Source organism: Oryza glaberrima, chromosome 9 (genome assembly GCF_000147395.1).
Source record: "Oryza glaberrima chromosome 9, OglaRS2, whole genome shotgun sequence".
Taxonomy (NCBI): domain Eukaryota; kingdom Viridiplantae; phylum Streptophyta; class Magnoliopsida; order Poales; family Poaceae; genus Oryza; species Oryza glaberrima.
In genome coordinates, this window is record NC_068334.1 from 15,533,535 (window position 1) to 15,592,045 (window position 58,511).

Sequence of the window (58,511 nt, forward strand, 5' to 3'; positions counted from 1 at the left end):
CAAGTGTAGCATACAGTGAGCAAATTGGTGCAAACTGCAAAGGACCATGTGTCAGCTAATTTTTTTTTCTATGTACTTTGTACTAGTTCAGAAATCCTTGGAAGATTGGTTGGAAAGCTGTGCATTTTGTTTTTGTGATCTTCAGAAATGTCTTGCCAGTTGCAACCCTGTTCAATTGTTGTTCAGAAGCAGCGAAGGAAACTCCCAATTGGTTTTCATGCACAATTAGTGTTGACCAAAAAGGTTCTTACCGTTAGGTCATTTTGGCTATCAATTCTGAATTACCTCAGCCTACAAGAAGCATTTATTCCAACTCGCTTAAAAGGTACATAAAAATTACAAAATTTTAAATGCTTCTATTAAAACCCTACAAAAGTTTGAACCAGGGCGGGTTCAGAAATTTTCTAGAGCATATGGACAAGTATTTATGTAGTTAAACATTGGAAATATAGAAGCTATTACTGTGATGTTACCCGCTAATAAACCTTGGTCGTCAGGCCTCGGATCCACCCGTGCTTTAAACCAACGTCCTAGCTAGCACCCCAAACTCTAAAACCCGAAATTTATCCTCTCAAACTACAATATCCACGTGCCATAGCTCTCATGCTTTAAGGAAGGGGGGATTTTAGTCCATAGCACAACTGCACAAGTTGAAAAAAGATTTATCGATCATTTCAAAATCCTCAACCACTGAAGTGGATAGTTTGCTCTGGTGAGAAGTGAGATAGTAGGACGTCGCCACAACATAGTCCTACATGTGTCAACCTAGCTGGGCCAAATCGAATACATTGTTCACCAAACAAACAAATTAATAAGCACCAAACTTCTGTGCATGGTTAGCTAGGCTTAATGTATATGAGGATGCTCGCTACCAACCGCGGTGATATCCCCAATTGGCTAATGCATCACTAGCTAGATAAGGCTCCACCGACCAATATTCCTTCTCCATGACCATGTACACCTCTTTTCTTGCATTCTTTTCATGGGCTTTTTGAACTATGTGTGTGCCTCTTTGGATAGATCATAGATGTGCTTAGCTTCTATCTGAAGCACTAGGATTTTGTATACAATCGATCAACAGATCACCATCGAGAGGATGGTGATGATGATGGATGGGTCATCTGAAGACAGAATAAAAAAAATGCCATTATGAATTTATGACTATTAGCAGGGAAAACCACAGAGTACACAAATAGTGGTGAAATTAAAGTACAGTAAGTACTTGTTAGCAGGTAGTCTGGGACAGGGCATGCTTTGTCACTAAGCCTTCGTTAGCATCGATCAGTCCATTGCCGGCCTGATGCTAAAGTAGTACCCCACACTAGCTAATCATATGGCTTACATTATAGCAGGTAGTACTACAAAAATTTGTCAGTGATACGAAGTATAAATAGATCTGCATGTATATAATACTTGCAAATCAGTTTCGCCGAAGCTGCAGGCACATATATGTATCTCGACCTTATCCTAAACACCACTGACACCGATCATCATCTCATCAGACTATCAGAGATGGAATAATCTTGATCAAGCTGTACAGTACGGCGTGCCAGGGAAATGTACGACACAGGGATCACCGAATGTGTCCTTGTTTAAGATGGAGGCCGGATCAATCTCGGCCTTAGCACCGATCGATATGGGCAGAGAACAGTTCCATGTCCGATCGTGCCCATGCATGCCTTGGCAACGCAGCTGTGCCTGCAATTTTTAAAGAGAGCGCAACGATTGAGCAACACAGTTGCAGCACTGATTAGTTCGATCAGTGCTGAATATGCATAGCTAGCTTAGCTGGATATTCCCTCTTGAATTGGGATAAAGTTTCAGCTCGATCATTAATTGCTCTAGCTAGCTATACGAATGCCCAGGACTATATATAAATGAACATAGTTACCTCTCATTAATATCTGTATTTCACTTTGTATCATTGTATGTGTGAGATACTGATTATTGCATATATTTTTGCATGCAGATGTAGAGGAAGATTCGAAGTGGTAGTAGAGGTAATCATCGATGATTTAGCGGCGACAGGGACGGCTGATCTGTGTGCTGGAGGCTGGAGCATATGATCTGGACAGGATGGCCGCGCGCGAAAGGGACAATGCTGTAATCCGCGCGGTGTGCATTGCGTTGGTTACACCTACCTGAATCGATCGCACGCACCTCATTTTCTGGTAACCTTGCGAACGTCAGAGAAAAGAAGACACGATCCAGCATATGCAGAAACCTCTGAAAATGCACCGCGCCAAAAAGGTGTACAGTACACTGACAGAAAACGTTCGTAGCTAGCGTTTCGGTAGATTGATGCATGTGGATGATGCATAGCTAGCTAATCGTGCTCGACGACTAGCTGCTGCTCGTGGTATGTCGTCCAAAACTATATCATGCATGCACCACCTAAGAATTGAATTTTTCTTAAGATAATAAAAATGATTTATATCTCCGCGTCTTTGCATAAGACACTACACAAATCCAGTAAGTTTAGTATCTAAAATAAAGCCATGAGGTAATGGGATAAACCCCTAGCTTCCTTTAAAAAGGTTTAACAAAAAAGAAGTTCCAAAATCAGATATATTCTAACACGTCATCCGGTAGGTATTATGCTATTCAAAGTGAAATAAAAGGCTCTTAGGTACCGATTTTAAGAGTATAGATTCTAGGTACCGAAAAATCGAAATGAAATGAAACAGTTTTCAAGTGAAATCCATGGATGATTTGTTCATTCAGGGTGTGTTCGGGCATGCATGTTCCCATCCGTAACAGTAATCACGCAAAACGGAACGGACCATTAGCACATAATTAATTAAGTATTAGCTATTTTTTTTCAAAAATAGATTAATTTGATTATTTTAAGCAACTTTTGTATAGAAACTTTTTACAAAAAACATAACATTTAGTAGTTTGAAAAACGTGTTCATGGAGAACGATAGGGAGAGGTCGGGAACATAGGCTTACAAACACAGCCTCGGTCAGTCGTTAGCTAGCTTTGGACTGAACACACGGAAGGCGGGAGAAATAAATGGCGAGCTCCCCAGCGGCAAGATTGGATGGGACAGCAGCCGCTATAACTGCGACGAGACACGCGCATCGATCGATCGCTTGGTCGGCAGTTCGTTCGTCACGGCGGTTGCAGGCGTACGTACGGCCGGCGGCTGGAGAGGCAGATCGACGCGGAGGGGGCACCCAAATTAAGCGGAAGCCAGCGAGCGCGCGCGTGTGGATCGGAGCGCACGGATGGAGCTAGGGGTGAAAACGGAGCGGATATTATCCGATCCGATCTGCTCCGAATCCATTCGAAGTAAGGATATGGTAAGGGTTTTTAGATATCCGGCCGGATGCGGATGCGGATGCGGATATGGTATCGGTAATATCTGGCGGATACGGATTATCCGCTATTTTAAGCGGATTATCCGATAAACATTTTGGCGGATAATCCGAATTTCACAACCCATATAACCACTCAATTTGGCCCATTTGGCATGTGCATTTTCATCGTGCAAAGATTCAGCCCATTCAGGTCCACCTTATCCATCAATCTATCCAGGAGTTCAGTCCGTGACTCCATTGACGTCGTGTCAACCAATTTTTTTCATCGAGACTTCTCTTCTTATAGTCCTCCTACGCCGCCGCCTGACTTCTCCACCCAGCGTGCGCCCTACCGTCTCCAGCCTGGCGCCACCGCCGCCGCGGCCACCTTCCTTCTCCACCCCGGCGCCGCGGCCTACCGTCTCCACCCCAGAGGCGGCGTCGCCGCCACCGCCGCCACCTCCTGTGCTGGTCACCTGGTTGTCTCCGTCTCGGTGCTGGCGACGCCTCCTGCCATCGTGATGTCAATACTATATGTGTCGATTAGATGCTTTTGGACAGAAGACAAGTCAATCGTTAACAACTTGACATTATATTATGATGTGATCATGTGAATTGTGATATTGGTATCTCATTGTTGCTCATTGTACAGATAATCAGATGTTGTATCGATTGTATATACATGTCACATCCGATTATTTTCATCCGTTTCCGACCCGAGTCCGCACCGACTCTGCACCATTTCCGACATCCGAAATAATCCGCTCCGCATCCGCATCCGCACATTATCCGCACCGCCTCCGAATCCGATTAAAAAATATGGTATAGGATATTGCATGACTGCTATCCGTCCGAATCCGATCCGTTTTCACCCCTAGATGGAGTGGTGGTCCGGTGGGGTGGGTCGCACGACGCTTTCACGTACGCCAGGGCACCACCACAGTACACATGCGTCGAGAGAACAAACGTGCCTCAACGGACGCTCGTACAGATGAAAATACTTGGTGAAAACCAGTACTCTAATATTTGTATACGTCATCGTAAATAACTTTTATATTTAAATTTAATCACGAGTAAAAATTTTACACATGATGATAGGAATAAATATCATACGTCGAGTTTTTATTTTATAATAGTTTGTTGATTTTCACTGCACGTGCGGTTTCAACCACATATTTTCCTCATCTACAGCGCGTGCCGTTTTGATGGTTAGGTCTCCTCTCCCCGTCCACTAGGGTGTGGTCTATGGAAGACAGTGGCATCGCTGGTTAGACCATTCCCAGTGAGTTTAATAAGAATTTCAATCTCATTAAATGATATGTTGTATAGGGTAAACTAATAGCATGTTAGTAAATTTATTAAGAGAGAAGGAATAAGTTTAGTTTTGATAAAACTTGGTTTACACACTTGCCTATGCCTTGAAAAAAAGAATAAAACTCACTGAGACTGAATCATTCCATCATATTATTTTTTGAAACTAAACCGGCAGGAGAGCTGCCAATTATATTTCATTAAGCGGGAGTAAACATCTAGACGAGCTAAAAAAAAAGAAAAAATGACGGAATCCAACGGCGAACATCGACGTCAAGATGCTGAAGAAGCGGCACACAACGTTGACATCACAAGGCACGTGTCATCGTTGCCGAGCTTGCCACCTAGCGACCCAACAGCTCCAACTCCACGGCAATCACGACATTATTGGAGGCACTGCCAAAACGAGCAAAGCAACACCAAGCTCACACTTTAGACATCAGCCAAAGTCCCTGAAGCGCCAAAACCTGCACTGGCAACACCCACGTCCCTAGAGAGAAACTGTAGATGTTATTGTTGCCAAGCTTCGTCGCCATTATCATTTCATCATATGCCCTTGCAACGGAAATGGAACCCCACTGTGATCAAATTAGATTCATAACATCATTCAATCATTAATTGCTATGAATAGCATATGAAACCATGAAACGAAAATTGTGCATTGAAGATACTTGTATTATTCATTAACCTAAACATCTCTTTATTAGATTATAGGGTACTTTTGAAAACTACAAAATGAAATCCCATCGGAAATGGCCTTAGCCCTTAGGCCGCATACTGATCGATACTGATCGATGTCAGACCGTGTGTCTCGGCGTGGGCCAATTAGTAACCCAGGGCCTTCTGTTCGCAGCACCCAAAAGAGTCGAGAATTCTTTTTGGGCTGACAAGTCCATGGCACCTGGTGTATTTTCTGGCCCAACGAACGGGCAGTCGACGTACGTAGCCTTTGTTGCGGCGTCGTTCGAACGCGTGCCGGTCGCGCGCTCGATGAAAAATTTGGGGACGCGCCGACACAGCTGCGGGCCGAGCGGACGGCTGCCTGAGCGGGACGCGTTCACACGACCCCGCCGCCACCCGCTTAATCCCCCCCCAGCTATTTAAGCCCCTCGGCCGGCGTGTCTATCCTCCCCAAATTCCTCCACACAGCCGCCACACACACAAGCCCAGTCGTCCGTCCGTGCTCTCAGATCGATCATTCCCCTAGCTTTGTTCGTTCTCTCTCCGGCCCTCACCACGCTGAGATCGACGATGGCAACCGGCGGATCGTCGTCGTCGTCCAACGTCCCGAGCGGTGGTGCTGCCGGCGGCGGCGCCGGATCCGGCAAGCTCCCGATGGTTCCCGTGGGATCCATCGAGTGCTTGAGGAAGAGATGCAGGCAGCTACGCGTGCTGATCCATGTCAACGGTAAGTTCGATCGACGTCGTCGATCCCTATATAGCCAATACGCGACGAAATCGATCTATCTCCCTCGCCATGTTTCTTGAATCGATCGATCCTTTGGATCTTGGTCCGGCTTGCCCTTTTGCTTCTAACCCTTCTCATGGTGTACGTGCGAAGTGAGATAAATCCATCTCGCTCGCCATGCATGTTTGTTGAATCGATCCTTGTTCCTGGTCTTGCTTACCTTTTGCTTTCTTATCCATGTTCGATCAACGTACGTTGTACGTGCGAAGTGCTAATCCACCTTGGTCGCTGTTGATTGGGCAGATCACCGGAAGGCAGTCGTCGTCCTGCACGCCGGCGAGGACGGGAAGCCGGATCACGTCCTGGTGCAGAACGTCTCGCCCGAAGGCGAGGCTTCCGTGCAATCAACCTACCGCATCGAGTACACATCAACTTCCCCTTTCAGCACTCATTTTCACAAACATATATGTTCAGCTGAGATCGATCGCTAACTCATGTATGCCTGCCTCTTCTGCAGTGTGTCAGGAGAAACCCCAGAGTCGCAAGCTGAAATGCTTAATGACTGGTACACTTCATTCCGAATGGATACTACAGGAGTCCTCTACGACTCCGACCAGAATGGTATATCTCTCTTTCTCCATAAAATCATACTAGGAAATTGATGTGCATGTTGGATTGTTGGCGCGCTCACTTCATAGCCCCGTAAATATTTTGTAGGGCACAATTAAAAATTAGACATGTTTCAAATGAAGCATGTTAATTTGTTTTACAACATATTATTATATTATTAAGATAGCACGGAAAAAGTTATCATGTTTGTTTTGGATGTAAGAAATTCCCACATTAGTCACTAAGAAATAAAATATTTGCACCATTAGCAGCCTCATCGTTTGGCATATTTTCTGAATATGCCAAATGGCATATTTGCAAACGAAAATCAATTTGTGAATAAAACTTTTATATATGTGTTCTTAGCGATCTAAAAGCAAAGGCTGAAAAATAAACTTCGATGAAAAAACCCCAAAATCAGCTCCAAATTTAACGTTGAAAATTCAAATTTTGGCTGATAAGCATATGAATATGCCAAACGATGAGGCCCTAGATCGTGATGGATCTATATTATAATGGCATAGATACAAAATAAAATTGTAACTATAGAAACAAAGGCTAGCAATTGTATATGAAATCCAATCATATTTTAAAACTCTATTGGTTAGGAAATACAATTGTATTTATGTAAATAGAATTGAAGTGTTGTATATCAAATATATTTCTTCTTTTAAAATTTAGCACCACGCAATTTGCAGAATCTAGTTTTGAATTAAACCCGAAATAATTTGTATCTCTATACGTGAAAAGTGAAACCTAAATTGCAACTTCGTTAGGCCACATCATCAGAAAAATATGGATCATAGGATGCAACAAAACATATAGTACGTGGCTACTACCTGTCGTTAGATCTAGAGAAGTCCCGGTAAAACTATAAAGGAGTGGTGAAAAGTCAAGAGTCTTCAAGAGTCTTCCACATATCCTCTTGGATATTTACTAGGCCATTGTTGTGAAAGTCCCAGCCTAAATATTCGTTTTCCAACTAAAAACACATTTTAGCGCTAAATTAAAGTATGATATAACAAATATTACACACAGCAATGCCGCACATTGCAATTGATCTGTATTATTGTAAATAAACATGAAAAAATAAATTTTAAAAGCAGTTAAAATTATTTAATTGTAGAAAGGGGTCAAGGTGCATTCCTCAAATATGCACAGTTTAGGATTGTTTTTTCATTTAATGCAATTAGTTTTGCATCTGGCAATTAACTACGAACACCTACATGACAAATTATTTTAATGAGTTATCCTAAGCTGAATTTGATTGACCCTAATTCATCCTTTTATTTCTTTGGTGATGGTAAACTTAATTATCAGCTTAAATTTTACATGCAAAATGTACATGCACGTCCTATATAATGGGAGCGCCAAAGGAATATAAATGGAGAATAAGTGGGTCATGCAGTGGAGAGTATGGTGTGAAGGCAGTGATGAAAACGATGAAAAATAATAATAAAACTAAGGGACCAGCTATACAAATTTTGACGGAAAATCCATCCTAAACTTGAGTGCAATTGTAATGAAATAACTTATACAAAAATTTCAAATAATTATAAAAAACACATGAGGGCACATGTGATTAGCGAGGATGGCATGTGAATGGGACGTTGGGGGTTCGATTCCCATGCGCGCATGGCAAATTTTATCCCTCCCCCACTTTCCCTTGACAAATATTTAGCAACTATATAAATTTAATTGATTTTTATTTTACTTTAAAATGTAAATGAAAAGTTTGCATGAAATTACCTTAAATGTTTTCTTTGTCATAATAATATTGTTTAAAAATCAAATAAATATATTTATAAAGAAACACCGGTAGTGTGGCGGTGGGATGCATGACTCCAGTTACTACCAGGATTCAAATCTTGGTACCATGAATACTACACATATGCGGATACGAGTACATTTTGAATTGAAACCATCTCTTTAAGTTTATCTTAAGGGTGAGTAGTGTAGTGATATGTGCTCACACGTGTTTTTCATGTAATAATAAAGAGAATAAAATTTTCATTCTAACTATACTTCCTGCTAAATTTATTTTCTTGACTTTCCGTCTTTCCTTAGCCATGTTCCATGTTTACATTGTTAATTTTTATTATATTTTTTTATCTAGTTACTATATATGTAAACGGTACGTAAATACATTTAATATATTTAATAAATTAAGTGATAGGTCATAGTCACGCGAAAGCGTGACATAATATACTAGTTTCCACATCCAAACTGTTTTCCACTATTTTCCACATCCAAACTGTTTAAGGCTCCTTTGTTTGTGTAAAACTATAATTGAATTGTCTACTGAATTGAATTATATAATACATGATTTTTAACACTTGCAGAAAAATACCCCAAAGGTAATATAAATCACAAATCTATCATTAGTGCTCATATATTTCTAACCCACAGTATATTGTTTATATTTTATACCAGGCCATATATTTTTGTTGCCTTCTACTTTTCTGTGGGCCATGCTGGTGAACTCCATCAACTACATCTGCAACCTACAAGTAGTACTGTATACTCACGTATTACGTTTCATCTAGAAATCACCACGGCCCTCTCAAAAGTAAAAATCACCGAGAAAAAAATGATATTTATTGTGAACATGGTGCACCTAATGGTAATAGTTGGCTGGACTTTTTTAGATTTTTTTACTCACCAATGGTTTAGGGATATGTGTCAAACAATTAGAGGGGAACTAATTAGGGACCAATAAGCTTGCAGTAAACTGCCAGCTTTAGAAATATTATCTATGGCTATTAACGTTTGTCTATCAAACTAATCGCATGTAACATATGATGATGCTTTCATTTGTGTGTAGTCATATATGGTGTGCCGAGAGGACATCCTGGGGGAGATGTGCCAAGATCTCTGGCCATTTTACCACCTGCTCCCAAGAAAAATCAACATGGCAAAGCTCCTGCAACGGAAAGTAACTCTTCCTTGGTAGAAGAGCCACTTCTCCTTGTGCAAACTGACCAACCAGCAGCTATTGGCAAGAGAAAGAAGTTTACTTTCCCTGATCAGGTATACTGTGTTAGCAAGGGAAAATATTGTACATATCATGGTTTCCTTTAGTCTTTTCTTATGCTAACATGTTTTAATTTAACAGCGCAAACGAGTTAAGACAATGACAAAGAAGGACTTGGAATCCTACTTCCACATCACACAAAAAAGTACTGCTCATATTGGTCTAAGTATTGGCACAACTGCACTCAAAAACCTCTGCAGGGCTAATGACTTGCCCAGATGGCCATATAGACAGGTTATATGATGCATATGCATGTGAATTCTACATATTTCTCAATTTATATACAATTGCATTTCTTGTAAGGTTCAAACCACATGGTAGTTCAAAAGTTTTTAACATTTTCCTTATGTCTTCAGATCGCTAGTTTGGACAACAAGTTCAACAACAATTTGAAGAAACAGATCACTGGGTGGAATCTTGGCAAAGCGGTTCAGGGTGTTACTAAAGCTTTCAAGCTCCGCAAGGAAAAGGAAGAATTTTACCAAAAAATATTGTCAAGTATGCCGGAGCAATTGCAAGGTATAGACGAGATTGTGAATAGCCTACCAGAAGCAGACGATGACATCGACATTGAAGACGATGAAGACAATGATGATGTGATCGAGGATAACGATGATGACAACAGTGATGAGAACTAGTACTAAACATGCTAGGGAAATTGTGGAGATCTATGTACTACTAAATTTGTAATCCTAAGAATGTTGGGAAAATATTTATCTATTTCTTATTTATTATTTGTAATCAGAACCAATACTACAAGAATCTATTATATGCAGTTGTGCTACAAATTCAGATTCTAGTTAGAAACATGATATCCTTTATTTAACATTACATGATTTATGCGACAACGCCAATTTCAAGTCCATTTTAATATATATTGCCACCACTATTTTTTTAGAGACATTTTTCTAATAGTATAGAGACACTTTTCAAATGTCTGTAGAGGCATTTTCAAAAATACCTAATAAGTGTCTTGGACACTATAGAGGCATTTTCCAAATGAAAAAAATGGCTAATAAGTGTCTTGGACACTATAGAGACACTTTTCAAATGAATTGTCCCTACAAACAAAGATACATTTTATCAAATGTCTATAAGACGGTAGAGATATTTTTCTAGAGACATTAAATTATACCACAAACATATGAAACCAATGTGAAAAATAGAATAAAATATTTTCCCTTGGTATTGCCAATCCTTGAACTCAAGATCTCTTGGGCAAATCATATGTGTCTTCAATGCACTAATCAACTCAACCTCATGTCATTACTTATGTCTTCAATGCACTAATCGTTCGAACGTGTGTCGTCGCGTGCTCGATGAAAATTTGGGAAAATCCGCAACGCGCCGACACACGTGCGGAGCGAGCGGAAGGCTGCCTGAGCGGACGCGTTCACACGGCGCTGCCACCCGCTTAATCCCCACCTATTTAAGCCCGTCGGTGTCTCTATCCTCCCCAATTCCTCCACAGTCGCCGCCACACACATAAGCACAGTCCGTTCGTGCTCTCTCAGATCATTTCCCTTTGTTCGTTCCCTCCCCTCACCACGTTGCGAGATCGATGGCAACTGGCGCATCGTTGTAGTACATCATCGAACGTCCCGAGCGATGGTGCTACCGCCGGCGGTGGCGCCGGATCCGGGAAGCTCCCGATGGTGCCCATGGGATCCATCGAGTGATTGAGGAAGAGATGCAGGCAGCTACGCGTGCTGATCCATGTCAACGGTACGTTCGACGTCATCGATCCCTATAGCTATACGCGATGAAATCGATCTCTCTCCCTCGCCGTGTTTCTTGAATCGATCCTTGGGATCTTGGTCTTGCTTACCTTTTGCTTCTAATCCATGTCATGGTGTACGTGCAAAGTGATATATACATCTCTGCTCGCCATTCTTTTTGAATCGATCCTTGGCAGGGTTTGAAATTTTGGTTCGAAAATTCCGAAATCCCCCCCCCCCCCGGCATACTCAAACCTCGCCCAAAATTTCCGGTTTTTTGCATTTTCTTGTGAATTTGGTCAAATTTTATTCAAATTCAGTCAAATTTTCAAATAAATTCGGCTAGAATTTTCCGAAATCCCCCTCCCCCGGCGCATAAAATCCAATTTCGAAATTGAAAACCCTGGTCCTTGGTCCTGGTCTTGCTTTACCTTTTGCTTCTAACTGATCCATGTTAATGTACGGTAGATGTGCGAAGTGGTAATCCATCTCTCGCTCGCCATGTTTCTTGATTAATCCTTGGTCGCTATTGATTGGCTAGATCACCGGAAGACGGTCGTCGTCCTGCACGCCGGTGAGGACGGGAAGTTGGATCACATCCTGGTGCAGAACAACTCGCCCGATGCCGAGGCTTCCGTGCAATCAACCTACCGCATCAAGTACGTACACCAACTTCCCTCTCAGCACTCATTTTTACAAACAAATGTTCAGCTGAGATCGATAGCTAACTCATGTTCCTCCCTCTTCTGAACATATGCACGTACGCATGCATCAATGCATGCAGTGTGTCAGGAGAAACCCCAGAGTTGCAAGCTGAAATGCTTAATGACTGGTACACTTCGTTCCGAATGGATACAACAGGAGTCCTCTACGACTCCGACCAGAATGGTATCAATTAATCGATCGATATCTCTTTCTCCATAAAATCATATGGGTATTTTCCTTTATATTATCTATGGTTATTAACGTTTATCTATCAAACTAATCACATGTATACCTACTAAATAAGAATTGAGAAGTATGAAATGTGGGCATAATAACAAAAAGAAAAAGAAAAAGACCGAACCAGTAAGACTAATGTATACTTATTTAGTTAATTATTTATACCTTTGAGAGGTCCACTTAGACCATTATGATTTTTTTTCTTTAGCTGCATAGGTTATATAAAATTCAATTCAATCTAACAAGCAGACTGGTTTACCTTCGGCTACTACAAGATCTTTAGAAACCAAAGAAGCTGAGCCTACTTTATGCACTCAAGGCAGCAACAGATGAGGAAGAAATGGGCGATGAGAAAGGGAGTCCCTTGGCATTTCTTGTGGAGTAGTTTGATTGATCCAATCACAACGAATGATGTCAACCCCCTCTTTTGCGCCTAACTTGACTCTGATTCCCCCACTATGAGAACTGATCTAGGGGCTAGTTCGGCCTCACTTGTCGGAGACTAAACTACCGCTTGTTCACTTGCTGATCAAGGATGTCATTTCCACTTACTCTAAGCATAGAAAGAAGAAGATTGAAAAACTAACAAACAGATAGTCTTCAGCCCTACTTACTTACTTACTTATAGGCTGACTTGGCCCAGGAAACAAGGTTCTATTAGGCTTGCAGGGCTGCTGCTCTTTGAAAGACGAGGTCTAGTGGAAGAAGCGGGTCGGGCAAGTTGAGTACACAGATTCGGCGCTTGCTTGACATCTCTCTTTGAATATGAAACCTGACATGACCATTGATTCCGCCTCCCTTGTTGGAAGGGATAACGATGGATCTTTAGCTAGCTCATAGGCAAAAGAAAGGTATAGTCTCATTAATAGATAAGGAAAAGTGGATCCGCTACCAAATACGTTGTGGAACCATGTTCTTCGGGGTAAATACTGGTTTGAGGGTTCTTGGGATGGGTTCTATGTTGCTGCCCATTCATTTCCAATTAATAAAGAGATATGTTAAGCTGGTCATTCTATTAAAGAGAACTTCCAATGGCGAGGAGTCTTCTATGACTCCGGCCAAAATGGTATCGATTAATTGATCGATCTCTCTTTCTCTCTTTCTCTCTTTCTCCATAAAATTATATGGGTATTTTCGTTTATATTTTCTATGGATATTAACATTTGTTTATCAAACTAATCACATGTATACATGCAATGATACTTTCATTTGTGAGTAGTCATATATGGTGTGCCCAAAGGACATCCTGGGGGAGATGTGCCTAGATCTTTGGCCATTTTACCACCTGCTCCCAAGAAAAATCAACATGGCAAAGCTCCTACAGTGGAAAGTAATTCTTCCTTGGTAAATGAGCCACTTTTCTTGTGCAAACTGACCAAACAGCAGCTACTGACAAGAGGAAGATGTTTACTTTCCCTGATCAGGTCTACTGTGTTAGCCAGGGAAAATATAGTACAGATCATGCATGGTTTCCTTCAGTTTATTTTCTTGTGCTAACATGTTTTAGTTTAACAACGCAAACGAGTTAAGACATTGACGAAGAAGGACTTGGAATCCTAGTTTCACATAAAACAAAAAAGTGCTGCTCATATTGGTCTGAGTGTTGGCACAACTACTCTGAAAAACCTCTGCAAGGCTAATGACTTGAATATATGGCCATATAGATAGGTTATATGATGCATATGCATTTGAATTCTACATATTTTTCAATTTATATACAATTGCATTTCTTGTAAGGTTCGAACCACATGCTAGTTCAAAAGCTTATAACATTTTTGCTTATGTCTTCAGATCGCTAGATTGGAGAACAAGTTCAACAACAATTTGAAGAAACGGATCACTGAGTGGAATCTTGGCAAAGTTCAGGGAGTTACTAAAGCTTTCAAGCTCCGCAAGGAAAAGGAACAATTTTACCAAAAAAAATAATGTCAAGTATGCTGGAGCAATTGCAAGGCATAGACGAGATTGTGCATAGCCTACCGGAAGCGGACGATGGCATCGACATTGAAGACGATGAAGACAACGATGAGGTGATGGAGGATAACGATGATGAGAACAGTGATGAGAACTAAACATGCAAGGGAAATCGTGGAGGAGCTATCTTTCTACTTAATTTGTAATCCTAAGCATGTTGGGGAAATACTTATCATGGGCTATCTATTTCTTATTGCTTATTTGTAATTAGAACCACCATATTTGTTCATTTGAATACTACAGGAATCTATTATATGCAATTGTGCTATGAATTTAGATTATAGTTAGAAACATGATATCCTTTATTTAACATTACATGATTTATGCGACAATGCCAATTTCAAGTCCATTTTAATATATACTGCCGTCACTAAGAAAATGTTTTGTACAAACATTTTTCTAATAGTATAGACACTTTTCAAATGTTCTGTAGAGGCATTTTCAAAAATGCCTAATAAGTGTCTTGGACATTACAGTAAAAAAAAAGTGTCTTGGACACTATAGAGGCACTTTCCAAATGAAAAAAAATATCTAATAAGTGTCTTGGACACTATAGAGGCACTTTCCAAATGAATTGTCTCTACAAACAAAAGACATTGTATAAAATAAGTGAGAGGTGATATGACTTGTCTGCCACAGCATCGTCGTTGATTGGGCCTCGCTTGCTTGCTCTGTGAGCGTGAAAATCAGATGAACGCCAGCGCGCCTTGCTCGCTGGGCACCCCACGCAAGCAGCCACAAGAAGAGCGCACGATCGTGGGAAAACGCAGAGGCAACGCGCGGGAAGCGCGCACGCGGGCCCACAGCGGACCCCACATCGCGTGCGGGAGGGAGCGCGGGCGACGTGGATAGCGGCAGAGTCGAATACGCTGCCCTGAAATTGGCTAAATCGCTATGGGAGGAGCGCAGTCACTTTTAATTTACCCCCAATGAAGACGGTAGAGGTATTTCCTAGAGACATTAAATTGTACCACGAACATATGAAACGGGAAAAAAAGATAATAAAATATTTTCCCTTGATATTGCCAATCCTTGAACTTAAGATCTATTGGGCAAATCATTTGTATCTTCAATGCACTAATCAACTCAACCACATGCGATTCCTTGTAGGTTTGTGACTTGTGTTACTTATATTTAGTCCCTTAATTAGTAATACATTGCATTCTAACAAGTCTCTATAGAGTAAATAATGCCTCAAGAAAATGCCTTTGCAAACCAGGCACATTCAAAAATACCGAAAGAATGCATCTACAAGATAAAATTTAATAAAATATGTTGAAAATGTCTCTAAAGTGTCTCTAGAGTAAAAGTTTTATAGGCAATTTTTAAAATGCCTCTAAAAAGTGTCTATACACTATAAAGCTCCTAATTTTAGAGGAAATTTACAAAACACCTCTACAAAAGTGCCTCTACATGAGGGTGTTGTTGTAGTGCACTCAAGTTGTAAAATAATACAAATCACGTCAACTTCTACTGAATTAAGAGATGAGGGGAAGTGAAAAAAGTACACTACAATATCGATTCAAAACTCATAAAATTTTTGGACCACCACCTCCACCTAAACTCCCAAACGCACGGGGCCTGTGAGAGCTCCATCCATGGCGGCCATGGCGCTCCTCCCCTCCAAGCCCATCCGCTCCTCCCTTCACCTCCCTTTCCATTCCTTCCCTCGGCCTCCTTCCCTCCAGTCCCCTTCCTACCATTGCTCCCTTGTCCCTGGGTGGAAATTTGCCACAATGTGTTCCACAAAAATTTGAAACCTTGGCAAAGAAAATTCAAGGGTTTACTAAAGCCTTTGAGCTGATGAGAAAGACGATGATGAAGAGATGGAGGGTAACAAGGAAAACATTGACGGCGGCTAAACATGTATGGAAAAAAAAACTCATGCATAGGCTATGTATGTATTTACCTAGTTATAATAAAGCATGCATAGCAAAGTACTCATAAATGGGCATTCTATGTACTTATCTACTTAATTTATTGTAATCGGAACCACATATTCATTATGAATATCTATCTATTACATACATTTATACTACAAATTTATGTGAAACTTGTTACCAACATTACAATAATTATACGAATTTAAATTCCATCGCCAATTTCTTACAAAATTGTTTTCCACGCATCTAATTTCTTAAAAAGAAACTCCATCTGTTTTAAAATGTAAGGTCTCCTTGCCTTCCACAAAGTTAACATTTGAAAACTTCAACTGATTATTAAACTTAAAAATATGTGTTTGGTGTCATGTATGTACTAACATTATTTAGTGTTTGAAAATATTTTCATATGATGATGTTTATTTGTTATTCCCTCCGCCACAAAATATTGCAACCTAGCACCACACCAGGTTGCTATATTTTGGAGGATATTTTGGAAGATAAGTCCGTATGTTGTGAGGGTCAGACACACCCACAAGACAGAATGGGTCAGCCAACCTAGCTACGATCTGTGTCGCTCACACCCCCAGACCTTATTCCTAGTCCTATATCGAGTACATTTGCCATCAGCCTACTATCAAACCATCAGATCTACTTATGGAAACATTTCTGGAAATTCGTGACCAAATAAATCTTAGTTCTATATAATGGTGCCATTTTGACCGAACATTAAGTTTGACCTTTTGCTATGCCTTTAGCACCATATTATAGTATACACTGAATAGTTGAATTGGTAAATTATAAATATAAAAAGGTAAATTTGGTGATAGGACACCCAAAGTTTACGCTCTTTGCAAGAGGACACCGGAAAATGCATTTCTATTGAAGGGCACCTTAAAAAAATGGTAATTGGCTTATGAAACACCTACGGTATTATTTTATTATATCCAAAAGAAATGGATAAACAAATATTCATTAAAGACAAGTTTCTCTATGGGCCAACTGCTTTCAACTCGAGTGATGAATGGCTGTGGATTAACCGTGATATAGATTCAGATGTGGATTAACTGTGGTGTGGATTATGTAGAAATGTGAATTAACTGTGATCGTTAACAGATGGAGACAGGGTATATCCATACTTTCGCGGATGTTTCTCTCTCCATTTCTTCTAGATATAATAAAACAATATTACAGGTGTCCAACATCCAAATACCACTTTTTTGCGGAGCTCTCTAACAAAAGTGTGTTCTTGCTGTATCCTTCAGTAAATAGCATAAACTTTGGGTGTCTTGCAGCAAATTTTTTCATATAAATAAAGTTCATTTTACTCCCTTGAATTAGTTGGGCAGAGCACATAACACTCTAATTTTTTTTGGGCTCATTTTGCACCCCCGAGCAGCCGAGCTATTTAAAGTGGTTCACCTTATTCCCTAGCAATATTGCTTATTTTTTTTATCTCTCCATATAATTTGTATTTGCACTGATTTTTTTTGATTGGTAGATCCATTATAACCTACCTCTTAACATTTTATTTGAAAAAATATCAGTGCTTATATAGGTTGGAAGCACTAATTTAAAAATGTTTTGAAATTTGATAATGATGTCATTTATGGCTTAAAAAAATTCTACTTATAATACGATTCGTATAGAGAAAAATAAAGAAGACAAATGTTGTTAAGTAGTAAAACGAACCATTTTTAGTTTAGGGATGAAATAAGAAAAAAAATATTTTAGAGTTAATCCAATGGAATAGTCCAGTCAAGTAAAGTGGATTTCTTTAAATATGAAAATTCCCAAATGCCTGTATTTTTTTAAAATAAATGATTTTGTGTTCAACCATTTTTATCCCTAATTCTACACATGAAGGCTGAAGCTAGCATCCATTGTTGTCTCATCTTCATAACTAAGCTCACTCCCTCGCATATTTGACTATTTGACTCTGACATTGTTCATTTGTTAATCTTAGGTGTTAACTTGCTCGATGTTTGTGCGGTGCACCGGCACGCCAATGCCATGAGCAGCGAGTATAGTTTAGCCCCTTATTAGATGTCTCCATCTGTATTCTAGAATTGCCGCTCAATTTGTATTTTAAAGGTGTGCGCGCCACTATATGTTACTCTCCTGTCCCATAATATAATAATCCAATACGAGACATGAAACATCGTAATACTATAAATCTAAATAAGAGGCTTATCCAAATTTATAATAGTGTCATGTCCTATACTAAGGTTGCTATATTAAGAGACAAAATATACTATTTTGAGAGTGAGTAGTTGATAGTAAAAAAAGGTTACTTCCTCCGTCTCAAAATGTTACAACCTAATATAACGCACCCTATTACAATGAATTTGAACATTCATTGTACTAAATGAATCTAATTTTATCTTTACTTAGGTTACAACATTTTAGAACGGAAGGAGTGGTTAACATAATACTTAATACCGTGTAAAGAGCAAATATGCCTGATATTTTGTAATGTGGGGAGTACTCAACTTCAAATCGTAACACAATTCCCATGAATACATCTGTACATTTTAATATACAATGCCGCTCAAATCACAAAATAATACAAATCAAGTCAGCCTCTACTGAATTAAGAGCTTAAGGGAAAGGTAAAAAAAATCATATTACAATATCGAATCAAAACTCATAAAATTTTGGCCAGGAAACAAATAATTCTCCTACAAAACTACCATGCTTTTTTAAAGTTTTATAGTTTCAATTTAATCTTATCAGACCATTTGAATATATCGGAATAAACCTGGTCACCGCCAAGCTCTTCACCAGTTGCCCCAGCAGCAATCCTGATAATATCCTCGATTAAAGCAAAATTCCCCATTATATCAACGTGCGCACCACTCTGGGTGCCCCTGCCTTCGAGGAGATTTGAGGGTGGAGAATGGCTGTATTCTCTGATGTAGGTCTTGCTGCCAGAAGGGTTGAAGCGTGTTTTTCCTCGCCAGCCTTTTGCGCACATATATCCTGCACTAAGAACTGGTACGGTCTCATCACCATTAGACAGGTAAACGCCGCCTTTCAGACAGCTATTCTCATCCCCACCCTCAGCTGAAGCGTCTATCTGAAAAGGTATATAGCACTCTGCTTGTGGGGCTAATTTATAGACATATGCTCTCTCCGTCGGAATGCCAACTCCATACATTGAAAATATTTCCATTTCAGGTGCATTTGGTAATCTGCAAATGAAAGGATTATAAGGCGTATGAAAAAAGTTGAACAGAATATCAGATAGAAAAAAGTGTACTTGATTCACAATAAACACGTTTGTCATTTAGCTTGGTGGTGTAATGGATGTGTGCATCTCACTTGGTGCAGAGGCCAGAAATTATATACTTTACATTCCAAAACTACATGTTCCACATAAACCTAAATCACATGTTTCACAAGAAACAGAACATACTAGAATGAGATGAGAATGTTGGCAAAAGACTCTTACTTTGTCTCCAAGGGATTTGACCAGTATTTGTAGTGGCCGTACTTTGGATCATCCAAGTTGTCAGCAATCCCATACGAAAAGTGAACACTTCCACGCTGCATCATCCTTGGAGCAACAAAACGAAGAAGATCTATAATGGAGCCAGCAGTGTAAACCTTGTAGTCTGCAACTGCCTTTATTCCGCCCCATCCTAATTCGTGATACTCTGTCCATATATCCCGGCATGATGTATTTGAGTGGGCAATATTATTGCCTTTGACAGCATCCTGAAACAAGCATAGCGTTAAGGTTTTGCTATAATCATAAACGCTTACAACCCCATCCTCAGAAAATTAATGTCCAAACCATACATAACATATTAAAGAAAAGAAACCATTCTACATAGAGCATTATGTAGCATAATTGAACCTAAAATTATTGAACGGTGAATTGAAACAATCAAAATGGGGCTGCATAAGTGCATAAAACCAAGAGAACAAAGGCACATAATTACATAAACAAGTAAAAGCTAGAAAATCCTAACACATGTGCAGGCATGCAGTGCAGCTCAAATACAGAATGACGGGAACAATTTTCTTTGGACTCGTTTTCAAATAATATGTAGGCAAAAGAGTGGCCCTGATATTAGTTAATTTTACCTGCAAATAGATGTGAAATAGCTGCACCAGCTACACGGGAAAAGAGTGCCAACCATAATGATAAAAGCAATTATCACTAAATGAGGGGGGAAGTTACATAAATGAATAGTACATATCGCATACAAGACTGCTGAAAGAGCTAGAGCAAACTGCCAGATGCATTGATAAGTAGCACGAGAAAATACTACACATCTAGCAAAATAGTGATAAGCAAAAAAATGATGGTCAGTAAGTAAAGAAAATGCTAATATACTTTTGGATACTCACACGAAATTCTATCTGCTCAATTTCTGAAGATGGAGCCTCTGCTACATCTTTACCGAAAGAGACAATTCTTCCATACTTAACAGGTTCTGGATGAACCTCATTCTTCCCGTTAGCATCCTTAGAAACCTCAGAATCATTGATTTTCTGATTCTTAGCTTTACACTCAAAACCATCTTCTGGAGACCAATCCAAATCTCCCCAAATGGTGTCACCGCCCTTAGGAATCATTGACATTGTTGAATCCCATGTGCGGGTCATACGCATCAAATGGCGTAAGGTCTGAAGTCCAAGGAAGTCAGAGTCTAGGACTTCTGGTGCAATGGCTCTGTATGTGAATACCATAATTTTAGATAGGGGTACTAATCTTTTGACCACATAAAAGAGAAGTAAATTAAATATACCATGCACAGCAGAAAATTTATAGTTCAAGTGAAACCAGAGAAGTAAATATTACTACAAGTAATGGTTTTACAACTCTAATCTTGAACTAAGGACAATATTTCAGATGGCACATTGTAATAGTGTTACATCTCTATATTAGCATTTTCGACAGTTACTTATTTCTCAATCGCAAGCATAATTATTAGCATTAAGAAGGTGCCTAGTTCTATCATCTATCGTTTCATTGATATATTGAAAACAGTATCATGTTTTCTTTATATTTCACCTTCAATAAAGTATCAAGAAGATAGTTAAACAATTACCGAAAGGATTTATGCAATGGCATTTTTAAGCTAAATCAAGTAATTCAATGGTTCCCACAAACTTTATCACAGATCATAGGTATTGACCTATAATCAAATCGTACAGTACTAGAGTAGTGTATACAGTATTGACAACTTCAGTACTGACTAAAATTCTTTTATTAGCACAGTTATATAATAATTATATGGAGAAAATTTAAAAGATACCATCGTGGAGATACATGAGTTGCAAAATACCATCGTACTCCCTCTGTCCCATAAAAAATGAATCTAGGATAGGATGTGACACATTCTATGACTATGAATCTGGACATATATATGTCCAAATTCGTAGTAATAGGATATGCCACATCCGGTACTAGGTTGGTTTCTTATGGTACGGATGGAGTATGTCACAATGACATGTGGGACCCACATGTCAGTGACACATATAATGGTATTTCCAACTCTGAGATTTTCCGATGATACCAAGCAAATTATATATGTGACTAAGGTTTGAGAAAAAAAATACTCCATTGGTTAGGTAACTGGATTGCCACAAGCAGAGGTGCCAAATCCTGTTGTGAACTGATAGTCCTCAGAGCATTAATCAAACTAATATTCAAGCTAGAGGATGTTGTTACACATAACAGTTATAAATTGAATTGACAAGTACGTAATCCTATAAACAACTGCATTATGAACTAATTTGGTTTCAACATAGTAAAACCTCAAATAATACTAACAATTGTACAGTAGAATTGCAGACTTTTGATTTCAATTACCTAGCAACAGCAACATCTTTGGCTTCAGATGAGAAAAGTCCTGCAACAGCCTTAGGAACTCCTAAGAAAGGTCCGCCAATATTCATTACAGATTTGATGTGCTTTGCACACCAATTTGGACCACCACCACCACCCATGGGAGGAGGAGCCTCAACCCACTTCATAAAATGCAGAAAATAGAGAACCCCCATAGAATGTGGGATCACCACCACCCTATTTCCACCATTAGTTGCTACCAGGAGTTCAATGTTACTTTTTATCCTGCTCAAAGTTTGATCACGAACCTGCAGGTGGTAATTTACATTACAGACAAGCATCATTTAACTCAGTCTAAACCTCTGAGGAGAACATAGCCAAGCATCAAAGGAAATCCATGTATCTAAGTGCATTAAATATGGCTACCTCAGTGTTCTGGAAAGATAACCTCCAATCATATGCAGCCATGTACATGGTCTTTTCTTCATATCCAATACGAGCTAAATTTGCAATCAAAACAGCCCAAACAAAATACCCAGGAACAAAATAGTCTGCTGCCACTAGGCCTGTGACTGGCCGAACTCTTATTCCTGGTTTATCTAATCCAGTTTCATTGTCCAGTGACATATGTTCAACCCAACATAAAGGCCTGAAAATATTTCAAGAGAACTAATGAGAAAGTGGGAGTATACACAGCCCAAGTATTAGTGTGCAGCACACGTAGCAAAAGTGCATTACACTAACAAAAGAAGAATAGGTCATTATGGCATCCCAACTTCTAGACTAAAGAACAAAGGTTCAATGACTAAAGGATGAAACATAAAGAGCAACAGTGAACTAATCAATGCCGTGTGCAACCTATTAAGGCCCATGTGATGGAGCAATAGAATAGTAATCATGCCTTCCTAAGGTTGGTGTTAATGTACCATGTTTAAGTGATCACCATGCAAGGATTAGGGACATATTTATTATTTAGGAATATGTCTATCTGGTTATTTGGTATATTATCTCTTAGCTAGACAGGGTATTAACCAAATCGATATCTATATATATTAGGAAAAAAGGCCCACTATGAGTCTACTGTGATCATTACCGGCAAGCAAGAAATAAACAAAAGTACTTATTTCTCCCTTCTCTCCTCGTCCTTGTGGTGCGACTATCACGATGGCATAATCACACCGCTTTGGCCAAGGGACACTTCAATTAGGCCTAGCATGCAAGCCTAACAATGAGACATGCCATTCCTAGCTAGAGGTTTTCTTGAGAAACGGGCTGCGGAAAGACAAACTAAAAATCTAAAAGAAACAATCTTCAGAATTAACAGGCTGTACTGGTGACTGTAATACTGTATCAAACAAGGTAAACACACCATGATGCATAATCACTTACCCATATATCATTGTAGTTTTGTAACCATCAACAAAAACATCAAAGCAACGAAAATTGCTGTTATGACAATAAAAAATAATTACAAAAGTAATACCACATGAAGGAGTCAAGTCGTGTTATTACGCTAAATATTGCAGTGTGTTGTCCTATATTGTCTATTCTTTGTATGGATGCTTTTAGGCCGAAGCTACGCCGTAAAGTATAAACATTTAGGTCTTGTTTTTAATATGTAAATTATCAACTTCACTAACTGTCAATATATATACATGGACAGCTCTAGCTCAACAACACAAGGCTTAGAAGCAAGGACTAGGAGGAAAATTGTTCAGAAATCCCAAGTTGTTCAACAGACAGTAGGCAACATGGGTCTTTCAAGAAAAGAATAATTAAATAACGGAACAGTCAGATTCCCTCAGTTGAAACCTATAAGGCGTGCCTGTAAGAAAACATACCAAAAGTTCTTTTTTTCATGCAAATTGCAGTTCTCTTCTAAAAACCCTGAAAGTACGCAATATAGAAGCATATTGTTTCTCTTGATCAATTCTGTTTCTATATCTGGTCAAATCATCACCACTTTGAGTTTGCTGGTAATAGTAAACAGTGAAATCAAATGGTGAAAGAAAAGCAAGAATATGATCCAGTTTCACAAGTTTACCTCTTGCCTATTCACCATCCTACTTTCCTGATACTGATTATTTACAACATTTGAAGACAAATGAAACTATGAAAGAAACAGCTACGCCAACATTTCAATTTTTTTCTTGGTCGAGAAAATTTGAGATATCTCAAGCAATTAGTACAAAGCTGACCAGGAAGATGAATACTCATTCTTTGTATTTAGCACCCAACTCATTCAACATAGTCATATTTCAACAAAATTGGGACAAATACTTATTCCTCAGCTCAAAGATATTACGAAATACAACACTTAAAAGTAACACTTAGAAAGTGTAGTATTTTGCAACCAAGAATGATTGAAATAAGCTAATCTCATTCCCGAAATCGTAAATCACAAGTCACACGACAAAGGCACCCAAAAAAGTAACAGACACTTCTCAAATTAAAGCATCACAGCATTAAATTTCTAAAACTAACACTGACGAACAAACAAAAGCAGAAAGTAGAGCACGAATGATGAAAGCAACATCTAAACCGATATAGACACAACCAATGACAAACTAACTAAAGATCAATGCTCCATAACTCGGATAAAAAACCTCCAATGTTACTTGCATAAATTAATTTTTACGGGCACTAAATGATCGTGGTAATTCAAGAGAGACAGATTGAGGGGGAGAGAGAGAGAGAGAGAGAAGAGGCGGAGGAGAGGGAAGGCAACCTCTTGTACACGTCGCCGAACGTGCCGCCCCAGAGGCGCTTGCGGAAGAGCCCCTCGGCGCACTGGTGCCCCTCCCAGAGCTCGAGGCCGCCGGTGACGATGCCCGGGACGAACACGACGGGGTGCTTCGCCCGCAGCCCCTCCTTCTGCAGCTTGACCCCGGGAGGGTCCGGGAGCGGCCCCGTGATCGCCTCCGTGACGTACTGCGGGAACGACGCCGGCATCGCGTTGTACAGGAAGAGCAGCAGCCACCACGCCGAGCACACGCACCCCACCAGCCAGCAGCAGCTGTCCACGCACGACCACCTGGCCCTCGTCCGCTTCGTCGCCTCCTTCGCCGCCGCCGCCGCCGCCTCCGGAGGAGGCGCCGCCGAGGAGGACGACGATCCCGGCTTCTTCTTCCCCTTCTCGTCGAGGTCGGAGCCGTTGCTGCTGTCCTCGTTCGGCTGCTCCGGCGGCGGCTGCGGCTGCTTCCGGCGCCGCAGGAGCGACATGGCGGCGGCGGAGGCGGCGGGAACCGGGGGGGAGGCTACCGGCGAGGGGGCGCGCGCATCCCGGGGGCGGTGGAAACCCTAGGCGGCGCGGCGGAGGCGGGGAGGCGAGAGAGGTGGCGGCTTCGCGGGGTTCGCGCTTGTGAGGTCGGGGAGGAGGGAGAGGCTAGCCTCCTCGAATGCCACCGGCGCACCGGGGGTCTCGACCGGGGCCCGTGAACCCGGTGCACGTGGGTCCCCTGGGTTATGTCGTGTGGGCCCGGAGGTGGAAAGTGAGGGGGCGGTGCAGAAAGACTCGGTGCAGGGGACAGGGGGGACCTGGGATCGGATGGGGTGACTGGGGTCGTGGGGCCAGGTTGTCAGTCAGAGGCGGTGGGGGCAGCGTTGGTTGGCTTGGGGGAAATAATAATGGCGATTCCGTCAGCGAAAGAATCTGACCCGAAAAGTACAGTAGTTTTTTCTCCTAAGCACTGACGTTACATTATTAGCCTGAAAATTTTCGTGATTTTATTGACAGTTTCAGAGCATAAACACGATTTGTGAGCCAGTCGATTCCACATTTTAATGCTCATATCTTGGCTGTCCCTATCATGCAGTGTACACAAATCGTTTTCTAGGGAGCAAAATTTGAAGCCATGGTTGCGACGTGAAAAAGACCTTTCTTTTTTTTTTTTAAGTTGTTGCCTGTTCCACACGGGAAAGGTGTTAAGTGTTAGCGTGTCTGCATTTACAAAGGCGTCGGCAGTGGGCCGGCCTTGTAGCATTGATCCTAGTTCCAACATGATTAGGTTATTTTAGGGGAACACTGACACCACTGTCTGGAATAAGTTCTTTTTACAATTGAGCTGATGGAAGTTTTTTTTCGTTTCCATTTATCTGCCTGCAGATTCTTTTTTATGACGCAGTATTTGGTCACATTTCTGATAGTTTCCTGGATATTTCATCCTCGCTAAAAATGTGTGGTATGGGTAAGCAACCTTCTGGAAATGTGTGGTTTGGCGTGATCAGGTTGCTGTCTAAATGAATATATGTAAATAGTTTGTGTTAGACATGTTATCTATTATTCTATTTGCTTGAGGATTACTAATTGCTAAGTCATATTTTATTTTGCCTATAATGTTTAGCTTTTCTTCTAGTACTAGAAGTTTGGAATGGATGATCTCCCCGACATTTTGACTAGAATATACTAGTTACTCGAATATGGTTACATGAAAGAGTTTTTATGAAAAAAGAAAAGTCTTTCAGGGCATTATGTCTTCTTTCCAGAAAGGAAAAAAATCAAACTAGAGCATTTTCTTCTAGTAGATTAATCGTATAGTTTCATTAATTAACTGGTAGATTAATCGTAGCATGTCGAGATAGAGAGAGAGAGAGAGAGAGAGAACGAGAGACTGAGAGAGCGCTGCCATCATGGCTAATCCAGACAGGAGAGAAATTCAGCCCAAAGACTAGAGATGTTTGTTTCGGCCTTTCGGCGGCTGTGCTCATGCGATGATGGGCCGAATCCTCCACAACTCCAAAGTTGCCTGCACACGGTACATGCCCAGCTAAAAACTACTACTCCAGAACGGACCAAACTCTCCTTTTCGTTGGATCAATCGATCGATGACCTTCGTTCCAATCAATAATTCATACACGCGCAGTGTCGCAGTATCACTCTTTTAGTTAAGAAGTCTGCGTGCACGCCTAGCCGCAGACAAGATGAGCGAAAAAATAATTTCCAAATAAGACGAGAAAGGCAGCGAGCAATGAGCATAGTTGTTAGAGCTGCATTAGCCTTCAATCAGCGACCTAACCCCACCCGGAAAAGAACCCGTTAACAACTCACAGCGTGTAGCTTTGGAGCGCTATCATTAGCGATGATCGCTTGGAGCATCAGTTTGTCACCACTAGAGCAGCGGCAGCCGCTGCTCCTGATCAAGCGCAAGCTGGGGAGGGGAGACAGACCGAGCCCACCCTGCTGTTGGCACGAGCCGCCTCCCGGCCCGCGCGCATGTGCCCGCCGTCGATCATTCGCCTCCCACCGTGTGCGTGCGTGCGCGCGCGCGGCCAGCAAAAAGGGCCAGGATTACGGTGTCAGCCGCGTGTGGGCGAGACGAGGCGATGGGGCCGCGCGGCGGAGCCGCGCGCGCTTAGCTGTGGGCTGCGACCACGCGACGCGCGTTATTTCGGTCGGTTTTCGAGGGGGCCGATGGCCGGTAGCGTGCGTGACGGCTGGCTGCCGCGCTGCCGCGGCGACGGGTAATGTGAGTCGGCGGCGACACGGTGCGTGCACGGACGGCGGGCGCGCGGGCGCGCGGGGCCGATGATGGGATGAGCATGGAGGACGACCACCCACGCGCGGGCGGCGGGCACACGGGATACGAGATAAAAGAAAAAAAAGGTCGTAAGCGCATCCACAATGTACTTCAAAACCAGTTTATAGCCAATAAAATAATACATTCAGCTATTTAACCATATTGTGGAAGTAGTCCATAGGAGAGAAATAGCAAAAATCATCCATAAGCATATGGGCTACCCATATAGAATAAAATATGTCATTTGTCTCTATTTCCTTTCTCCTCCTCATACTACTTACTAACCATATACATTGTGAATGTTATAATAGTTAAAATCCACAAATGTGGGTCCCATCTATATGGACTACTTTAGCTATATACATTGGTGTTGCCCTAAGATTGAGGGCTTGGCTGCTTGGGAGTTAGGGACGTTGCCGAAGGAATCCTGTTGGTCGAGACGTCAGAGTTGCGGTGGCCAGCCGCCCGGTAGGCCGTCTCCGGACTGGAGTAGTATTTCTAAAGTTTACAGCTGATGCTTCTACTCCATATTAACCATTCCATCGGAACCGTGCGATTATTACGTGCGGTAACATTCTCGGTTTTAAAAACCATGATAAACCCCGCAGTAACCGTCTTACAGTGGATTGATGGTAATTCTACCCAAAACGTTTTTAGTGAACCCTGATTCCACCTACTACTCCATATATAAAAAGACATTCTCACATTAGCTAGAAATAAAACTATATGTAGGAACCATTTGGTACACACCCTACTCTGAAATGTTTGTACTATTGAAGATGAAGTTGTATCTAACATAATTTCAAGAAACTATATAATATGAAGCGGATATGCTATATCACTCCAAAAAAAATGCACTACGAGAATGGAACTGAACTCCCATCGACCCTCAGCTTTTGTTCCACCCTTAAAATAGGAGCTATACTAAATAGGTCAGTAATTTAATTCCTATAGATTTATATAGTATTCGTGTTAAGAAAAAGGCTAAGCCCTATTATTACTCTTCAACTTATCAATCGTAGCTAAAATTTAAATTTTAAATTTATTTTTGAGTTGTTTTAATGTTATTTAATGATAAATTATTTTTTTAATATTTGCTTTTAATTGCTAAGGATATAAATATAAAAGTTTCATGTGCAAAATATTTTGACGTCAAGTTGCAGTGACCAGCCGCCCTGTAGGGCGTCTCCGGATTGGAGTACTATTTTTTAAGTTCACCAGCGACTGATGCTTTTACTGCATATTAACCATTCCACTCTAGGGTTTGCAAAACTATACAGTTATCATGCGTGGTAACTTTGTCGGTATTTAAAATTATGGTATATCTCACGATAACCATATAATTTTCACGATAATCACGCGGTTACTGGATAACCGTCTTGTGGTGGTAATATTACATCTTATAATCAGCTAGAGAAGAATTACGAGGCTTGAGGCACACGTTGCACTGCCATGTACGGCTACAATATGAGCGTGAGCGGAGATACGTGCTTAGCAGCAAAGATGTTAGAGATGTGTGCAGCAACGAAGATGCTATCTTCAAGTTTTGCCTTTGCTAGAATCATCCTCTTCATCGTTATCTCTATTTTCTCTCACGTTATTAGGCCAAACATGAAATGGATTGGGATGCAGTGACATTCTCATCTCGGAGAGACGTGATCGTTAACACGTGAACCCTATCATCCACATAACCACATGTCTATGATCACATTAGATGATCTACTTTCCCAAAAGGAGATAAAAATATTATTACAGTGACTCAATCCAAATAAACCAAAATCTAGTACCACCACCAATTTCTCTCCCTTCCTCTTTCCTTTTTCACTAACGTGCAAGAGACCTGCAAACACAAAAAGGTTTCTTACTGTCACAACCCGCACACAACTTCCTGCTTGACAGTCCACACGGGCGCGCACGTGGGCCCCACCACGCATCCGAGATGAGATGTGTCAGAGAACTCTGCATCGATGGATCGATCGATCGCTGTTTAATGGAGGCAGCAGTAACATCTGTGAGCAGCCGCTGCGCCGCTCATAAATAAAACCCCCCCACTTGTGCTCCTCCGCCTCTTCCTGCCATTAAGCACCAGATCCTAATCCGCCATTAATGCCCTTAACTCCAAGCTCGAGATCAGAGGAGGAAGAAGAGGCGTAGGAGTAGTACGGCTCCGCCGCGGCGCCGCCTCCCTCCCCTGCCATTATAAGCTCACGCGCGGCGCTCGCCCGGGCGGCTCTGCCACCTGTGACCTTGCTGTTGCTGTCACCGGAGAGGCGGAGGGGATGCTCACGTGCATCGCGTGCTCGAAGCAGCCCGGCGGCGGCGGCGGGGAGCCGCTGCACGAGCCGCCGGAGGACGAGGACGCCGTCGATGGCGGCGGCGGCGGCGGCGGCGCGACGCCCAGCACGCGGCTGGCCATCAAGGCGCTCACTGCGCAGGTGGGGTTCTCGGTCCTTCACTCTCGAGAGTCGAGACTGTCACTGTGTGTGCTTGAAGCTCTTCTTTTCTTATCCTGTTGATTAATTCAATGAAAAAGAAAAGAAAAGAGAAGATGATGGTTTTGGTTCTGAAGGGTTCCTGCTTTTCTGTTCAGATTTTGCTTCGTTTTGATCGTGGTATATAATTTTTTTTGGGATGTTCAAGCTCTTTGAATGTTTGAATCTTTGGTTCGGGTAGGTCGTAATCAACCAGATCGGGCTTGATTTTGACGGGAGGTTTTTGTTTTGGGGTTTCGTTTCAGATCAAGGACATGGCGTTGAAGGCGTCGGGCGCGTACCGGCACTGCAAGCCCTGCGCCGGCTCGTCGTCGGCGGCGGGGGCCTCGCGCCGGCACCACCCGTACCACCACCGCGGCGGCGGCGGCGGCTTCGGCGACCCCGACGCGGCCTCGGGCTCCGACCGGTTCCACTACGCGTACCGCCGCGCCACGAGCTCGGCGGCCTCGACGCCGCGCTTCCGCGGCGGCGGCGGCGGCGGCGCGCTGTCGAGCGGGGACGCTACGCCGTCCATGAGCGCCCGCTCCGACTTCCCCATCGGCGACGAGGAGGATGAGGAGGAAGACGACGACGACGAGATGGTGTCAACCGGCGGCGGCGGCGGCGGCAAGGAGGAGGACGCGAAGGAGTGGGTGGCGCAGGTGGAGCCCGGCGTGCTGATAACCTTCGTCTCGCTGCCACAGGGCGGCAACGACCTCAAACGCATCCGGTTCAGGTGTGTTCTTGAGCATGCTCGAGCTAAATTCTGCATTTCCAGTGCATAACTCGGTTCCTTGATCAGTGAAAGACTGAAAATTCTACTTATTTGCATTAGTCCTTAGCATATATGATTGAAAGTTTAGTTTGCGCTCGTATGAATGATTGAATTCTGGTCGTGCTAAATATAAATTAGATCAAAGTATATTGAATTGAGATAGTAACTTTGCGGTGTAAATGGGGGCGAAATGTCATGCTTAGGAGCTTTGTTCTGAACCTGCTTCTTTAGTCAAGAAGCAAACCGGACAAAAGCGAGTAGTTTTGACTTTTGATAGCCAGTTAAAATCAAACAAGCCCCTATGGATGAGGCAGTAATTTCTCCCAAGCCCCTATGGATGAGGTAGTAAATTTTCATTGATCATTGCCTCGGGGCACTGGCAATTTATGGAGAACAGCACAATAGATTGTTAAATCTTCATACTTCAACTAGCCATGTTTTAGTTTTTTTTTTCCGATTGCTCTGTCAACATTGCTATTCCTTCTTTACCTTTTGCAATAATTTTTCGTGGTCTAGTTTACTACTGGTCACACTTTGTGGCATTCTATTTGTATTATTTGTTTTATCTATTGAAAAGGAAAATTTCATTAAGAGGTAGCTTATACTGATTGCCGTAAGTCAATTTTAAACACTGGATGGAGGGGTGTGAGTTATAAAATTCTTGTACACCCCAATTTCTTACTTAACTGGAATCCTATTTTTACTCGAGGGTGGATAAAAAGCACACCCGTACCATTGGATATGCTACCCTGTATATTAACTTCACTTTTTCCCTCACTCCTATGCAACCTCATAGCCGTTACGTATTCGCTAAATAGTAAATCCCTTATTATTTTAGATTTTACGGCTGGTTATGCTCATAATGGGAACAATCTGGTGTAGGGTTAATGGAGATTACATTAGAAAGTGATACCTTGATTGTCAACTCTATGACAATGGACCTCATTTAAGATTTAACCCCTGATGTGCTGCAGCCAGGTCGAAATCCTGATGTGTCAGCATGCATGTTATGTCCAGTTAGTAGACTCAGAATTTTAAGCCATACATTATTAAAGTTAGGGGATCATGTCAGTTGTTCACCCTGGAGGGTTTATAGGGCTAGAAGATCTAGTAAACAACAGGCTCTATGAAACTTTGAATTTACCAGTACTATGTGGGGGCAAGTCCAGCTCACACATTTGTACTTTATCTATATCATTCATTTGCTTTAGGGGCTGCTTCTGCTCCAGGAAGAGGTAGTATTAGCATGGGATAGAGACAGCAAAGGCCCACAAGCCACATCTCATCTAGGTAGTCAATAAAGAAGCTATATGGAAAGAGAGCAATGGCACAAAGAAGCGTAACTTCTTCTGCTCTCTCTTCTTTGGCCGTTTGTTATTGAGAAATGGTTGGAGGCTTCTGGTCTTATTAATATGTAATAGGGTCCCTCCACACCGGCTTATCAGGGGAACCATCCAACCTGGACCTCTGATTAGCAGCAGCTTTCCTAATGGATGGACTTTTGGTTCTTATGCTGCTGCACTTGTAATGAGATCTTAAAAACTACCACTGCAGACTTAATCTGGACACTATAAAAGAAAATTGTGCATGTGAAAATATGCCCATTATAAATTTGTAGTGTTCAGATTGAGTTTAGAATGGTTGTTTTAAGATTTGTCTATAAGCAGGGTATACTGTTAAAATAATATTCTTGCAGGGAGTTCCTCATGGCCAGCTACGTTGATCAGCCCCCACTGGTATTAGATATAGAATACTACTTTATTGATGGAACACAAGCTGGATCTTAAGATGGGTGCAGTGTTCTTGTTATTTACTTTATTATTAGTTCTAGATCTAAGGCAAGTAGGGACATTTTAAAATTTGTTAATGAGTGGATCCATGGTTGGGTTTGGTAACATTGGTTTGGCTGCTAATGTTGTCATAGACATTTGGTCAGTTGATTAATGTGCTTTTAGACTACCAATTTACCTCTTGGGCATAGCCACTTGTGCAGTTGATTGCGGATTTCTGTTGCAACTATTAGTCTGAGTTGAATCTGTCATAGTCACCACAGTACCAAGTAAATTATACATGACCAATTAGAAATCTGTAGAGCAAGATGTAACTTAGGAAACTGTAAGGCAGGCTTAAATCATGATTATGAGCCAGAAAACTGAAGCGTGGAATGTCATCGATTTTGGACTGTACTGTTGAAAATGAATTCATCTGATTCACCTAATTGATTTTTAAATATCATCTTCCTTTTTCTATTCAGGCCATTCAAAGCTCGTTCCTTGTAAATTATTCTCTGCATAAGTTCTTGGTGAAACTAATGCAAGTGGTCATGGTAATCATTGTTTCGTTGATGTATGTTGTAGGCTGATTGTGTATAAATTTCTCTGATTTGATTTTCGTACAATTTTAACCTTCCAGCTACTTGTTGACTGATCATGTACTTTAGTAGTTTTAAGTTAGGCCATGCTGTTTATCTCTTAACTCATTGTTTGATTATGCGCACAGAATGTCATCAGTCCTCACAATATACATCATCATTTATTTACTTCGTATAATAGTGTGGCTTGCAGGAAACTAGTCTAAATGAGATAATGTATAACTAATTAGTATGTGAATCCAAATGTAAGCAAGGCAATCTATATTTGCGTATGAATGCTTTCTTATCATATCTGAAAAAAAAATCGTATATAAATTGTTTGTAGCTGTAACATTACCTTGCTGATTCTGTTTGGTGAATAAAATTGTTTTATTATAGCCGTGAGATGTTCAACAAGTGGCAAGCACAAAGATGGTGGGCTGAAAATTATGACAAAGTTATGGAGCTTTACAATGTACAGAGATTTAACCATCAAGCTGTTCCTCTTCCTGCTACTCCAAAATCTGAAGACGAGGTGACGACACTAGCACTCCCCCAAGTTACCATTCTAGTTATTGCAGTTAGTAATGTGACTTTGACATGATTCCATGTCTATTTTTTTCTTTTCCTACAGAGCTCAAAGGAGGATAGCCCGGTGACACCACCACTGGGGAAGGAACGGTTACCTCGTTCGTTCCATAGACCATTGTCAGGTGGTGGTGCAGTGGGTTCATCTTCATCAGATTCTCTTGAGCATCATTCAAACCACTACTGTAATGGTGGCCACCACCACCATGGACACCAGTGCTATGATTCAGTGGGGCTGGTCTCAACACCGAAGCTGTCAAGTATAAGTGGAGCCAAGACAGAAACCTCGTCAATGGACGCATCAATGAGGACGAGCTCATCTCCTGAAGAGGTCGACAGATCTGGTGAGCTCTCGGTGTCCATCAGCAATGCAAGTGACCAAGAGCGGGAGTGGGTCGAGGAAGACGAGCCTGGTGTATATATTACCATCCGGGCTTTGCCTGGTGGTATCAGAGAACTCCGGCGTGTTCGATTCAGGTTTGTCTCCCATCCTTCTTGTAACGTCTTTCTTTGTAAATAGGATTGTCTTGTTGGTAATCCGTAAATTGACAAAGTAGAGAAGGTCAGTAATCTGATTTCAAGAACAGCATGATCATGGAAAGAGACTTAATTATTCTGTAAATAGGATTGTCTTGTTGGTAATCCGTAAATTGACAAAGTAGAAAAGGTCAGTAAGCTGATTTCAAGAACAGCCTAATGCTAATTGCTTGAATCTCCACGATCGAAGAATTTGGAAGCTACTAGCAGATGATCATGGAAAGAGACTTAATTATTCTCTCTTGCTTGCAGCCGAGAGAGGTTCAGCGAGATGCATGCCAGGCTATGGTGGGAAGAAAACCGAGCGAGGATACATGAACAGTATCTCTGAGATGAAAAAAAAAAAAACTTGTCCTCGCGACACACACAAGTGGTTCTTCAACGAACAATGAATCCAGTGTTGTACATTTGGCACTAACAGTACGCCCTTTGCGGGCAGCAGCAGCCGTCTCAGTTGATACTGATTGTGCATGCATGTGAGCTTAATTTTAAAGCTTTGTTACTACTAACCTTAGGCTCTTGTTGTGGCAAATTCACATGTTCTTTTTCATGGTTTTGGCTTTTGCTTTGGACAGGAAGCTTTTGTTGAGGAACTCAAGACTATCGTAGAGTGATTAGCCTAGAAAAATAATAATTAGAAATTCCATATTCCCTGAACCTGTAGTTTGCAAAACCAAAAGTGTTTCTTCCAAGTTCCATACACCAGTACTTGGTATTTTTTTCTCTTCATCAGTAAATTGAAATTGGTTTTTGTCCCATTTCACGAGCTTATGTGAAATATGGAATATTGAAATGTCATGCCCACCAAACGCAAGTTTTTAGATGGTAGCTAGACAATGGTATTACAATAGTACAATATATCATATCGGCCATATGCGAATTTTCTCTTTAATAAACTGACCGATTGCACAAGCTCAGTGTGGCTTGGCCAACAGATAAAGAAAGCAAGTTGGCACTCCAGTGGCTCGCAATCACTTCGTGATGTATTGATGGCTACGCGAGTGAACAAAAAGTAGTGAGAAAAAAAGGCAAAGCAGCAGATAGCAATACGTCCATGTCACGCACATCTGGAGCTGGAGTCGGAGACCCTATTATCGGTTTCTTCCTGGTGCTAATCATGGTGACTGATCACTGATGGAAGCAAGCACAATGTTTCCTGAAAAAAATTTTCTGTGGTCTGAAACCCAGTGATTGTAGTATTGTCAGCTCAGAACTAAACTCATCTTGCTTTGATCCAGAAAAGATATGAAAAGGAAAGGGCTTGTGCATGAACAAGCCAAGCTTAGCTGGTGCTAATAAGACCTCTACCTTACGCTAATCAGTTGTCAGAATCAAGCATAGGTAAGCCAAATGCCTATACCATAATTGCACGGACAGTGGACAAAGGGACATTGGATTCCATTGAACGGCTCATAGTGGTTGTAGTAGTAGTACTAATTAAGTACTGACATTTCATGTCCTAATCTAGGTCAGCACTCAGCAGGCGAATCACTTTGGGTAGGCTAATCCTCACTCAGCAAGGATGGTTAAAGTAGTAGTGGGATTATCCTCTATCAAAGCCGTTTTCATTAGCCAACAACCACACATTTTCGTCAAGCAAAAGATTTTGGTTCGGTACCATATACAAAAGCACCATTTGGAACACTAGTATTCTGAGGATTACAGAGTTGGGGCACTGTGGTAATCAACTAATCAAAACATACAGAAACATAAGGCATATCCTACTATTCCTGATAGCAGATGAAGATAAGGCAGCGGTACCAATCTAAGTCCAAGAGTATCCTCTGATATGTAGTACGGAGTGGAGTAGTACACTTGAGTAGAAGTGGAGGAACCAAGAGAGGAACTCATCCAAATCAAAGCAACAATTAAGAAACAGGGTAATAGGAAAGAAGGCTACCTAATTTTCTGCCTACCCATCATCAAGATAATGATAGCATAAACAATGGATAAACACACGCCTCACTATCATGGGCAAAAGTTTATAATTATTAAAATGGGAGATTTGCTTGTACTAATTCCTAATCAACATTAAACTAGGACGGGCAAGAATGCATTTAGTTGGAACAGCATCAACTGCGAGTATTTATTAATTCGAAGAAAAGACTTCCTCAGCCACACTAACTTTAGCATACTTATCAAATCAGAAAAGGCATAAAACATCAAATGGGAGAACATTGAAAAAGGATGAGCAGATCTTCCATGTTTCCAGGAGCAGCAATGCACTAGGGCGTATGAGAACACCTCTACCAATCCAATCCATGCATACCTTGTGCCTATTGTTCATTGCTATGTGTGGAATAGAGATCACTTGCAACTTACTGCACAAAAGCATCTGTGTAAGTTAGTACTGTATCCTAGTCTGTATGTGTGCCCCTCAACGTATTCAGATTCCTGGTGTGGCTTCAGAATAGGGACAGAGAAAAGAGAATGAAATGAGCTTTTGTCCATCCAAGAGTGGTATGGACTATGGAACAGGTGCCTGCATGACAAGTTGGATTTGCAGAGCAGCGAATAGGCAACAATAGCCCATGCCACTATACCAGAATCAGCTCCAGCTTTGGATGGCAACATTAAACATGTTTACTCTACCATTCAGTAACAAAGCAGCGTCTTTGCAAATCATTTGATTGAATAATTCAATTTGTCATCCTAAAGAAACTCGCTAATGCAATACTGTTATTCAACAGAGTTAAGGATTTAACGTGCAACACTGTTAGTGGCCACATCAGTGCCATCACAATTTCCAAATCACCTCGCTTGTTTAGGTTGTAGCTATAATACAATGAGCATGATTCTTAATTTCTTATAGTAAAACATTGCAGCATGGAGAACCAGCCGTTTATATAGATGGACAGGAATTTTTCAGTATACATGAATTACTCCGTTGTGAAGATTCAGAAGCTAAAAGGCAAAACCTATTGATAGCACAGAAAACATTCTGAAAGAGTGGATTGCATTGATTTGCTTAGCTTAATTAGAGGAGCAAACAAAGACTATCTACAAACAACTCTTTGCAACACCTAAAAGATGAAACAAGCATTGGAAAGGAATGAAAGTAACAAAGCAAGGTCACCTATTTGCATCATCTATTCGTCTTGTCAGGGGAGGCTGCTCTCATGCCCCTTGGCGGAGAGCCGCTTGAGGAACTCGTACGTGGTGATCATGGTGGTGGCAGACAGCGACATTGACGCCCACCTCGGGCCGAGCCCCCTGTAACACGCTCCCCATCCACCCTCCTTGATCAGCCTCCTCACCGTCCTCCCCACCGTAATCGGCTCGCCGCCTTCCCCATCCATGACCTGCATCCTGGTCTTGATGGTGTCCAATGGCATGGTCACAAGGGCGGAAGCGCCACCGGCCATCGCCGCGCTCACTCCCTGCACCACCATGACAGTCTTGTAACCCGGCTGCAGGGAGGAATCCCCTTCCCCGGCATCGATTTCTTGGACACCAACACCGTACTCGCACAGGTAGCAACCAATTCCGCTCCAAATCGTCTTCTGCGACAGCGAGTAGGTCGCCCACCACACGGCATTGGAGGGTGCGTAGGTTAGGATGGACATGCCGAAGCCGCGGTACAGGCCGCGGAGGCCGTCGGCGGCCACGATCTTGCGGAAGGCGTCGAGGCCGCCGCGGTAGCGGGAGGCCGGGCACGGGTTCCCCTGCACCATGAGGCGCTGGCTGATGACGTCGACGGGCGTCCACACCACCTGCGCCGCCACGGCGGCGGCGAGCCCCGCCGCGGCGCCCGCGGCCGCGGAAGCCACGGGCTCTGGCGCGCCGAGGGCGAGCGCTGTCGGGCCCACGGCCGAGCGCGTGGCCTCGAGCGCGCCCATGTAGAGCGCGCGCGCCGGGACGGTGCCCGCGAGGGAGGTGGCGAAGCCGCGGTAGAAGGCGAGGGGCCCCTCGCTCCGCAGGATGGCGGTGGCCGCGGCGGCGGCGGAGGGCGGGAGCGACGACGCCGCGGCGTGCGCGGGCGGGGGGGCGACCTGGAGGCGCGTCTTGAGGACGACGGCGGGGTAGAGCGCGGTGGAGACGGCGGAGAAGAGGCCGGCGCCGAGGACGAAGAACCTCCACTTGTCGAGCCGGTCCCAGTCGATCTCCGCCGGGAGCCGCAGCCGCAGCTCCGCCTGGGGCTGGGGTTGCGGGGAGCCATCCACCTTCTCCGCCGCCGCTTCCTTCGGCGGCGGAGGCGCCTCCCTTCGATCTATGGCCTCTCCTCCATGCCCGGCTCACTACTCAAGTCAAACCTCGGCTTCCCTTCCCCCCCGCACGCGTCGTATCGTATCACGCCGCCACAAGGTAGACGCACGCGCCACCTCGCAGCGAGTAGTAGTACATGCTCGAGCAAACGGCGGCGGCGGCTAGGGTTTTTGGGGTGGGGGCGAGGAGGAGGGGGAGTGGGATAAAAGCAGAAGCGAGGAGGAGAGGAGGAAGCAAAGCGGTGGCGAAGGGAAGGGAAGGGAAGGGAAGCGTGTGGAACGGGGTGCGACGTGGCGGGCGGTGATTGGGCGGGGAGCTTGGCTATGCACCGCCCTCGAGATTCGTGCTTGGGCGCACTGCACGACTCTCAGCGTGGGCGTGCTGCGTCATGCGTGTCCTGCTTGGCCATTCCGGTGCTGCCGAGTTTACGAGTTTTAGTAGCAACAAAATTCAGGATGGACACGGTTGGAGTACAGATCACATGTGAGACAGCAGTATGAAAGACGTTTCTGGGCACGACACATTCCCCGCCTAAAAAACGACACATTATTTTGCCTTTCAAGCTAACCTTTGCTGTAGAGCTAGGTTGTGTTTAGTTTTTAAAAAAAGTTGAAAGTTTAGAAAAAAAAGCTGGAAGTTTATGTGTAGAAAAATTTTAGATGCGATGTGATGGGATGGAAAGTTGAAAGTTGAGGATAGTTGGGGGTGAACTAAACACGGCCCTAGTTGGCATTGTGAAGTACTCCCTCCGTTTCTTTTTTTTTTTTGTCAAACTTATTTAATCAAATTTATAGAAAAATAGTAATATCTGCCATACTAAATTAGTACATTAAATTTAATATTAACTATATTTTATTAATATATTGTTTTGTATTAAAAATATTAGTATATTTTTTCTACAAACTTAGTTAAATTTAAAGAAGTTTGACTAAGAAAAAATTAAATATCTTATAATATAAAATAGATGGAGTAGTAGTAGTAAAGCAATCTAGCTTCCACGTGTTGTCATTGTTTTTTCTCCACGCCCCCTAAATGGCTACACCGTTAACCGCTAGTTTAGGTGAGAACGTCCCCTTACAAGTTCCATCACCCATCATGATTTACCGTGAACTTTTCTCATCCATCACTTCTCGCAATCGGCGTTGTAGTACTGCATCTAACCATGTCCTTACTAGATTTGGCCTATGAGCTCCTACTTGTCTTTGATTTTTCATGTCTTTGCGTTCGATTTAATTTGTTCTTCTTTTAACTTGGCTTGCCTTCGGTTTCTTCTTTCATTGCATCTGTGACACATATCATGATTAAATATGTGTTCTACACAACATTTCTCATTTTGTGATGGCTTTTATGCTCAGCCATGCTCGATCTCTCCACCTAATCTCACTAAATTAAAGCATTCGTCTCCTCTGCAAGGCATGCTGATTCCCTCTAAGACCACACGAGACATGACACCCCTTACTCTTTGTGTGTGTATGTCCCTCTACCAACAAGGCTCAACTCTGAATTAAGATCCCTAGTATTGTATGTATAGTACTGGAGGCTGACATGTGCCCCGAAGGGCTGTGGGCCCTGCATCCCTCAACTCTAAGGGGACGCTACATGCATGGCTACAGTCTATGATATAGTGTTGCAAATACTCTTAGGGTGTGTTTAGTTTTTAAAATTGGAGAGAAATTTGAGAACAATTGGTAGTTTGGAAAAAAAGTTAGGAGTTTATGTGTGTAGGAAAGTTTTAGATGTGATGGAAAGTTGAGAGTTGGGGGGAATTTGGTGTGAACTAAACAGGCCATTTGGAAAGAAATGAAGAATAACACATATGAATGACTAAAAGTGGGGAGTCAATAAAGAATACACATCATGATCAACGATGGATATCATCATGCCAGTATGCCGCCAAAAGCTACTAGTTATTGGAGGAATGGAGGGTGTTGTGGAATTCATGTAGGAGCGAACCTACTCGTCTAAAGGTTCCTTGGCCATTCAGAAAGCTATTAGCTAAAGGTTCCTTGGCCATGCAAGCCTATTGTAATTTGCAATGTGTTTAGTGTTAGCATGGCCATATTACCTTCGGTTTCATAATTCTTAACGTTTTAAATAATGACACAGTCTCCAAAATAAATATCTTTAACTATTTTTTATTATATTATGTACAATAAATAAATATAATTTTAATTTTATTGTAGTAGTTTATAAGACAAATATGTTATTCTAGTGCCTTTAAATTAAATATATTTTTGAAGTTATTGATACTCAAAGTTAGAAAATTTTGATCTTAATCTTATCCAAAACATCAAAAAAATATGAAACTGGAGTGAGTATATAGCACAAGTGACTCCGAGGCATTGCTATTTTCTACGGCAGGGGTATGAGATATTCGATAATTTAATTGTAAAATTAATTGTAGGGCTGAGCTCTCCCACGCGTCCTATGGTTTAGGATATTTCGCTAACCCTATTCTCAAACGGAAACGCTAAAATAGTGGCGACAGTTTTTCCCTTAAAAATACGTCAGTTTGTGGTGCATTGAATTGACGTCAAGATTGGTGCTAAAACAGCAGTATGCTAATCTAGAAAAATAATCGAGTCATCCACTAATTACTAGCAATAAAAAACAAACTTTTATGACATTTTACATTAGAAGAAAAATCCATGTAAAATCCAGCAATTAAAAAAATTACTGTATAAGATGCATTTTTGCTTATTTCAGAAATTCAGAGGGCTAACAAATATATTGCTTATTTCCTCGTTATTAAGCATTAGTAGTGCCCAGTGGAACTAATATGGTCTTAGATCGATGGTTCATCATATGACTTGGCTTCGGAGCAAGGACGTACACCTTCACATTTCTAAGGGCACACGTCATGATGATGGATAGCAAATCACATACTCCGTACAAATAATTCATTATCTCTCTTTCGCCAAAAAACAAAAATCATGATCTCAGCACGACACAAACACATTCATATATATGTATATATGTACAATATGTTTCCAAATTCCAAACTAATCATGAATTTTTATAGGAGCTTCACCATTCTTCAAACGAAATTCGTTGCACTTTGATCGATCAATACAAGCAACTGTACACAGAAACGGGAAACTATTTTAATCCCTCGAGGGGATATTCCCTCGTTCTTTATATGTCACTTAGATGGTTATGAAATATTTGAAAAAAATTGAGAATGTGTATTAACATGTAATATAACACTCCACAAACATGCAAGTAAAAATTTAACTTCTACATCTTGTAACGAAGAAAACAAATTAAACCGGAGCTACTTAACGTATATTCAAAGTCAAATTTGTTTTTTTCGTTGCGAGATGTAGAAGAATTTTTACTTGAATATTTGTGGAGTGATATATCACATGTTAATACATCTTCTCAAATATTTTAATTTTTTTTCATAACCATTTAAGTGACATGTAAAAAACGAAGGGATATCCCCGAGCGATCAAAATCCTCTTCACACAGAAACCTCTGTCCTACAATTTTGCCAATCAAACCTCTATCTCCAACGCAGCGAACCCATGCACGCCGCCGCCGCCACCCTTGTGCGCGTCGTCATCGCCGTCGTCGTCGCCGTCTCCGGCGCCGGCTTTCCGCAGTGGCGCGTACGCCGCCTCCTCTGCGGCGGGGTACCTGTTGCTCACGTACAGGTAGAGCGCGACGACGAACACCGTCATGAACGAGAGGTACCACCCGAACTGCAGGTTGGCGAGCGCCTTGGCGCGGTGGAGGCTCTCCTTGCTGCGGCAGCGCACGGTGTCGCGGCCGTCCTCGCGCACCAGCTCGCAGCCCCTGGGCACGAGGCTGGGCACCCACACCATGGCGCCTATGACGGCGAGCCACAGCCCGTGGAAGGCGACGCACGCCGACCTGGCGAGGCCGACGGCGAAGCTCCGCGGGTAGCCGACGCCGAGCAGCGACGTGGCGAGGCACGCGGCGACGACCACCTGCAGGAGCCAGTGGAACTGGCCCTCGACGCCGGCGTGGTCGGTGGAGTGGAAGTGGAAGACGAGGAGCTCCTGCGCGAACACCGCCGCCACGAGGAGGAGGCCGAGCGTGCCGCGCGCCGGGGCGCGGGCGCGGTCGAGGTGGAGCGCGGCGGCCGCGTAGACGGCGAGGGAGAGGCAGATGATGGCGTGCTCGTGGTTGTGGAGGCGGTCGGAAGGGATGGACCCGTCGGCGGCGAAGGGGAGGAGCGTCGAGTGGCCGACGAACATCTCCATGGCGAACTCCACGCCGCTGCCGGCGATGATGAGGGCGAGCTCCAGGTAGCGCGCGCCCGGCACGGGGAACCACGCCGGCGCGACGTAGGTGTCCGGGCGCTGGGAGAAGAGCTTGACGTGGTTGAACAGGTGCCACACGCCGACGGCGACGAAGCCGGCGCCGGGAAGGATGTGGCCGATGCTGCTGCGCGGCGTGCCGCCGCCGCCGCCGCCCATGGCCGGCCGGCAGGTGGTGGCGGGTTTGCTTGGATGATCCTACGTTTCTTGGGGTGCTCGCGACATTGATGAACTATTGAAGAAGGTAGAAGTATAAAAGGTGGCAATGGGACGTTGGTTGTGTTGATGGCGCGAGGGCACGTTGAGTAAACACGCAGATGATGTTTTGTTTTTTTTTAAAAGAAAAGAGGTGCAGAGGAGTTGCTTGTACGATAGTGCACGATATATATTTTTCCAGAGCCATTAAATGGTATATTTGTAAATAAAAAGTAATTTGTAAATAAAACTTTTATATACGTGTACTTAGCAATCAAAAAGCAAAGGCTGAAAAATTAACTTCGATGAAAAAAAACCTTAAATTAGCTCCAAATTTAAGGTTGAAAATTTAAATTTTAGCTGATAAGTATAAGAATAAGCGAAAAGATGAGACCCTTTGTGTGAGATTAATCCTAACTTACAACTATTATTTCATTTCCTTTTCCAGTTTATAAACTTTTAAAATTCGATTTGCTTCCAGATTTGTGATCGGACAAATTAATTCTAGCATCAGGGTTTTATAACACAAGTGTAGCATTAGGGGTTTTACTAACACAAGAGGTGCAGTGGAATTGCTTGTACGACAGTGCACGATATATAGATTTTGTGTGAGATTAATCCTAATTACAACTATTATTTCATTTTCTTTTTCACTATATAAATTTTCAGCATTCGATTTGCTTTAAGATTTGTGCTCGAATGAATTTTAGCATTAGGGATTTTATAACACAAGTATCATTGAGTATACTGGTTACCAGTAGGCACTAGCATAGTCATCAGTGCATCCCTCGCCAACTGACAATATTGCTTCGTGTTCACATCAAGCTACGGCGGTTGCTTGATCAACAACCTCTCCCATCTCTCTGCCACACTGTTCAGTGCGTAGGAAGAGTTTTTCATTTTTCTCCGTTGTCACTTTGTTTTTCTATGTCCAAAAATTGATAAGTTGACACAGACCGTGTTTAGTTGATGTGGCAATAAAAATTTGACGTACACAAATACACATTTAAAATATTAAACGTATACTAATAATAAAATAAATTACAGATTATGTATGTAAACTGCGAGACGAATCTATTAAACCAAATTAATCTATCATTAGTAAATATTTACTGTAACATGACATTGTTAAATCATGGTGTAATTAGGCTCAAAAGATTCGTCTCACAATTTATATGCAAACTGTGCAATTGATTTTTTTTCGTCCACATTTAATGCTCCATATATGTGTCAAACATATTTGATATGATGGAAAAATTAGAAGTTTGAAGGGAACTAAACACGGCCATAGATAAATGTGACATACTCCATAACTCAATAAAACAGACAAGTCCAAATAATACAAATTAGAAAAAAACGTACAAACACGCATGGCTATGAATAGTTCACATACTAGTGAGAGTGTTTTTTAATATGTATACGTCGAATTTAAACCTATATATATTTGTGAAGTGATATAATTGATTTACTTTGCTGAATTTTTATAAAGAAATTCTATTTAGTTAGGTGATATGTAACGAACAAGGACAATTTTTCAAGAGAAAAAAAAAGAGTAAAGTCCATCACCGGTCCCTAAACTTATACCGCTGTGTCATTCCGGTCCCTAAACTCGCAAATCGACCGTTCAGGTCCTCAAACTTGTTCGACTGTGTCATCCCGGTTCCTAAACTTGCAGATCACTCGTTTAGATCCTCCAACTTGTTCAGTTGTGTCACCCCGGTCCCTAAGCAGGACGGTCTGAAAACTTTATATCAAAAATAATTCATAACTTTTTCATGTGAACTCTAATGAAGACAAACTTTATATCAAAATTATAGCCCTCGACGTGACCTACAACTTTGTAATTGATAAATTTTTGAATTAAAACTGTTTAGGGTCCCAAAATATTGTTGCATGTTTATAGATTTTGAAATTTTAATTTTAAAATTACATTTTGGGACAAAAAATGACTTAAAATAAAAAAAATCAACTGTAAAGTTGTAGATCGCGTCGAGGGCTACAAGTTTGATATAAAGTTTGTCTTTATTAGAGTTCGCATGAAAAAGTTATGAATTATTTTTAAATATAAAGTCTTTAGACCATTCTATTTGACCCAGATGATATTCAAATCTAAGTTTAGATACCGAGGTGACACAACTGAACAAGTTGGAGAATCTAAACGAGTAATATTCAATTTTAGGGACCGTGATGACACAGTTGAACAAGTTTGAAGACCTGAACGGTCGATTTACGAGTTTAGTGACCGCGATGACACAGCGGTACAAGTTTAGGGACCGGTGATGGTCTTTACTAAAAAAAAAAAAAAACATCTCCACTGTATAGTCTGTGCACTACGGCAACTGCAACTTGCTAGGGGCGAGATAACCGTTTGCTGATGCGTGCTTACTGCTGATAGCCGCTGTCGCACTGTTCATCGCATCCTTTTGAGCTAAGCAGGATCATACGCTTGCTTGCCTTGGCTTCCTCTATTGTTCGATCTGGGATATTTTTATTTTCCAACGTTGCATGCGTGCTGAATTTGTTTGTGCATGTAGTCTGTACTCAGTACTCAACATTCATTCGATCTCTTGATAATACATTAATATACTACTCCCATGTCTTACGTTATAAACGTTTTGGTCTCTTGATTTCTCGTGTAGACTCATTAACATCTGTATGATTATGCATATATTTATATATGAAAAACATATATACATGGATTCATACATGAATATGTTTATAATACGAAACAAAATAAGTATTCCCTCTGTTTTTTAATGTATAACGTAATTGACTCTTGACGTCACATATAACCATTCATATTAATTAAAATATAAATATCTTTTTTTACTTGTTTTATCATTAGAAAACTATAATCTCAACTTATATTTATATTAAATTTTTAGTTAAGGTGAATGGTTAACTGTTATGCGAAAATCAATGATATCATAAATAAAAAACATAGGTGGTGGCAATTAATTACACACCACTTGTTCACGACCTACTTTGGCACGTGGTTGCCTATATTAGAGCATGTATAATAATAGACTATAAGTCGGCTACAAGCTTACGTGGAGGAGATAAGAGAGGAGAGAGAAGACAAGCGGGTTACAGATTTGTAGCCAGCTGCAGCACGAACTCCAAAACATTGTGTGTGTATGACATGCGGGACCAATTATTAGTGATGTAGTATATATTTATAGTTAACTATTGTATAAATTGACTATTAGATTGACTATAGATGATTCGATACCAGTAGTTGACTATACTATTAAACTTGCTCTTAGTAGCTAGATCCTTCCATGTTCACTGCCAGTTACTCCACTCCAAACCTTCTAGTTAATTTGCTAGTCTGCTTTAGATGGCAAGAAATGGCAGTTTGACATCTCTATTGGGTGCAAAGGCAAATAGTTACATAAGAACTCTAAAAATCATATACTATGATGCTATCAGTTTATAAAAATAAAAACATAAATTCAGCCTAGCCATTCAGATGGGGAATAAAAAGGCAGAGTGAAACATCTATTTCTTTTCGAGTTGCTTTTTCAGCAGAATATTTTTTTTGACTAAAATTATTGCCAGGACTTTGCCCAACAGTTTAAATTTTATAAAATAAAAATATGTACAAATTTTTCAGCAGAATATTTTTGTCTATATGTGTCAAAGCCAATCTATCTATATATATAATGTTTGGTTTAGACTTTAGAGTACCCTAATCTTAATATAATCACCAAAATCGCTGGGAAATATAATGTGATTCATATGCCATTTTGAAATGTTTTACCCATAGCGGCACATTTGCTGGGCCTTTGGGCCGGACTGATCAGGCTGACCTGACTTGGACACAAACTATTCCCCGCCCTTGTCTTCTGCTCGTTTCAGTGGGCTTCCTTGATCCATCTCTTTAACTCCTTTATACTAGCTTATACTGATTGGACTACGAGGGAGTATTTGGATCCACGGACTAAACTTTAGTACTTGTCACATCGGATGTTTGGATACTAATTTGAAGTATTAAACATAGACCACTTACAAAACTACTTGCATAAATGAGTGCTAATTCGTTTGACAAATTTTCTAAGCCTAATTAATACATAATTAGCACATATTTATTGTAAGATCACATAGGCTAATCATGGATTGATTAGACTCAATAGATTAGTCTCACGAATTAGTCTAGAGTTATGGAATGGGTTTTGTTATTAATATGCGTTTAATACTTTTAATTAGTGCCGTAACATCCGATGTAGTTATCCAAACAGGCACCGAGACTCTGGCACAAAGTCCAATCACCCCTAAAATGGCATTTAATTATACAAAAGTAACAACATGTGTATATGTGGCTGTATATGTATCATTGTAATTCATTTTGTCCCCTCGAATTACTTCGCCAGATCATCAACCCTCTATTTCAGGACTTCTATTATAGCAGGGATCAGGCGCCGCATCTTCTATTCAGCCACGACACAGCTTCGAGCTTTCAACAATCATGTTTTCACTAAAGATCAATACTTCTCGGGTTTTCCAGCATGTTACTGAGGGGAAATCGATCGAGATGTCCTAGACGAAATATGTGATTGGACAAGTAGTGTTTGAGCTTGCATTAGAAAAACGAGTGGTACACGAACGATAAAGAAGAAACTTGATATAGCTACGGTACCCGGTAAGAGTATTCTTATAGAAGATGTCGGGATCACTCCAACCACTTCTATAAGCTGGCGTTAGTGACCCCTGAAGTCATCTAAATATATTGATCCTGCAACATTTTTACTGATACAGTGACGCTTGACGGTAAGAGCCCATCATTAACAGATTTTAACTTCACCTCACCTCCAAAATAGGCGGAGGAAAGAATATTTCCTCGTCTATCCCTATTTTATTCGTGAACCTGGGCCAGAACAATTTTAATCTCTCCTTGAATGAACTGTACAAATATCAGACACTGCCACTGCGATTCGTTTGCAGTGCAGAGTGCAGCCAAGCAAGGCATGTGACAAATATCTTAAATGTAGCGTCTGCCTCCAGATCAACATATGTTGCAGTGCTGCACCATACTGTATTACAATGCAGTATAGACTTGACTAAATGAGCTACAGACTACACTACAGTGCCTGCAGATGGTGTGGACTGATGATGGCACCCCGCCAAAATTCAGACTGATCAAAATTAATTCCTGTCCCAGAAATGGGGCACAATCGCCTATAACGATTAACGTACGAACGGCATGGACATGGACAATCGCAACGTTCTCTCCTTTGATTTGATCGCTGAAACGTGCACGCTTCAATTGGTTGCTGTCAATTGACTCGTCGGCGGACTGTACCTGGCATTTCTCGTAAATGAAGTTTGTAAGCACGATCACATTGAAGTCTGTAAGCACGATCACATTGAAGTCTGTATGGAGTACAGTTGGGCAACTGAAGAAATTGGGAGCCCATAACGTGTGATATGGGCCTGTTTTGGAACGAGTGAATGAACTCAATTTGATTCATCCCTAGAATTGTTTTTTTTTTAATTATGAGTTCCAAATATGAGAGAAATCTAACTGAAATGTACACGTACCTACATTTCCAATTCTCTTATGGTCATTGACCGTCACGATTAAATTTCACCAGTAGATTTGTTCGCCAGGCTGATCGTCGGCCCAAATCTATTATGATTGAATCATTGAATGGAGATAGTACAGTACAAATTTCACCCGTACTTTTCTTAAGGAAGGACAAAAGATTTGCCACCTCTATATTAATAGAGAAGGAGTAAAAAAAGTTATTTACAGGGCCCGAGAACATTGTGCCCATTGCAAACAAAAAGGTCTACTCTCCCGCCGGTATAATCTCAGTTAGTTTTGCCGCTCCTGCTGTGATCTAAGTTCGCGCCTCCTCTTTGATCTTGGTGATGATGGTGGCGGGCGTGGAAGCTACTTGTCTGAAAATTCTAGCATTTCGCTCTCCCCATGGTTCCCAGGCAATCAGGATGATAATTGATTTTAGGGCTTTTCTTGAGAGATTCACCGTGAGCCATATTTTGTACCACCAGACTTCGATCGTTTCACAATCCCCCCACTCTTGCAGCTGGAGATCTATCCCTGTCCTGCAAGTAGAAGTAGCGCCGACTCCGACACGGCACAACATAGTGGACAGAGGCGTTGATTGGCCCACACTCTCTTTTGTAGTCTATCCATCGTCCAAACTCTGTTTTGAATGATGATCTAGGAGAAGATTTTGCATTTAGGTGGGGCCCAACATTTCCAAATGGTCTAGTTGTAGATTGTTCTAGCCGCACCAAGGAATTATAGTCTGTACGCCGAACTAGTAAAGTAGAATCCATTAGCCATCAGTTTCCAAATGTTGGAGTCTCTCTGATCGGAAAGCGGGTTGACCAGATGGATCAACGTCCAAAGATGGACGTATTGGCATAGGTGGTCCGCTCCAGTGATGCACAGCAGATCGATATCCCTAATCCAATTGTTGTGGGCAAGGGCGTTGTGCCCCGTTCTCGATTTGCGTTTTGAGGCTAAGAAGATGGATTTCACCATTATATTCACTCGCATAAATTGTAAAACCAGATGATTCGAAAAGGACATAGTAGAATATTTGAAATGAGGGTACGTCTCCTTGTAAAAAAAAAGAAAAGGAAATGAGGGTACATCCACACTCCTCAGCTCAACAACCTTGTTGTTCGTTACTGCAATCACTACTACGAAGCGGTTTTAACATGAGGCTACCTAACATCAATTTATAAATATGTTTTGGGCAACCACCTCTAGCAAAAGGTACGTGAAAATCATTAATTTTTACATGCAATTTCACAATTATATGTAAAAATTGATTTTTAGAAGCGGTTGTCCCGTGAAAATATGGTTATTTTAACATGTGATTTTAGACCACAAAACCTCTCGTCATTTATACAAACGGATTTTCATACTGCCCGCATGCAGAAACAAATCCTTGCTGGCTGAATATTTTTTTTAGTGAACGTTCTCCTTCAATCATAATAAATTTGGCTAGCGTCCTCCCACCGGCCTGGCGAAAAACAGGGCTTTAAATGTTTAGAAAGGGTAATGCTTGAAATCGGGTTTCATTTCCATGAGAATTTCCTGAAAGTGAATGAGCTACTAGCCATAATCCATCATATGAGTTGAAACAAAGACACGCAGAAACTTCTTTGAGCACAACAGCTCTACTAGATCCCAGCAAAAACCAACGTGCAAGCCTTTTGCTGCCGTCCTGTCGTACCAAATTTAATTACCGTCAACATCAAAACGAGAGACAAGTATGTTCTTCTCCTCTGCAGATTATCAGAATTGTCTGACATCTTCTCCCCCCCTAAGATATGGCTGACATTAGCAGATGATACGCCCTGTTTAGTACATGCCAATCCTGCTGTTGGCTTGGTCCACTCATTTGCTTACGCTTAGCAGGCGATCGATCTCCCGTAATCACCTGATAATTAATTAAGTATTTCGAACCAATCCATCTTTTTTTACAAAAATGTTTGGAAGAAGGCAAGCTGGTCAAGCTATCTGAATTGACTGCAACACAGCAGTCGCGGTCCCATTCAGAAAATGACCTGAAATGCAGTCTTGATTGGCTTGGCACGTCTCTGAACTCTGAAGGCATATTGGTTCATCGTCTTTGCACGGAACAGAAGAGATTCAGAGGATGAAAAGGTTTTCAGTTGTGTGCAAAATCTCCATTCATATGGCTAGAGTACAGACATAACCAACCAAATGCGACATCCATGGATCAATTTAACCCTTGTGATATCAGACACTCTTGACTAAACAAATTGAAGCGATCCAAGCATGAGATTTACCCAAATTTATGGGTCGATCAGCTTGTTCACTCACACACAAATCACTAATTCCCTATAGTACTACTAAAAATATTTTTTAAAAAGAAATACTATTATTTACACATAGGCCCTCGTTTTCAATCTAATCACAGCCATCCTGACATTTGTTTCTTCCTCTGACACGGAATCGCGGAGTAAATTACCGCTCGATTTCAACGGCGTTCCCGCCACCCGCCACGTGTCCGAAGCCACCTTTCGCGGCCTCGAGGTCGTCCTCGTCGTCTCCGATGCTGAACCTGCCGCCGTCGCTGTCACCGTCGCCGCCGCCGCCGCCGCCCTTGACCAGCGGCAAGTACCTCGGCTCCTCCGGGTACAGCTTCGTCAGGTGGAGGTAGAACACGACGACGAACACCACGGTGGCGGTGAGGTACCAGCTGAACTGGAGGTTGACGAGCGACTTGGCGCGGTGGAGCGCCTCATCGGTGCGGCACCGGACGACGTCGTGGCCTTCCTCGAGGTTGAGGAAGCAGCCCTTGGGGATGAGCGCCGGGGTCCAGAGCATGACGCCCATGACGACGAACCAGACGCCCTGGAACACGAGGCTCGCCGACCGGACGAGGCTGACGGCGAAGCTCCTGGGGCAGGGGATCCCGAGCACCGTGGTGGCGAGCGTGACGGCGATCACCGTCTGCAGCAGCCAGTGGAACTGCCCCTCCACGCCCATGTGGTCCGCGGAGTGGAGGTGGAAGATGAGCAGCTGCTGCGCGAACGCCGCGGCGGCGACCAGCTGCGACACGGCGTCGCGCATGGGCGCCCTGGCCCTGTCCATGTGGATGGTCACCGCGGCGTAGACCAGCAGCGCGAGCGAGATGGACGCGTGCTCGAAGTTGTGGAGGTGGTTGGAGGGGATGGTCCCGTCGTCGTCGAACGGCTGGTGCCTCGCCGGCCCGATCACGAGCTCCATCAGGATGGAGATCGCCGCGCCGACGATCACCAGTATGAGCTCCAGGTGGCGCACCCCGCGCACCGGGAACCACACCGGCGCCGCGTACGAGATCGGCCGCAGCGCGAACAGCCGGATGTGGTTGAACAGCTGCCACATGCCGATGAGGATGAAGCCGGCGCCCGGCGCGACATGGCCAACCATGGTACCCATGGCACCCTCCTCGAGATCGAGAGGAAGAAGAAGAAGAAGACGAGGAGGCTGGTGATCTCGGCGAGCTAGCGATCGATCACTCTCGTTCGTACGTGCTGAGGTGATGGGAATGAGGGGTTTTAAGAAGGTTTGGAGGGGGGGAGAGTCTAGAGGGTTCTGAGGTTTGGAAGGTTTGAAAAGTTTCCGTATTGTGTTGTACACAATGTAAATGATCGGACGAGGTTGGGTTGATTCATCAGCAGTGATGTGTGTGTACGTTGCTGCTGAAAGCTCAGTTTCGGGGTGTAGTTTGTTTCTCATTTTGTTTTGTTAACTTGATGTTTTCTCTCGCCGTTGAACATGGTTAGCTCGTACTAATTCGCTTGTTTTCTGAATGACTGAATTGGACATTTTCATGGTTGTTTCATGCGTCTACAAGTATACATCAGGATAATACCCTCTTAATAAGATTATTTTCGGTCCTATCGTTTTGTCTACAACTGATTCCGTAACCCTCATTCGCGATTAGATAATAATTTATGTGTATTTTTTATATTGTGTTCTTGGCGAAAAATAAAATAGATACAATAAAAAAACCATCAAAATCAATTTTAAAATTAGGATATAAAATTTAAATACTGGCTGCGATAATTAAGCTGAAGAGCAAACGGTGTGGATGTCATTGTCGTCCGAATAATTAGATTGAAGTTTACACGGCTTCGTTTAGAAGGCAGTGATCTATAGAACTTTCCTCGGAATCAGTTCCATTTTCTCCGGCTACACTCAGCGGTTTTGGTTTTGTCAAAGTGTTTATCTTTTCCTTAGAGAGAGAAAAAAAAATGACGAGAGACCGTGGCATGCAGGGCTTGTGTAGTGTAGGCAGTAGGAAAGGCATATTCGCCTCCCCACTTTAGTTCCCGTTACGACTTTGAACAACTTGAACTCCTTCTGGAAGCCTCAGCTTACCCCCACCCCGGCCCGTCTTGCGGAGCACGGCTGCACGGATGATTTTGCCGGTGCCGCCTACATCCAACGCTAGCCAGGTGATCGATCGAGCAGCGGTAGACGTACTCCGGCGAGAGAGAGCACGGACGATTCAATCAAACCGCGCGCTCCGCACCACACCACACTGCGCCCGCGCCCGTGGTTTTTCTCTCGATCGCTTAGCTTTCCTCCTCCCCTCCTGCGGTGTCGCAGCAACCGCGCACGCACGCACGCGCGCGCAGCCGGGCGGGCGGCGGCTACGAAAGCTGCTGAGTGAGATGGCACAACATATCATCGCGCACCATCATCATCGCGGTTCGCGGAGTTCACCGGATCACATCACGTTCCTTTGGTCCCGCGGCCCGCGCCGTGGCTTCTCAATTCTGACCTGTGACCTGTCTGGTCGTTCCGCGCCGCCAGGCCGGGACATTTCCGAATATATTCTGACCCGCAAACTGGCGGGTGTGCCTGTGGTCGGGGATTGACGGGTATATAACGGAAGTTGTACAGTGGATATATTGACATTTGACACATGTTTCTAGGAGGGGCCATCGATATCGGCGAAAATTTCACATTTTTTTTTGTCCTTTTTCAAAACTTATTTCAAATTACTCCCTCCGGGCTGATAATATTAGTCGTTTTGGACAAGGGTAAAGTCAAACTTTAAAATCTTTGACTACAAATAATTTCTAAAATATTTATCTTAAAAATATAAAAACCATATGTGTAGATTAGTCTTAAAAAGTACTTCAATAAAACCATATATTTGTTGATATTTCTATATATATTATAATAGAAAATAGCTGTCAAAGTTACTTTTTGGAGACCGTGCCCTTGTCCAAAATGACAAGTATTATCAACCCGGAGGGAGTAGTTTCTTACTAAAAACTATCTTATAAAATGGACCTGTGCTCAGTGCCACGCCCGATGGCGCTAAGATTGAACACCTTAGCGCCGACCGCCGAGGCCTTGACAGTCGTCTCCAACCATCGGCACGCGTGGCAAGGTTCGACAGCGACCGTACTGGCACTGACATGCTCGGCCTAAGCGCTAGGTGATTTGGCGCTGAGATCGTGGACTTGGGCTCTCGCGGAGAAGGTGTTTCAAGGTCAGCGCCAAATAAACTGGTGCTGAGGTGGCGAAGCTTAGCGCTGACCTTGTGGCCGCCACTGCCCAGCCCCTGCCAGAGCTTCCGGAACGTAATCTGCCAATTAATATACTATTTTAGAAAAAAAGAACAAGAATAATTTTGCCCATCTTATATGGAGCTAAGGATGGAGCTGATAAGATGAAACGCGAGTTAATTTTACTTCCTTGTTATGCAAGAATGCTAGTTAACTTGCAACGACAGGCAACTCAGCCGATCGGTCAGAAGTCAGCACGATGGAGGAATATATGTTAAGTGGCATCATCTCCCAGCTAATCAATCAGTTTATATTACTTTGCTCTGACTAAACCGGAGGTACTAGAACTGACAATAAGAGGCTCACGCATAGCCACACCTCAGCGAGGTAATTTAGCGCATGCATGCATGCACCCTAGCTAGATTATACACGGTTTTCTCAAGCCGCCGGGAAAGAATAAAAGAAGGGACTAAACCGGTCGTTAATTTGGTCGGGGAAACAGTGACAGGAAATCGACGAGACTGGGGCATATACAGCGATCGAAACTGGCCTGGCCTGTACAACTCGATCTAGAAAAGGCCAGGTGAAGTTGGTGACAGCGTACTTAGAGCACCCGCAATGGTAAAGTAAGGTGTTCTCTATAAAACATATACATCTCAGCAATAGACTAGATTAATAGTAAACCACATTAATAGTATATCTACATGGGTATCTATAACTCTCTCATCCATTGCCTCGCTTTTCTCTATAGACTATCTACAGGTTAATAGATAGTTTTACTCTCTCTTCATTTAATCTCTTTCAAGTAGTAAAATATGCTGACATAGATATCTTGTAGAGAGCCTATAGATAACCATTGCGGGTGCCCTTAGCGACAGCGGCCGGTAGATAAAGCAAGCATCACTCGTCATCACTGGGTGTTAATTAATCTCAGAGCAAGTTCAATAGTATAGCCTACTACTAACTCCAATTCACCTATAGCCAATCTAATAGCTAATTCATACAATAGTTGCTTACTACACTATTAGTATATGATCCCACATGTCATAAACACACTGCGTCTTGGAATCTGTGCTGCTGTAGGCCGCTGTTCTTCTCTCTCATCTTTTATCTCATTAAAATATATTTATAGTTAGCTAATAGTCTGATATTGTACCTGCTCCCAGAGGGCGGCTGCGTAGCTAGCTCGCTCCTGTGCGTCCAGGCTCTGAAAAAGCTGAGATACAAAAGACCACGGTTTCTTTTTTTCCCAACTGTTCGTTCTTTCCGTGGTCTATTCTCGAATCGACTTTTTTTTTTTTTTTTTTTTTTTTGCTTTTGCTTTGTTCTTGCTGATCGAGATAGAAACGTCGAGAAATACCTCTTTATGGAGGCGTTTACACTGGTAAATGTTTGAAAAATTCCCAACAAGAACAGTATCCATGTGATATCAACGTTGCAAGACTACCTTTTCAATAAGAGGCTATTCAGATTGATGTCATTTTCAACCATATCATTTTTTATCAAAGTTGCTAAAAAGTGTCTATATTTGTTGTCAAACTTTGATAAATACATAAGAAATCCTGCCAAAATTTTGATAATATTATAAACTTACCAAAATAATATTACCAAAATTTTAGCATTGTCATAATTTGGTAAAAATTTTGGTAATATTACAACCTTACCAAAATTTTGGCATTGTTATAATTTGGTAAGATTTATTTTGGGTGCAATGTAAACCGCCCTAAGATAGACTATTGCATCTTAAAGCTATAATAGCAGAGCAGTCAGAACATCTTCCTATCATATACAGGACACATACACTAGTATTAGGGCCTGTTTAATTCCTAAACAAAATTTTTCATGCTATCACATCGAATGTTTGGATATATGAATGGATTATTAAATTTAGATAAAAAAAGACCAATTATATAGTTCGTCAGGAAATTGCGAGACGAATCTTTTAAGCCTAATTTTCGCCATGATTTGACAATGTGGTGTTACAATAAATATTTGCTAATAGTGGATTAATTATGCTTAATAAATCCGTCTTGTAGTTTCCTGGCGGAATCTGTAATTTATTTATTATTAGACTAAATTTAATACTTTAAATAAATATGTGTCTGTATATTCGATATGATATGTATGGGTACTTTTTTTTTTGCCGATAGTAATAGTATACAAACAACTGAATGCACCTGAATAGACGCTTCACTTTCTCAAACCTAAAAGAGACATGTCGCACAAATCGAGTGATCGGCTAGCCAAATCAATTCATGTACCAATGTAAAATCGAGTCATGGAGACACACGGATACACGGTACTACTACAATATATCCAGAACAGGGGCTTCCAGAATCCAGAATTAAAACACGCACAGTAGTCTTCCGCCTTCCCGTGAACCCGCCGTGGAAATTTCCACTGCAATTCGGTGAATTCAGACGGATTTTCGCGGTCAGCCTGTAAACTTCGTCGTTGAAACGGCCGGGAATCAGCTTTGTGCTTAGCCAGAGCTGGTTGGCCTAGATGTGTCGCATCGCCTTATGCCCTTATGTATCATTCTCTGATCGTCACACGTGAGAGGCTGGGAGTCTTCATGAGTCGTGTCAATTCAGGATTGCGTCCGGGGTTTATTTTGTTCTAGAAATGTTGACGATTAGTAGGAGGGAGCTAGTACGCAGCGGCTAAGGTAGCTTGTGCGTCATGCATGGACTCATCATGTGTGTGTCTCGTTTAATTATTTTTTTGCTGATAGCTTAGCTTAATTGGCTCGCCTGGATACTAACTAAATTAATTAATTTAAATACTCGACGAGAACAATTCAATTTGACTCTGCATGCAGAGGGCACACAGGAGAAACCAGTGATCCGGTTATTTTCAGATTATCTATCGTACCGTTGTAATGGATTATTTGCTTCACACAATAAAAATATTTTTTCTCAATTTTTCTTATTATTATATTTGCTTAGACCATTTGTTTCGAGTTACTTTTAAGGTTTGTTTATATCATGTATATAATCTGCAAAAAAAATCCGCTCAATAATCTGGTAATTATAGGCCTATTAAACATTTTTGAATTTTTTACATGTATCCGGATTGAAATTTCAGTTCAACTAAGGACTTTTATTTACTACTCCCTCCATCTACTTTTGATAGTTATATTTCTAGATCTGAAAAATTTATTTTTGATAAGCATATTTCAATTCAACAACTTATCATCTTAATGACTTTTCTTAGATTTAATGCACGACTCTCCATTCTTTTATACAAGATTGGCTACATGGGCATTGAGAAATGTAAATATTAATTAATCGCTTGTTTACGAGAAATGACTAGTAGCATATTTAAATAGATGATAAGTAGAATCACTTATTCTTAGTATGTATGTCAAGACGAAATATGACTATCAAAAGTAGATGGAGGGAGTACTACTCAATCAAAACTACTCCAAATCAACTGCTCCACTTGTAGTAACAGAGGCCCTCAAGTTGGAAAAAGTACATCGAAGGTCCCTTAACTTGTCATCGGGATAAAAAACGTCCTCGAACTGCAATACCAGACATACGAGGTCCCTTAACTATATAAAACCGGTCACCTGAGGTCCTTCGGTGGTTTTGACCCGGTTTTAGTCTACGTGGCGGCTGAGTCAGCATGGGAGCCATATGGGCCCCACATGTTGGGTGTCCACCTCACCCTATCTCTTTCCCCTTTCTCATTCTTTGTTCATCTCTCCCCCTAGCGGATGGGAGCGGCGGGGCGGCAGGCTTGGCAAGCGCGCGGCGGCCAGTACGTGGTGGTGGCGGAGGCTAGCGACGTGGAGGTGGCAGCCCCCTAGCGCTGCGGAGGTGGGCTGCACTGATGCGGCGGCGGGAGCACGAGGCGACACGGCGGTAGGCTGTTGTGGATGAGCGACGATTGCACGGTGGCCTCCTGCACCCACGCGCCACCAACGTTGGGTGACCCGTCGTGGAGCACGATGTTGAACGCGGCGACGCCGTTGGAGTCCATGAGCCTCCGCACGGCGGCGCGGCACTTGGTGGTGGTGATGTCCTCCGTCAGAGAGTGCGCGCCGCGGATGGGGACGAGGTCGACGCTGACGACGAAGGCCCCCACGGGCACGTGGTTGACGGCCACCTGGACCCATCCCCCGGGCGCCGCGCAGAGGTCGAGCACCGCGCGCGCCGTCGGCAGGAAGCGGAACCACGCGTCGAGCTGGAGCAGCTTGAAGGCCGCGCGACTCTGGTAGCCCTGCTTCTTGGCGAGGTGGTAGAACTTATCCTGTCGCTGCTTCCCCTTCGTCTTCCCCATTGTTGCCTCCTCCTCCTCTGCTGCCGCCAACGAGCCGCCTCAGCTGGGAGGGAGAGAGCTAGGGTCGGCAGCCGCGTCGCCTCGTGCTCCCGCCTCTGCGCCCCGGCGACCTCCTCCCCACCTGCCCTGGCTTGCCCAAGAGGAGAGAAGTGAGAGAGAGAGAGAGAGAAATGGGAGAGAAGAGAGAGTGGCTGACCTGGACAGGCTGATAGGTGGGGTCCACGTGAGTCCCGCACTGACTCAGCAGTCACGTAGGACAAAACCGAGGTCGAAACCACCTAAGGACATCGGGTGATTGGTTT

General features: G+C 42.4%; 5 protein-coding genes across 5 annotated transcripts; 1 reads left to right on the forward strand and 4 right to left on the reverse strand.

Annotated features, from left to right (window-relative positions):
* Positions 1–18,647: 18,647 nt before the first annotated feature.
* Positions 18,648–25,382, reverse strand: LOC127784638 (phospholipid:diacylglycerol acyltransferase 1). The gene is made up of 6 exons (XM_052311983.1): positions 24,711–25,382; positions 22,409–22,631; positions 22,007–22,290; positions 20,539–20,863; positions 19,634–19,899; positions 18,648–19,373 (listed from the first exon to the last, which is right to left on the reverse strand). The coding sequence occupies exons 1-6, from the start codon at positions 25,202–25,204 to the stop codon at positions 18,890–18,892; spliced, it is 2,076 nt and encodes a 691-aa protein (XP_052167943.1). The 5' UTR covers positions 25,205–25,382; the 3' UTR covers positions 18,648–18,889.
* Positions 25,383–29,500: 4,118 nt separating this feature from the next.
* LOC127784430 (protein Brevis radix-like 1) lies at positions 29,501–34,977 on the forward strand. The gene is made up of 5 exons (XM_052311735.1): positions 29,501–29,933; positions 30,236–30,705; positions 33,494–33,629; positions 33,729–34,159; positions 34,472–34,977. The coding sequence occupies exons 1-5, from the start codon at positions 29,778–29,780 to the stop codon at positions 34,548–34,550; spliced, it is 1,272 nt and encodes a 423-aa protein (XP_052167695.1). The 5' UTR covers positions 29,501–29,777; the 3' UTR covers positions 34,551–34,977.
* Positions 34,978–36,979: 2,002 nt separating this feature from the next.
* Positions 36,980–38,815, reverse strand: LOC127783794 (uncharacterized). The gene is made up of 2 exons (XM_052310957.1): positions 38,755–38,815; positions 36,980–38,453 (listed from the first exon to the last, which is right to left on the reverse strand). The coding sequence occupies exons 1-2, from the start codon at positions 38,813–38,815 to the stop codon at positions 37,321–37,323; spliced, it is 1,194 nt and encodes a 397-aa protein (XP_052166917.1). The 3' UTR covers positions 36,980–37,320.
* A 2,548-nt stretch (positions 38,816–41,363) lies between these two features.
* On the reverse strand, positions 41,364–42,977 carry LOC127785037 (uncharacterized). The gene has a single exon (XM_052312457.1). It carries the CDS (start codon positions 42,868–42,870, stop codon positions 41,923–41,925), a length of 948 nt encoding a protein of 315 aa, XP_052168417.1. The 5' UTR covers positions 42,871–42,977; the 3' UTR covers positions 41,364–41,922.
* A 7,596-nt stretch (positions 42,978–50,573) lies between these two features.
* Positions 50,574–51,909, reverse strand: LOC127785148 (uncharacterized). Its single transcript, XM_052312570.1, has one exon. It carries the CDS (start codon positions 51,833–51,835, stop codon positions 50,879–50,881), a length of 957 nt encoding a protein of 318 aa, XP_052168530.1. The 5' UTR covers positions 51,836–51,909; the 3' UTR covers positions 50,574–50,878.
* Between the last annotated feature and the right edge of the window lie 6,602 nt (positions 51,910–58,511).

Bases quoted from the DNA above. Each gene is read 5' to 3' on its own strand.
- LOC127784638 (XM_052311983.1), bottom strand. From the start codon at position 25,204: ATGTCGCTCCTGCGGCGCCGGAAGCAGCCGCAGCCGCCGCCGGAGCAG. The intron at 22,632-24,710 runs GTTGCCTTCCCT...AAATATTTTCAG, and splicing joins TTCGGCGACGTGTACAAGAG to GCCTTTATGTTGGGTTGAAC. The intron at 20,864-22,006 runs GTAATTGAAATC...ATTCACATACAG, and splicing joins AAAGATGTTGCTGTTGCTAG to AGCCATTGCACCAGAAGTCC.
- LOC127785037 (XM_052312457.1), bottom strand. From the start codon at position 42,870: ATGGGCGGCGGCGGCGGCGGCACGCCGCGCAGCAGCATCGGCCACATC.
- LOC127783794 (XM_052310957.1), bottom strand. From the start codon at position 38,815: ATGACGCAGCACGCCCACGCTGAGAGTCGTGCAGTGCGCCCAAGCACG. The intron at 38,454-38,754 runs GTGCATAGCCAA...TTGAGTAGTGAG, and splicing joins AAGCACGAATCTCGAGGGCG to CCGGGCATGGAGGAGAGGCC.
- LOC127784430 (XM_052311735.1), top strand. From the start codon at position 29,778: ATGCTCACGTGCATCGCGTGCTCGAAGCAGCCCGGCGGCGGCGGCGGG. The intron at 29,934-30,235 runs GTGGGGTTCTCG...GTTTCGTTTCAG, and splicing joins TCAAGGCGCTCACTGCGCAG to ATCAAGGACATGGCGTTGAA. The intron at 33,630-33,728 runs GTGACGACACTA...CTTTTCCTACAG, and splicing joins CTCCAAAATCTGAAGACGAG to AGCTCAAAGGAGGATAGCCC.
- LOC127785148 (XM_052312570.1), bottom strand. From the start codon at position 51,835: ATGGGTACCATGGTTGGCCATGTCGCGCCGGGCGCCGGCTTCATCCTC.